This window comes from Nomascus leucogenys, chromosome 5 (assembly GCF_006542625.1).
Source record: "Nomascus leucogenys isolate Asia chromosome 5, Asia_NLE_v1, whole genome shotgun sequence".
Taxonomy (NCBI): Eukaryota; Metazoa; Chordata; class Mammalia; order Primates; family Hylobatidae; genus Nomascus; species Nomascus leucogenys.
In genome coordinates this window covers 10,064,701-10,136,789 of record NC_044385.1, presented here as the reverse complement: position 1 = coordinate 10,136,789, position 72,089 = coordinate 10,064,701, and the positions used below count along the sequence as shown (strand labels likewise).

Sequence of the window (72,089 nt, the reverse complement as noted above, 5' to 3'; positions counted from 1 at the left end):
CCCAGTACCAGCCTGGAGCCAGGTAAACTCACTGGGTGGCTAGATCCAAGAAGACAGACAACAATCACTGCAATTCGGCTTATAGGAATCCACATCCTTAGGAAAAGGGTGAGAGTATTTCATCAAGGGAACACCCCATGGGACAATAGAACCTGAACAACAGCCTTCAGCTCTAGACCTTCCCTCTGACAGAGCCCACCCAAATGAGAAGGAACCAGAAAACCAACCCTAGTAATATGACAAAATAAGGCTCCTTACCACCCCCCAAAAATCATACTAGTTCACCAGCAATGGATGCAAACCAGGAAGAAATCCCTGATTTACCTGAAAAACAATTCAGGAGGTTAGTTATTAAGCTAATCAGGGAGGCACTAGAGAAAGGCAAAACCCAATGCAAGGAAACCCAAAAAACAATACAAGAAGCGAAGGGAGAAATATTCAAGGAAATAGATACCTTAAATAAAAAACAATAGAAAATTCAAGAAACTTTGCACATTTTTAGAAATGTGAACTGCTTTGGAAAGTCTCAGCAATAGAATTGAACTAGTAGAAGAAAGAAATTCAGAGCTCAATGACAAGGTCTTTAAATGAACCCAATCCAACAAAGACAAAGCAAAAATAATAAGAAAATATGAACAAAGCCTCCAAGAAGTCTGGGATTATGTTAAATGACCAAACCTAAGAATAATTGGTGTTCCTGAGGAAGAAGAGAATTCTAAAAGCTTGGAAAACGTATTTGGGGGAATAATTGAGGAAAACTTCTTTGGCCTTGCTAGAGACCTAGACATCCAAATACAAGAAGCACAAAGAGCACCTAGGAAATTCATCTCAAAAAGATCATTGCCTAGGCACATTGTCATCAGGTTATCCAAAGTTAAGATGAAGGAAAGAATCTTAAGAGCTGTGAGACAGAAGCACCAGGTAACCTATAAAGGAAAATCAATCAGATTAACAGCAGATTTCTCAACAGAAACCCTACAAGCTAGAAGGGATTGGGGCCCTATCTTCAGCCTCCTCAAACAAAACAATTACCAACCAAGAATTTGGTATCCAGTAAAACTAAGCATCATATATGAAGGAAAGATACAGTCTTTTTCAGACAAACAAATGCTGAGAGAATTTGCCATTACCAAGCCACCACTATGAGAACTGCTAAAAGGAGCTCTAAATCTTGAAACAAATCCTGGAAACACATCAAAATAGAACCTCTTTAAAGCATAAATCACAGAGGACCTATTAAAAAAATACAAGTTAAAAACCTATTAAAAAAATACAAGTTAAAAATCTATTTAAAAAATACAAGTTAAAAACCAAAAACAAAAAATCCAAAGTACACAGGCAACAAAGAGCATGATGAATGCAATGGTACATCACATTTCAATACTAACATTGAATGTAAATGGCCTTAAATGCTCCACTTAAAAGATACAGAACTGCATAATGGATAAGAACTCACCAGCCAACTATCTGCTGCCTTCAGGAGACTCATGTAACACATAAGGACTCACATAAACTTAAAGCAAAGGGGTAGAAAAGGCATTTCATGAAAATGGACACCAAAAGCCAGCAGGGGTAGTCATTATATCAGACAAAACAAAATTTAAAACAACAGCAGTTAAAAGAGACAAAGAGGGACATTATATAATGGTAAAAGGCCTTGTCCAACAGGAAAATATCATAATCCTAAACATATATGCACCTAACACTGGAACTCCCAAATTTAAAAAACAATTACTAATAGACCTAAGAAGTGAGATAGCAACACAACAATAGTGGGGGACTTCATTACTCCACTGACAGCACTAGACAGGTCATCAAGACAGAAAGTCAACAAAGAAACAATGGATTTAAACTATACCTTGGAACAAATGGACTTAACAGATATTTACAGAACATTTCATTCAATAACCACAGAATACATGTTATATTAAGTACCCTGAACAGACCAATAACAAGCAGTGAGATTGAAATGGTAATTAAAAAATTACCAAAAAAAAAAAAAGGCCAGAACCAGATGGATTCACAGTGGAATTCTACCAGACATTCAGAGGATTGGTACCAATCTTTTTGACACTATTCCATAAGACAGAAAAAGAAGGAACCCTCCCTAATTCATTCTGTGAAGCCAGCATTACCCTAATACCAAAACCAGGAAAGGACATAACCAAAAAAGAAAACTACAGACTGATATCCTTGATGAACATAGATGCTAAAATCCTTAACAAAATACTAGCAAACCAAATCCAACAACATATCAAAAAGCTAATCCACCATGATCAGGTGGGTTTCATACTGGGGATGCAGGGATGGTTTAACATACACAAGTCAATAAATGTGATACATCACATAACCAGAATTAAAAACAAAAATCACATGATCATCTCAGTAGATGCAGAAAAAGCATTTTACAAAATCCAGCATCACTTTATGATTAAAACTCTCAGCAAAATTGGCATTCAAGGGACATACCTTAATGTAATAAAAGCCATCTATAACAAACCCATACCAACATAATACTAAATGGGGAAAAGTTGAAAGCATTCCCACTGAGAACTGGAACAGACAAGGATGCCCACTCTTACCACTCCTCTTCAACATAATACTGGAAGTCCTAGCCAGAGCAATCAGACAAGAGAAAGAAATAAAGGGCATCCAAATTGGTAAAAAGGAAGTCAAACTGTCACTGTTTGCTGACGATATGATTGTTTGCCTTGAAAACCCTAAGGACTCCTCCAGAAAGCTCCTAGAACTGATAAAAGAATTCAGCAAAGTTTCCAGATACAAGAGTAATGTACACAAATCAGTAGCTCTTCTACACACCAACAACGACCAAGCAGAAAAGCAAATCAAGAACTCAAGCCCCTTTACGATAGCTGCAAGAAACAAAAAACAAAAAACAAAAAACTTAGGAATATACCTAACCAAGGAGTCAAAAGACCTCCACAAGGAAAACTACAAAACACTGCTGAAAGAAACAATAGACGACACAAACAAATGGAAACACATCCCATGCTCATGAATGGGTAGAATCAATATTGTGAAAATGACTATACTGCCAAAAGCAATCTACTGAAATTCAATGCAATTTCCAGCAAAAGACCACCATCATTTTTCAAAAATTGGAAAAAAAATCCTAAAATTCTTATGGAACCAAAAAGGAGCCCACATAGCCAAAGCAAGACTAAGGAAAAAGAAAAAATCTGGAGGCATCAACTACCTGATTTCAAATTATACTATAAGGCCATAGTCACCAAAACAGCATGGTACTGGTATAAAATTAGGCACATAGACCAATGGAACAGAATAGAGAGCCCAGAAATAAACCCAAATACATACAGCTAACTGATCTTCGACAAAGCAAACAAAAACATAAAGTGGGGGCCAGGTGCAGTGGCTCACGCCTGTAATCCCAGCACTTTGGGAGGCTGAGGCGGGCAGACCATGAGGTCAGGAGATTGAGACCATCCTGGCAAACATGGTGAAACCCCGTCTCTACTAAAAATACAAAAAAATTAGCCGAGCGTGGTGGCGGATGCCTGTTGTCCCAGCTACTCAGGAGGCTGAGGCAGGAGAATGGCATGAACCCAGGGGGCAGAGCTTGCAGCGAGTGGAGATCACGCCACTGCACTCTAGCCTGGGCGACACAGCAAGACTCTGTCTCAAAAAACAAAAAAATAAATAAATAAAATGGGGAAAGGACACCTTTTTCAACAAATGATGCTGGGATAATTGGCTAACCACATAGAGGAGAATGAAACTGGATCCTCATCTCTCACCTTATACAAAAATCAACTCAAGATGAATTAATAACTTAAACCTAAGACCTGAAACTATAAAAGCCCTAGAAGATAACATTGGAAAAACTCTCCTAGTCCTTGGCTTAGGCAGGGATTTAATGACCAAGGACCCAAAATCAAATGCAGTTAAAACAAAGATAAATAACTGGGAAATAATTAAACTAAAGAGCTTTTGTGTGGCAAAAGGAACAGTGAGCAGAGTAAGTAGGTAACCCACAGAGTGGGAGAAAATCTTCATAATCTATACCTCTGACAAAGGACTAATATCCAGAATCTGCAACGAACTCAAACAAATCAGTAACAAAAAAACAATCCCATCAAAAAGCGGGCTAAAGACATGAACAGACAATTCTCAAAAGAAGATGTACAAATGGCCAACAAACATGAAAAAATGCTCAACATCACTAATGATCAGGGAAATGCAAATCAAAACCACAATGTGATACCACCTAACTCTTGCAAGATTGGCCATAATAAAAAAAATCAAAAAACAGTAGATGTTGGCATGAATGTGGTGATCAGGGAACACTTCTGCATTGCTGGTGGGAATATAAACTAGTACAGCCACCATGGAAAACAGTGTGGAGATTCCTTAAAAAGTAACAGTAGAACTACCATTTGATCCAGCAATCCCACTGCTGGGTATCTACCCAGAGGAAAAGAAGTCATTATTTGAAAAAGATACTTGCACACGCATGTTTATAGTAGTGCAATTCACAATTGCAAAATCCTGGAACCAACCCAAATGTCCATCCATCAACAAGTGAATAAAGAAACTGTTGTATATTTGTATGATGGAATATTTCTCAGCCATAAAAAGGAATTAATTAATAGCATTTGCAATGACCTGGATGAGATTGGGGACTATTATTTTAAGTGAAGTAACTCAGGAATGGAAAAACAAATATTGTATGTTCTCATTGACATGTGGGAGCTAAGCTATGAGGAGGCAAAGGCATAAGAATGATTCAGTGGACTTTGGGAACTTGGGGAGAAGAGGGGAGAGGGGCAAAGGATAAAACACTACAAATATGGTGCAGTGTATACTGCTCAGGTGATGGGTGCACCAAAATCTCACAAATCACCACAAAAGAACTTACTCATGTAACCAAATATCATCTGTATCCCAATAACTTACGAAAACAAAAAACAAACCATAAAACAAAATTGACAGATGCTCAAGTTACTGTTATAAAATGGTATTTGCATGTAACCTATGCATGTCCTCTTGCCTACTTTAAATTATTTCTAGATTACTTATAATACCTAATATAATGTAAATGATATACAAATAATTGTTGTACTGTATTGTTTGGGGAAAATGACAAGAAAAAATGTCTGTACATGTTTACTACGAATACTTTTTTAGAAAATATACTTTAAGTTCTGGGATACATGTGCAGAACTTGCAGGTTTGTTACATAAGTATACATGTGCCATGGTGGTTTGCTGAACTCATCAACCCATCATCTAGGTTTTAAGCCCCACATGCATTAGGTATTTGTCCTAATGCTCTCCCTCCCCTTGCCCCCAACTCCCGACAGGCCCCGGTGTGTGATGTTCCCCTCCCTGTGTTCCTGTGTTCTCATTGTTCATCTCCCTCTTATGAGTGAGAACATGCAGTGTTTGGTTTTCTGTTCCTGTGTTAGTTTGCTGAGAATGATGGTTTCCAGCATCATTCATATCCCTGCAAACGATATGAACTCATTCATTTTTATGGCTGCATAGTATTCGATGGTGTATATGTGCCACATTTTCCTTATCCATTCTATTATTGATGGGCATTTGGGTTGGTTCCAAGTCTTTCCTATTGTGAATAGTGCTGCAATAAACATACATGTTCATATGTCTTTGTAGTAGAATGATTTATAATCCATTTGGTATGTACCCAGTAATGCAATTGCTGGGTCAAATGGTATTTCTGGTTCTAGATCCTTGAGGAATCACCACATTGTCTTCCACAATTGTTGAACTAATTTACACTCCCACCAACAGTGTAAAAGCATTCCTATTTCTCCACATCCTCTCCAGCATCTGTTGTTTCCTGACTTTTTAATGATCTCCATTCCTACTGGTGTGAGATGGTATCTCATTGTGGTTTCTTCCTAATGACCAGTGATGATGAGTTTTTTTTCATATGTTTATTGGCCGCATAAATGTCTTCTTTGAGAAGTGTCTGTTCATATCCTTCGCCAACTTTTTGATGGGGTTGTTTTTTTCTTGTAAATTTGTTTGAGTTTCTTGTAGATTCTGGATATTAGATCTTTGTCAAATGAATAGGTTGCAAAATTTTTCTCCCATTCTGTAGGTTGCCTGTTCACTGTGATGATAGTTTCTTTTGCTGTGCAGAACCTCTAGTTTAATTAGATACTATTTGTCAATTTTGGCTTTTGTTACCATTGCTTTTGGTGTTCTAGTCATGAAGTCTTTGCCCATGCCTATGTCCTGATGGTGTTGTCTAGGTTTTCTTCTAGGGTTTTTATGGTTTTAGGTCTTATATGTTTAAGTCTTTAATCCATCTTGAGTTAATTTTTGTATAAGGTGTAAGGAAGGGGTCCAGTTTCAGTTTTCCTTGTACGGCTACCAGTTTTCCCAACACCATTTATTAAATAGGGAATCCTTTCCCCATTGCTTCTTTTTCTCAGGTTTATCAAAGATCAGATTGTTGTGTATGTGTGGCATTATTTCTGAGGCTTCTGTTCTGTTCCGTTGGTCTATATCTCTGTTTTGGTACCAGTACCGTGCTGCTTTTGTTACTGTAGACTTGTAGTATAGTTTGAAGTCAGGTAGCATGATGCCTCCAGTTTTCTTCTTTTTGCTTAGGATTGTCTTGGCTATATGGGCTCTTTTTGGTTCCATATGAAATTTAAAGTCGTTTTTTCTAGTTCTGTGAAGAAAGTCACTGGTAGCTTGATTGGAATAGCATTGAATCTATAAATTAGTTAGGGCAGTACGGCCATTTTCTTGATATTGATTCTTCCTATCCGTGAGCATGGAATTTTTTTCCATTTGTTTGTGTCCTCTCTTATTTCCTTGAGCAGTGGTTACTACAAATACTTTTAAAAAAATATTTCTGATTTGTGTTTGGTTGAATCCATGGAGGTGGAACCCATGGATATGGAGGGCTGAATGTAAAGATAGTAGTAGAAATATTATACCATTAACATCAGCAATAATTGAATATTTATTATTTGTGCTTAGCACTTTATATTATCTCCTATAATGCAATAACTTTATGAGGTATTTATTATAATTGTCCTCACTGTACAAATGAGCAACTGAGATGCATAAATGTCAGGTATTCTGTACAATGTTATACCATCAGTATATAGTAGCTCTAGGACTCACCCCTGGTTGCTCCAGAATGCATGCTCTTAATACTGATTGTGTCCTGTCTTCAGTGAAGGATGACAGGAGGTAAGAAGGTCAATCATGGGCTTACTGCCAAAAATCTTTTCCTTTAGAATTGTAGAAATTCAGTTTGGGGAAATTGCTGGGCTATCTCTTCGGGTATACATCTTAAATTGATGCAGAAAATATATGAACAAGCTATTTATGAGAATAATTCAATCATATTAGATTGCAGCTCCAGGGATAAGTCATTTGAGGAGTTCATATCTGCCTGTAACAATGGGGGCATTGTGTTAACAAATGAAAAATGTCGACATACAGATTTCTTGATCCCACGGACGAGCAAACTGACAAAGCTGGACATTCGTCTTGTTATTTGTAATCATTCTCCGATTTTCTGTTTCTTTGATAATTGGCATGCTTATAGACATCTGGGACTTTGTCTGTTGGTCTTGGGAGGCTTCATGGCCTGTTATGCCAAGTCTGCAGAGCAGCCATCTGAAGATATCTCAACAGGTATTCATTACACTTACTTATGAGGTCCTGTCTCAAATCCTCTCACTGTGTAGATGTTGGTGGGGGATAGATTGTCATGTTGCCAGTACTGAAAGAATGTAAGAATGTATTTACCCCCAGTTATATGAGGCACATTAGAATCTCTGTTTTTATATTACAATAACTCACAAGCTTTGCAACAAAACGGTTGAGGGTTAAATAAAAGTTGCGATATTGAAATGTTATTAAATGATATATAAAATTTTTGATGAATACTTTCAAATAATACAGTAGCAGCCAAAGAAATTGAATGAGGGTAAAAATTTACATTATTTTTCCTCTCTGGAAAGAGTTCCCACATACCCTTCGATACAAATTTAAAACAAACAGCAATTACAGTTTACTTTTCAACTCACCGTAAGGGCTCTTTAGATTTTGGGTCTTTTTGAGCTTGTTAAATTCCTTTGTTCAGCTTTGAGAATCAGCAGGATACAATTGTAAGTGTCCGATGTAGGAACTTTGTCTTATTACCCAACCTTCAGTGGCTTAAAACTGTTTCCACATGAGTAAAAGAAGTAGTAGGTTTCATCCTAAATGGCATGTTATAATTTTGCCATGTGTCTATGTGGTGCTATGAAGCCACTGGGGTTCATGTATATATAACCCTGGCAGTTATAGTTTTAAATGCCATGGAATAAACTCCAAGAGAAATTTCTCAATCTTTCTGATTTGCTTTTAACAGTTGAGCTAATTCTATGAGTATTTAGCCAGCCAGTACAAACTGTTGTAAAGCATGTTTACCAGACTGATCAATCACATCTACTTGGTCACAGTTAATTAACATCTAAACAGACTCAGTGTGGGAGAGGGTGAGAAGGAAGAATTCATCCTTCTTCATTGTGCCTATAGGAAAGATTTAAAGTTGTTTATTTTATTTCAAACAATGTATTGACAGTAAGACTGTTCATTATTGCTCACTGCAATTAGACTAGGAGTAGTATATTTCATTGAAAATAATATTATGGCTACATTTTAATATTATTATTCATTAAGAGCCCAAAATTAAGAAACAAAGAAGAAAAAAAAATGCCTATAATCCCACCACCAAGAACAATGGATATCATTTCAGAGTATAAATTTCCAAATGTTGTTTTATATATGTGTTTAGAAGACTTTTACTACTTATGGGTACAAATTTTTTCAAAATACTAGCATTCCATATGTGCTATTTGTGATGCATTTTATTCACTGAAATCCATTTCATACCACATTTCCTCATGTCAATGAGTATGTTTTTAAATAAATAATTTTAATAGATTCTAGCATTTTAATTGTTCAGATACACTAAAATAGTAAAAAAAATATTTTTTAGACCGAGTGCAGTGGCTCATGCCTGTAATCCCAGCACTTTGGGAGGCCAAGGCAGGTGGATCATGAGCTCAGGAGTTCGAGACCAGCCTGACAAACATGGTGAAACCCTGTCTCTACTAAAAATACAAAAATTAGCCAGGCATGGTGGCATGCTGCTGTAATCCCAGCTACTCAGGAGGCTGAGGCAGGAGAATTGCTTGAACCTGGGAGGTAGAGGTTGCAGTGAGCCAAGATTGTGCCATTGCACTCCAGCCTTGGCGACGGAGTGAGACTCCGACTCAAAAAAAAAAAAAAAAAGTTTCTTGCGATTATATACAGTGCTACTAAAAATATCCCCACAACCAAACATTTGTGTACATTCTTATTTATTTCTATTGGATAAATTCCCAGTAGTTGAAGTAATATCTTTATCATATACTAACTCACATATGTATCTATGTATCTTGTCCTGAATTTTCTAATCTGTTACATTGATCTGTCTACCTATTCCTGTGTAGTTCCTCACTCTTTTAATTATTATTGATGATATACTATTTCAAAATATTTGTTTTTCTTTAATATATTATCAGATTCCCCAGCTTTCTCCAATAAATTAATCAATGTCATAAACACCATAGAATCGAGGATATTGATCTCTAAAGTCTAACCTATTTTGTTGTATTTTAATCATCCAATGCCTTCCCTGTCCAAAAGTGGGTAATGGCTAATCACCAACCTTTACCTACAGTTTTCTCTCATAAATTTTTTGAAGGTTTTTTTTTTTTTCCCACTAAGGACAATTTTCTCCCAAGGGCATTATGATCAAATTCCAAGCTAATTTATCACTAATTGTGCCTACACAGATATGATTTACTATTTTCCACTATTCATTTTGCTGTTTCTCATTTTCATTGTTTATCCTACTATTTCTCTCTTAATTGAGGGTTGTTATTTTCTTCCTTAGCAGGGCTTTTTAGCTTTCTTAAACTCCTATGTGGCACAGAGACATTTACAACACTAGTTCGTTTCCCAACACACACCATTTCTCCATTTATTTCTGCATTTACATTGATTCTGGTGTTTGGAGATGAATATGGATCTTCCAGTCCACTGATTTTTTCTTGTGGATTTCACAAATAAAAGAAAGGAGACACTTAGCCACTCTGATTTATCATTATGAAAGTTATTTTATTTACATATGAGATCAAAGGACAGCAAGTGAACAAAGCACTCATTTCTTAGAAACTAGAGAACATGAAATCTTTATAGAACAGCTGAAGAATAAGGAAAATCTTAAAAAAAGAATACGACAGTGTTCATGGTAACTTTATGATCATAAATAGAATTCATTAAACAAATGTTATAGCATGGCTTTGCTTACCGGGCAACTCTTAAACTTATAGAAAAAGGGAAGAGACCATCTTAGAAAATGACATTTTAGAAGAAAGCAAATGAATAGAAAGAGACAGCAACCTGAGTACAAACGAGGGAGACAGAAACAGATAGGAGCCCACGTAGCTCTGTGTCTGTTTGTGGTGTGTGTGTGTTATGCATGTGGTGTATGTGTGCTGTGTGTGTGGTGTGTCGTGTACATATAGTGTGTGTGTGTGTGTGCGTGTGTGTATGGTCTATATGTGGTGTGTGGTGTATAGGTTGTGTGTGTGTGTATGTGGTGTGTGGTGTATGTATTTGTGGTGTGATGTGTGCATTGTATGTGTGTGTTGTATATTTGTGTGGTGAATGTGTGGTATATGTACTGTGTGTGTTGTGTGTGTATGGTATGTGTGGTGTGTGGAGTGTATGTGTGGTATGTGCATGTAGGTATGTGGTATATGTGTTTGTGGTGTGTGTGTGTGTGTGTGTGTGGTGTATGTGTGGTGTATGTATTGTGTGTGGTGTATGTATTGTGTGTGTTATATGTGTTCGTGTGTGTATAGTGTGGTGTGTGGTGTATGTGTGGTGTGTGGTGTACATGTAGTGTGTGTGTGGAAAGTAGTGTGTGTATTGGTGGTGTGTGTGTGTGGTATATACGTGTGGTACATGTGTGGTGTATGTGTGATGTATATGTTTTGTGTGTGTGCTGTATGTGCTGTATGTGTGGTATGATGTGGCGTGTGTGTGTCTGTGTGTGGTGGAGAGATAAATGCTGGAGAATGCCTCTATGAAGAAGTCATATCTTTAATGAAGTCCCAACGAATTCATTTCAAAGAAGTCACAAGGAATTCATTTCAAAGAAGTTCAAGAAATTTGTGCTGGGAAGAGGATGGAGAAAGATAATGTTAAGTAGATAAACTAACACATACCAAGACCCATAAGAGAGAAAATGGTTTCTAACTGCAAATAATACAGTTTATACAGAGTACATTTATGTATCACATAAAATTGTAGAGAGATAAAAGTGTAAAACGAAGAGATTTTTCCTTTGACTCAGAAATCCTACTTATTGGAATCTCTGTCAATAATACACTGGCAATGACTAATGTACACAGCATTATTTGTAACAGCACAAAACTGAAAATAACTGAAGTGTCATTCAAAAAAGATTGTTTGAATAAAAAATGGCAAATACGTAAGAACTATGCAGCAATAAATGGTAATTAGTGCTGTCCAAAATCAATTTTTAAACAAATATAATAATGTACAGAGAAATATTTATAGTAAGCTTTCTTTGACACAAGAAAGGGGGGTATGAATACACACACACACAGTAGTGTCATGTAAACCTAATGCTAATAACATGTTCAGTTATGGGGAGGGTAAGGAACAGAACAGAGGGGAGCAGGTTTGGAAATGACATTTATGGGTTTGTACCTTGTTATATTGCTTTAAATTTGCAATCATGTAAAAGTTTTATATAATAAAAAACCAAACACATAGAAAAGAAAGGAATCTTTTATTTCTGAATCAGGTCATGACTGGATTTAGTATTTACCCTCACAAAGTAAACTTTTATAAAAATGGACAAAAAGGTGTGAAGCAACTGTTTGCAGCACTGAACAATAGACAGGGTGTGGCTGTAATCCTCACAGTGAAGGGAAACACATGAGGTGAGGTTCACATTCACTCCAGCTTTTTGTCTGGGGCAGTTCCCGTAACACACAACTGAGAAGTAGAGCCTAGATAGAGATCAATAGGTGTCACTGAATAGAGAAAAAAATACAGATTGAAGCTCAGGGATTTTGAAGTTGCTAGAATTTTTGGGACGGGATAAAGGAGAAGAGCAAACTATACAGAGGCAAGGCTCCAAAAATCTGTACAAAGGATCCCTTGAATCTTTGACTGAATACTAACTCTATGTATAAAAATGAAATTTGAAAGAATTGGTCAGACAATAGCCACAGGAGAACAGTGAGCTAAACAAGACACAAGAGGACATACTTCCTGTGAGTCGGAGTGAAGAAATGATACTTAACTTATGAAACATTTATTTGCAACCACAGAAAGGTTGTGCCTCAGGAGTTGGGTTATGCAAGCTTAAGACTGTCCTCTCCAATATGGTTAGCTTCTAGCTACAAATGGCTATTTTAATTTAAATGAATGAAAATGAAATAAAATTTGAAACACAGCTATTTGGTCACAGTAGCTATATTTTAAATAATCAATAGTCATATGTGGATAGTAGCTATGATATTAAAAAGAGTGCAGATAAAAAACATTTCCATTATCATAGAAATTTCTTTTGGATAGCACTGATTCAGGTAAGGGCTATTCTAGACCTGCTTTGGAAAGGGTAAAACCAAGCCTTGACATGAATCAGCTGACCTATTAGTAATGAACCACCTTCCAGAGGAAAACTAAACATCCTTTAAAGGAAGAAAAGGAAATCCAGACTCTCAAAAATGTAGCATCTATAATGTACAGCATCTAATAAAAAATATTAGTATGAGAGAAACAAGAAAATGAGATGCATAATCAGAAGACAGTCAATTGAATAGACCCAATAGGTCAATCGAATAATAGAGATTTTTGGAATTAGTATGAAAGGACTTCAAAATAGCTATTGCAAACATATTAAAGTATTTAAAGGAAAATGTGGATATGATGAGTAACTACAGAGAATCCCATCAGAGAGATGAAAATTATAAAAAAAAAAATCAAATGGAAATTCTAGAAATAAAACTTCACTGGATAGGATTAATGACAGATCTAACACTGCAGAATAAAAAAATACATTAACTCAAAGACATGACATTGAAACTGTCTTTGCAAATATAACGACTAGAGAAATCTGGCATGGCTGACTCCATCTTGCTTCTAGCCTCACAGGCTGGCTGTCCTCACTTATTCCTGGGCATAAGTGAAGCTAACCATGGGAGGAATCAGTTTATAGTTTAATTTTGAAGCAAGGGTAATAGTCCCTCCCTAAAACTGATCTCTTCCTTGTTCAGGCCCTGAAACTGCCTTTGTAAGAGGAATAAAAGGCCACAAGATTAGGATTATGGGAGGGGCCTGAATTCTGCTAAATGTAGACATAGTTTCTATAAACCCTTACTGTCAGGAGTCATGTGGCCAGAGGTCACAAGATTTGTGACTTCCCAATTGCTCCTGTAGATAACATCACTATTGTAGGAACTAAGATTGGTCTTTTGAGATGTTTTTCAGACTGATCCCACACAGACTCATGACTCCTGACTCAACTAGTCCTGTGGCCTCCACTTAGAGGTGGACTTAGTGCACAAGGACTGTTTTCCACACCTCTATGATTGCATTCTTTACCAATCAGCAGCACACATGCACTATCCTCTGACTGCCAAACTATTCTTGAAAAACTCTAATCTCTGAGTTTTCAGTGAGACAGATTTGAGTGAGTTCTCCAGTTCTTCCATGTGGTTGGTGTTGTATTAATTAAACTCTTTCTTTCTTTGTTTCTTTTTTGACGAAGTCTCGCACTGTTGCCAGGCTGGAAGGCAGTGGTGTGATCTCGGCTCACTGCAACCTCTGCCTCCTGGTTTCAAGCAATTCTCTTGCCTCAGCCTCCCGAGTAGCTGGGATTACAGACACACACCACCACACATAGCTAATTTTTGTATTTTTAGTAGAGACAAGTTTCACCATGTTAGCCAGGGTGGTCTCAATCTCTTGACCTCGTGATCTGCCCACCTCAGCCTCCCAAAGTGCTGGGATTACAGGCATGTAAACTCTTTCTTTAGTGCAATATCACGGTCTCAGTGAACTGGTTTTGTCTGTGCAGCAGGCAGGAAGAACTTGTTGGGTGATTATAACATTAGAAATTCATTAGAAATTCATTTATGCTGAATCTCTCTCTCTCACACACACACACCCAGAGAGAGAAAGAGAGAGAGAGAGAGAAAGCAAGCAACTCAATAACTAGTGACAAAATAACAAACAGTATAAAAACCATGTTTTTGGAGTCCCCAGAAGAAAAAGCAGAGAAAAAATTGTAGCAGAAAAAATTATTTGAAAAAATATCTGATAAATTTCTAATTTTGATGAAAACTCTAAACTCACATACCTAAAGAGCCCAGTTAACCTCAATCAGGATAAATACAAATAATCATACACCTAGGTACATTATAGTCGAATTTATAAAAACCAAAGATAAGGAGAAAATCTTAAAAACATCTAGAGGAAAAAAGGTGTATATACTAAAACAACATTAAGAATGATTGCTATCTATTAAGAAATAATGTAATAGAGAAATTAAATTACCCCTTTAAAAAGAATCTCCCATCCCCAAACTAAAGTTGTATATCAAGAAAAATTAGCCTTCAGTTTAATATAATTGTGGTCTACATGTATGACCATCTTTCTAAAGGGGAATTTAGTGCCTTCTGTGTCAGTCTTTTCTATTACATTTTGCCTTTTACTGTTGTCCTATTGGTTCATATCTTAATACAATGTAAATAGTTCTAATCTATCCTCTAATATCTGCCCTTAAAATGTGTGAAGATAACAAAATATGCACCCTTTTGTCTTTTTTTGTTCAAGGAAAGAAACTCAATGCCTTCAATAGTTCCTCATATGACTTAATTTTAGAGCCTTCAGAATTCTGGTTACTCTGTTTGAAATGTATTTTTGTTTAGTTTATATCTTTCTTAAAATGAATGTAATTCTAGAAATAGATGTCATTCTCCAAGTATCATCTAAACAGAGGAAAGTATGAGAAGACCCTTCCTTATAAATTATGAAAGATTATGCATTGTTAACTGTAGAATTGTTTTGTGTAATTTGAAAAAAAAAAAAAGCTTATCTATCTATCTAGAAAGGAAAATAAAAATCTTAGGGCCCCAGACTCACGTCAAAGGGAAAAGTCAAGCTTGGAAACTGAATCATGCAAAGCTGCCTCCCATTTTTTTCTTAAATAGATAGCTACAAAGATAAAAGGCTACATACGTCTCTCACAGTTTGCTCACAAGTAAATTCCTTGTGGGCCCCAAGATATATAAATAAGAGACAGAGGTCTTACTCTGTCACCCAGGCTAGAGTACAGTGGTACAATCATAGCTCACTGCAGTCTCCAACTCCTGGGCTCCAGCAACACCCCTACCTCTTCAGCCTCCTGAGTAGCTAGGACTACAGGCACTTGCCAATATGCCTGGCTATATATATATATGGAGATGGAGTCTCACTATGTTCCCCAGGCTGTTCTCAAACTCTTGGCCTCAAGCGATTTTCTCACCTCAGCCTCCCAAAGCACTGGGATTGCAAGCATGAGCCACTGTGCCCAGCCTGACCCCAAGATCTTTACCCTGTGACAGTTGTGTCGAATTTCACCCTGACAAAGTAAATTAATAGCTTATCTTCACAGGTATGGAAGAAAGGACAGAACTAGAAGCCATCCATCTGCTCACCTGAGACAAATGCATATTTGACTGTTTCCTCTCCTCTGTGTTTACTTTGTCTTACGTAAAAATGCAGATTCACTGAGCACAAGATGAATGCATAATTGGCTATTTCTTTATCTCTCCATTCACATGTGAAATGTGAATTCAGAGAAAGCTGATCAAAGACTCAAAAGAATGCAACTGCTTGCCACCTTTATCTACCCTTGCCCCCATTTTTTCTTTCTGTTTTCCCTACTGCCTGCTCTTTCCTCTTTAAATAAAGAAGTCCCTAAACCCGCTTTGGAAAAATCATGAATCACAGATATTGCCTGTGATTTTGTGTTCCTTTTTCCTGAGCATGTCCTCAACTTAGCAAAATAAACCTCTAAAATTGAGACTCACCTCTGTCAATTTCTTTAATTTAGTATGTATAAAACAATGTTATACCACTGTTTATTTATATGAATTCATAGTCAACTAAAACCTCTTAGTCTTTTTAAATGTAGTTTGCTAAGACACGTTTGCTCTATTTTGTTCTTTCTTTTATTAGTTTTAGGTGTCCTAAATCTTAAAATCTAAAGCCAACTCTTAAACAATTTAATCTGGTAAAATTTAGCTTCATTTTTTAATCTGCATTTTTTTTTCTGAGAACTTGTGTTTGCCAGTGAATTTAAACTTTCACATCAGAAGACCCAGGTTAAAAATGACATTTGTTTTTATAATGTATGCATTCTACTTTTCTACAGAATTGATTTCTTTTTTCTTTTTGAAAAATATATCAGTGAAGAATTTCAGTTTTAGGATATACAGACCAGATGCTGGACCAGAGCATGACACTGAGAATCATTTTAGAGGACTCAACCAACTGAATTCATGTAGGAAAAAAATTACTTATACATAACCATCACTATCAAAGCTGATAAATTTAAAGGCTTCAGAAATGATATCTGCTAGAAATCTAGGGCTTCACTTGAACACACATCAGTGCACTTGAATGAAAACAAAGTAAAGAACCAAAACATTTTTGTATTAGTCCATTTTCATGCTGCTGATAAAGACATAGACTGGGAAGAAAAAGAGGCTTAACGGACTTCCAGTTCCACATGGCTGGGGAGGCCTCACAATCATGGCAGAAGGCAAAGAGGAGCAAGTCATGTCTTACATGGATGGCAAGAGGCAAAGAGAGAGAGAGCTTATGCAGGGAAACTCCCATTTTTAAAACCATCAGATCTCGTGAGACTTATTCACTGTCATGAGAACAGCATGGGAAAGACTCACTCCCATGATTCAGTTACCTCCCACCAGGTTTCTCCCACAACATGGGAACTGTGGGAGTTACAATTCAAGAGATTTAGGTGGGGACACAGCCAAGCCATATCATTCTGTCCCTGGGGCCAAGACATATCATTTTGTCCCTGGCCCCTCCCAAACCATATGTTCTTTTTACACTTCAAACCAATCATGCCTTCCCAACAGTCCCCCAAAGTCTTAACTCATTTCAGCATTAATTCAAAAGTCCACACTTCAAAGTCTAATCTGAGACAAGGCAAGCCCCTTCCACCTATGATCCTGTAAAATCAAAAGCAAGTGAGTTACTTTCCAGATACAATGGGGGTACAGGCATTGGGTAAATACAGCCATTTCAAATGGGAGAAATTGGCCAAAACAAAGGCTACAGGCCCCATGCAAGTACAGAATCCAGCAGGGCAGTCAAATCTTAAAGCTCCAAAATGATCTTGATGCTGAAGCAAGAGGTGGGTTCCCATGGTCATTGGCAGCTCCAACCCTGTGGCTTTGCAGAGTACAGCCTCCCTCCTGGCTGCTTTCATGGGCTGGCGTTAAGTGTCTGAGGCTTTTTGAAGTGCATAGTGTGAGCTGTAGGTTGATCTAACATTCTGGGGTCTGGAGGATGGTGGCCTTCTTCTCACAGTTCCACTAGGTGGTACCGCCAGTAGGGACTCTGTGTGGGGGTTCCTACCTCACATTTCCCTTCTGCACTGCCCTAGACAGTTCTTCATGAGAGTCCCACCCTTGCAGCAGACTTCTGCCTGGACATCCAGGTGTTTCCATACATCCTCTGAAATCTAGGTGGAGGTTCCCAAACCTCAATTCTTGACTTCTGTGCACCTGCAGGTTCAACACGATATGGAAGCTGCCAAGGCTTTGGGCTTGCACCCTCTGAAGCCACAGCACAAGCTGTACCTTGGCCCATTTTAGTCATGGCCGGAGTGGCTGTGACACAGGATACCAAGTTCCTACATTGCACACAGCACAGGGACCCTTGGCCCCATCTAGGAAACCATTTTTTCCTCCTAGGCTTCCAGGCCTGTTATAGGAGGGACTGCCATGAAGACCTCTGACATGCTCTGGAGACGTTTTCCCCATTTTCTTGGAGATTAACATTCGGCTCCTTGTTACTTATGCACATTTCTGTAGCCAGCTTTAATTTCTCCTCAGAAAATGGGATTTTCTTTTCTATCGCATTGTCAGGCTGCAAATTTTCCAACTTTTATGCTCTGCTTCCCTTTTAAATCTAAATGCTTTTAGCAGCACCCAAGTCACCTCTTGAATGCTTTGTTGCTTAGAAATTTTTTCCACCAGATACCCTAAATCATTTCTCTCAAGTTAAAAGTTCTGCAAATCTCTAGGGCAGGGGCAAAATGCCACCAGTCTGTTTGGTAGAACATAACAAATATCACCTTTGCCCCAGTTCCCAATGAGTTCCTCATCTCCATCTGAGACCACCTCAGTCTGGACCTTATTGTTCATATCACTATCAGCATTTTTGTCAACGCCATTTAAGAAGTCTCTAAGAAGTTCCAAACTTTCCCACATTTTCCTGCCTTCTTCTGAGCTCTGCAAACTGTCCCAACCTCTGCCTGTTACTCAGCTGCAAAGTAGCTTTCATATTTTTGGGTATCTTTTCAGCAGTGCCCCACTCTACTGGTACCAATTTACTGTATTAGTCCATTTTCATGCTGCTGATAAAGACATAACTGAGACTGGGAAGTAAAAGAGTTTTAATGGACTTCCAGTTCCACATGGCTGGGGAGGACTCACAATCAAGGCAGAAGAGAAAGAGGAGCAAGTCACATCTTAGATGAATGGCGGCAGGCAGAGAGAGAGAGAGAACTTGTGCAGGAAAACTTCCATTTTTAAAATCATCAGACCTCGTGAGACTTATTCACTATCACGAGAACAGAATGGGAAAGACCTGCCCCCATGATTCAATTACTGCCCACCAGGTTCCTCCCATGACACATGGGAATTGCGGGAGTAACAATTCAAGATGAGAATTGGGTGGAGACACAGCCAAACCATATCAATTTTTTTCCTAGATAGACCTCCCTTTGTTCTTTTACTCTGAGACTGTTAACTTGTTGCCTTATCTCTGTTGTGAACTCCTGTTGAAAACATTCTCATTTGACAAAGGCATTTTTGTATTCACTGTACACATTTTTTTCTACAAAAAGATCGATATATGTATGTTTTTTTTCATGAGGTGAGAAATGAAAAACCACAAAGGCATTACCAGTTACTGCCTTGCTGTGGTAGCCTTTATGAGAGCGGGCTTTTCAGTAACTCATTGTCAGGTTATCTCACACTTGTCAGCTGAACAGCTGCACACTTCCTCCTCCAAGGCCATAGTCATTACTGAGCATGGCTTGGGGTCCTCATTCCATCACTTAAGCGTGGCTGTGGAAAGAAACTGCTGCCTGGACTTCCGGGCAGCTATACAATCCTTAGAAGAAGTGGTGAAAGAAGCATCAGAAGTGGTTCCCTGAAGGTACTCTTCTCTGAAAGCAGTGCCAGGCAGCTAGTAGGGTGCCCGAATGAATGGAACAGGAAAAGAATACACCTTGAAAGGATAAAAATCCCATATCACAGGCAGAGTTCAGACAGCATGGATTGGAAGTAGTGTGTATAATATACAATCACTTATGTTCTGCAGATGGTCAATTAACACAAGGACAGGATTTTAAAATATCTTTCTTTTAAGATATATTTTCATATGGTGAAATGCACAGATCTAGTTTTTACTATGGTTAAAAATGCATAATGTACAAATTGCCATTTAAACCTTTTCTGAGTACACAGTTCTGTTGCATTAAGTACATTCCAGTTGGAAATGCATAGATCTTCAGTGTACAATTTGATGAGTTTTGGCAAATACATATACCTGTGACACTAATATATCTTTCAAGATATTGAACATTTTTGTCACTCTGAAAAGTACTTTTATTGTCCCTATGTCCCTCAAACGTAAAATTTAAATAATAACTTACTTTTCTCCATTATATGATCTTTTTCATTAAATAGCATGTAAAAAGATTTGTAAGTATAGAAAAAAACACAAAAAGAATCATCCACAAGGCAAATCATAACCCATACTGATACATCAAATCCTTAAGTAAGCCAATGACACAGCAAGAAATAAAATACAGAAGTAAAGAAGTTTAAGAAAAAAATTATTTAATTTTATTTTTAGAGATAGTATCTTGCTCTGTTGCTCAGGCTAGAGTGCATTGGTACAATCACAGCTCATTGTAGCCTTGAACTACTGGGCTCAAGCGATCCTTCCACCTCATCCTCCCAAATAGCTGAGACTACAGGCATGCACAAGCATACCCAGCTAATTTTTACCATTTTTTTTTTTTTTTTTTTTTTTTTGTAGAGATGGGGTCTTGCTATGTTCTCGAGCCTGGTCTCAAACTTCTGGCCTTGAGCTTCCTCCTGCCTCGGCCTCCCAAAGCACTAGAATTACAGGTGTCAGCCACTGTGCCTCACCTAGAAGGTGTTTATAACTATAGTTCAACTATAAATTTTGTTTTAGGATAATAGAATAATTCTTGAGGTCACTGTCTCACTCATCTCTCCCAAGAAAGTTTAAAATAGTGTAGGGTCACTGAGCCCACAATTCCAGGCTTCTCTCACCTCGAAGATTTCCCATTCTATACAAGCTGCTGAAACCACCAACTTTTGGATACACCTCCAAGAAGAAAAAGGAAAGCACCAGGGGGGCAAAACAGATTCCTAGCATCATTTATCCATGATGAAAATAACGTTAACTGGATCTGATGTGTTACTCTTGATAATCTGAGAACCTGGCTGAACCTTTATTTCGTTGTTACTTTGGTGCAGTTGGCAGCGTTGGCCAGAATGACCAGAATGACAATGTGGTTTAGATCGGGATTGTGGAACAAATGAAATAATGGTGAGAGACATCCCGTCTTCCCAATCACTGAGCAGAATCAATAGATGCCTATGGTTTAGGTGTGGCCTTAGAAGATACTTCTGGGCATATGCTAGGGCATGAAAGGTGGAGCTGTTAGGGCAGAAGAGCAATTTATGGAGATAATGACCTCTCAGGGAAGAGAATGTCCCCATTTGTGTCAGCATGAGATAGAAATGGCACTGGGTAGTTACAGGAAAATGGAAAACCTCAAACAACAGCTAAAACAGAAACTAGGCAAAGAAACCACAGGATAACAGAAAATCCAAAATAAGGGAGAGAAAATGGCCAAAATCCTACTTGGGTGACATGTCCATGACTCTTCCAGGCAAACCCAAATAGGGGAGAAAGGGGCGGTAGGAGTGGAGGCACATCCCTGAAATCATCTCCTTTTCCAGAACACCTAATGATTATTCCACCTTTCAGTTAAAGAAACACTCATAAAATTAGAAAGTCAAGCTTTGTGTGCATGACTTGTTCTCACAAGCATGCCTGGACTTCTCTCTTAAGTGTGTACTTTCACTTTACAATAAAAGCTTCCTGCCTTTCACCTCCTTCTGACTCACATCAGAATTGTTTCTTGTGATGGTGTCAAGAACCTGGAAACTAGCTGGGGCTGGGGTCTCACTGGCACGCAGAGACTCTCCTGGGGTCACACTGGCATCCAGAGAGCCTCTTGAGCCCTCCAGCAACAAGTTGATCTGGTAATAGCTTTGGGACTTTGAGGGGAAGTTGGAGACTTGGCATGAGGGATAAATGCAGTGGACTGAGACTTTAGACAAGTGGGGATGGGGTCTTTGACCAGGCCCCAGTGGCAGCTCTCCATGCAAGCTGCTCGTTTCCTATGGATCCCCCTAGCTGTGGTGGGCATTGCAGTTGCCCTTGGGTATTTCGAGTGGCAGGGTCTGCTCACCCTGGAGAGACCATCACTATCCAGCTGTGCCACTTTGGCATGCTCCATTCTTCCTCTGCTCCTTCTCGGCTGCCGATTTTAGAAACAAGGTAGACCAGGGAAGTCTGACTGTTTACAAATACTGCAATCTAGCCTGATCTTCAGGCCTCCAGCTGCTAGACGGCTCCAATGAAGGGATCTGGACTATGTTAGGGTACACCCGGTCACTTGAAAAGCTGTCTTTCTCTGGAAGCAAATGGCTCAGAGTCTGTTGTGTGAGTGAGGGTGTAGGCGGCCTCCAAACTTAATGCCAGATCTGGCTAGTTTTAGCATCAGAACACCAATGGAGTGTAGGTCCTGTGCCTTTAAAAAGTTGGCTTCCAAGGGGTAAGGAAGACAGATGTCTTTGTCATCTGGATTTAGTAAATCAAGTGCCCACCATTTTAGGTGATCCCCTTCTTGAGCATGCACTTTTGGAGTGTATCAAAACCTGGGGTTCATTGTGAGGGCAGATAGACGAGGAAATTGGATGCACACCTGTTCAGTCTTTTAACATGGGGGTATATCCTTTGTGTGAGGGGGTTCTGAAGGCCTGTGAGATTGAGACTGGCCTTTACTGGTGCTGATGGAGGCTCCTGCTACTGCAAACTGGGCTGCTCCGTGGAGTCATTGTTAAGTGGAGCTGTACAGACTGCAGGGCTAAGCACAGGGTTTGGTGTAGATGATGCAGTGCCGGCTCTGCATGCAACCAGGTTTGCTATAGTTCAGCTGCAATGAGTGCTGCTGATGGAGTTTTGCTTGACACTGCATGCACGTGGCCAGCCAGATGGTAAATTTTCTGCTTCAATGTTCATTAAACCTAGCTCATGGTTGATGCACAGCTGAGTCATTCCCTTTGCCAATGGCTGAGACAGTGCCTCTGACTTAGTGGTCTGCATGGCTCACTGCCAGGTGTGCAGATCTCAGGAGGAAGCATGGATCAATACCAGGCAGCCTGAGTTATTCAGCCAGAAATGATCTTGTGGACTGCCTCTACATTGACAAAATGGACATCAGAATATTCAATAAATGTATACCCAAAGGAAATAAATGATGGAAGCCCTTTTCCCCCTCAGATTCTACTTCATTTGACAACTTTGAAAGACATTTTCTGAGAGATATTTGGCTTTGGGTTATAAAGATATTTTTGAATATAAACTTAGTACTGGAGCAGTTTCAGCAGAAAACAGGGGATGGTCCAAAAACATGTAATGGTTGGTGGAGAACACCAGGTAAATTTTCTCTAGGAAAAATATTCTGTCTCATCTTTGAAGAGAAAAAGAAACCTCTTTATCCATTTGAAAGGATATTTCCCCAATATATTGATATGAAATTAAGTGAGGTAGATGAATTGGCCTTCCTATATCTTAAGGGAAATCCTCAAAATGAAGAGTTAGGCACAGAACTACATCATAAATACCTATAATATTATAAATCATAAACACTTAAAACTTTTATGGCCTCTACTATGGCGACAATCAAGACTGTGCTTCTTGATCTAAGAGAATAGCAGATTCTGGACAGGATCCAAGTATTGCCAATTACTTAAAGTCACCTACCCTTTCAGGGGATTTGGGAGAATCTTCTTGTGCTTCAGTCCTGTGAAGTAAGAAGTGATTGCAGCATGGGTCGAATAATGATTCACATGCACTGTTAGCAGAGTGCAAAGTTAACAAGGGACAGACTATGTTGGTTTTTTTAAAATGTATCAACTTGAGCAGGCTGCAGTCTCCAGTCTTTCAGTCAACACTAGTAGGTGTGATAAGATTTTGCAGACGTAATTAAAATACCTAGTCGGTTGACTTTGAATAAGGAAGATAATTCTGGATAATCCAGGTGGGCCTGGCATAACCAGCCGAAAGCCTTAGAAGCAGAACTGAGGCTTTCCCCAGAGAACAAATAATTCTCCCATATACAACAGCTTTAGCTTCAACCCATGGAGTTCTATTTGGAGTTCTTTTGAGTTCCCTTCCTGACCACTTGCCCTGTGAACTTCAGACTTGCTTAGCCCATCACACAATTGTGTAAGATAATTCCCATAACAACTCTCTTAATGCATCTATCTCTTATGGGTTCTGTTTTTCTGGCGGGTGCATACAGCTCACATTCAAGAGATTCTCTGCTTACTGAAATTTTAATTTATCTAACCTTTGTGACTTCTGCAGATCTCTGATACCTTTAAAAAGATGACTTTTGTACCTCATTTGTTTTTTTCTAGTTGTCGTAGAGGAAGTTTTGGTCTCCCAGTGTCTACTGTAGAGTCTCCCAACAGATACGGAGTAGAAAAAAAGAAAAAATGGCATTCTACTTACAATGTGGTTCTGACATTATTTGTATAACAAGGTCTAAATATTTACATTCTGAGACATGGCTATAATTAAATATTCCAAGTATTGCCCGTCCATGAATTCTTAAATCTTAAACTCAATCTAAGTAGCACTTAGAGTTTTACGATGACTTTAATATTCCCTATTGCAAAGTTAAGTAATAGGACTGGAGTCATAAAGAAAGACACGTGATCCTGTATAATGGAACTCCTGACACTTGATGGGAGCATCCTGTACGTCAAAAGCCAGCATATCCTTTGCTCATTTCGCTTCAACTGCCATTTATTTCTTCAAGGTGACTTCTTATGACGCTACTTTTTGCTTCGCACTTTATTCTTTTTCATTTCTTGTAAATTTCTTTGGAGGGGGATGCTTCTTATTTGTAAGGTTGTACGTGTGATAAAAATTCAGGCTTAGAGCAGACAAATAAATACAAAGAACCAGCATAGGGCATGGGCTGTAAAATGGGCAGCTGTCTAAAGAAGCCCAGTTGAAACAACTGGAGATGCGGATGTGGGATCTGGAGTGAGAAGCAAGGCAGAGTCTGTGGTGACTCTGAATCTTCACAACAGGCATAAGTGAAAAGAAGAAAAGGCAGGTTTGATTAGGAAAAGAATATGCAACACGCCTCACATGCATTGGGTAGCCTGTTCTATATATGGAGTTTACCTCATACTACAAGGATTCATGTGTATGTTTTCCAAAGTTATCTGAGAGCTCCTACAACTCATTGTTCAGGTCTTCCTGTCTTTTGATTTCAGACCCTACCTCCCCTTAATATCCTCTACCAACTACCCTCCATTCTCTCATCCTCCAACCCTTCCCCCTGCCGCTTGACTTTGTCTCAGAATGTTATGGTCTATTGTACAAAGGCACAAAAAGAGCCACTGTACTCAATTTTGTTGGCTATATACAGCTAACTACATCCTAAAAAATTGTTGCATTTTTAAAAGAACAGTTTACATCCTATAAGGTGTCTTCATTTATGGACATAAGCTCTTTTAAATGCAATAGCAATGCTACACCCAACAATTACTTTATCTGTATAAGGATGCAGCATTTGTGGTTACATTTTATAACGATATGAAATAAAAAAATTATGCTAGAAAAAAGTTACACTTCCAAAATTATTTAAACTTGATTTTAGTTTTCAACATCGGAAATATTGCAATTACAGCTCAGAAAAATGAGGAAAGGCCTCTAAGAGACTCTTCTTGCTGAAATGTGATTCCAAATAAATAAATAAGCATACTTGAATTGATAATAAGGCTTTGAGCTATTCAGCTTAAAAATAGGCTTACCCCATTAAGATTATTAAACTCACAAGCATATTCTGAAAAGAGCTTTTGAAAATGGATTTCTTGCAAACTGTCATCAAATATTCATTGATAAAATAATTATGTGGAAAGATAAAGGGATGGTGGAAATTAAAGGGGGCTGATAATAAAGGGAACTGGATTAGATAGTTAAGCAAACTTTTAGAGAGGGAGAATTTTTTTAGAGGAGGTTGGCATGAAGCTTAGACTTGAATATTTGTACATCTGTTTTTTTAGCCCCTCATTGCTTCTGCCCTGGTGAATAAAGTGCATGGATGAGCATAGGTGACAATTGCTTGACTGTGATGGAATTTAACTCCCATATGGGTTTGTATTCTTTGTTGCTATACATTCAGTCTTTTCCTTACCATGAGCATGGATGAGGCTATGCAGTGTTCTTTGCAACCTTTATCATGTCTAACACAGTTCAGGGAAGGGTCACTGAACAATAGGCTAGTGGCTGAGAAGAACACTGTATACTCAATTTCATATTTCCTTGCTAAAAGCCAACTCATAAGATATTTAAATTTGTATGGTCTTACATCTAACTGAGTGGAAAGAGAGGGATTTGCAAATTTAACCCACTTAATTATTTTATACCTGAATATTTGATGATAGAAGTAGGAAATTCTTTTTTTTTTTTTTTTTTGAGATGGAGTCAAGACTGTGTCACCCAGGCTGGAGTGCAGTGGCAGGATCTCAGCTCACTGCAACCTCCACCTCCTGGGTTCAAGCAATTCTCCTGCCTCAGCCTCCCGAGTAGCTGGGATTACAGGCACCCGCCACCACACCTGACTAATTTTTGTATTTTTAGTAGAGATGAGGGTTTGTCATGTTGGCCAGGCTGGTTTCGAACGCCTGACCTCAGGTGATCCACCTGCCTTGCCCTCCCAAAGTGCTAGGATTACAGGCATGAGCCACCACGCCCATCCCAGAAATCTATTTTTAAAAGAACTTTGTGTAAAGCTTTTCCTATATGAAGGTCTTCTTGTTTATATTTCCTAATGCTCTCTTGAGTAGTAGCTGGAAGTTTAGACTGAATATTTGTCATTTTCTTTTACTTTCCAAGTCACTCCAATCTGTGTGACTCTATCTTTTGTTGTAATCAAGTCTCAGTGAATAAACCAGGCACCTTCTAACCAAAGTAGACAATTTACCTCCTGTATTGACCTCCACACAAAATTGTCTAATGGGTCTCTACCCTGCTCAAATATCCTCTACCCTCTGAGTACTTTCTCAACCAGACACCTAAAGGAAACAGATGCCTAAGTCAGAGCAGCTCTGGGGCAGAAATTTGTTTTCTGAATTGGCAAAGATACCTATTAAGTTATAGAAAAATATATCTACATTTTGTATTTTATAGCATGCAAATAAATATGTGTATAAAATATAAATATATTTAGGTTATGAATCTATATATATACATAAATCAATGTTATTGATTTAATAGGTTTTAGTGTTTACTAGAAAAGGAATTATTGAATTTGTAAAGATGGATCACATAAATATGCTTAAAATACATTAATCATAATGTGTGAATGTGTTTAAAACAAAGACAATTTCACAATATTAATAGCTACCAAGAGATATTCTACATGAAATTTGTTTGATGTTTTATACTAGAAGGATTAAGGACTATGAAATGTTTCCCTTGATCATTTGACAATGTAATATTGTATATCTTGTAACTATTAGGCATCATCCTAGGTTCTAAAAATAAAATTTTTAAAATGGAGGAAAAATGCTGCCACCAGGGAGTCAGGGAGACAGAGGGTGACAGCGCTTAAATGCTATAGCATATAAATCCCAGGAGGCTGAGTGTAGCACTTGATGGCCACCTAGTCCAGACGGGGTCAGATGCCATCCAAGTGAGTTGATGTTTGAGCAAAGTCCCTGTATCCTTCACTTTCTAAAGCATGAACGTCCTGAGCCCTATTCCTACAGGATTCTATTCTAAGGATGTGGTCTTCACATTAAAGAGTATCATGAATAAACAAACACTGAAGTGTTAATAGCTGATGATGACTTCATGTGTTATCTTTTCTCACATTTTAATAAAGAACAAAAGACTTTATGTCTAGCTCATGTAGCTAACAATGGACTTAAAAATAAAAAAGCATTAATAGCGAACGATGGACTTTCAGGTTCCAGTAGCACAGTTAATTAATTTGGATGAAGTGTATTGTCTTAGTGCCTTTAAATTACAGATGCAGTTTTGCAGATAATACCGCTGTTCTCACATTTCTCCTCTCTTTAGCTGCTATGTGCTTCTCCACTTTTGCATCCATAGAATTTTAGGAAATTTCCAGGACTCTGAGCTAGATCTCAAAATCTCACAAGCCCAGAAATCAATCAGGGTATAAAAGTGGAGACTAGCTTTTAAAACTGATTTATAAACCAGCCAACAGGTATCTAAGGAAATGAGTTTCAAACTACCCTTAATAATATCTTTTGTCACCACAACACAATGATCAAAATCAGGAAATTAACATTGGTACAGTAGCGTAAACACAACTATAGACCTTATTTAAATTTCACCAACTTTTCCACGAATGTCCTTTTTCTATTCTGGTATCCAATACAGGTTCTCAAACAGCATTTAGTTGTTATTTGTCCTGAATCTCCTCCAATATATGATTGTTTCTCAGCCCTTCCTTGTCTTTCATGGCCTTGACACTTTTGAAGAGTGCTGGTCAGCTGCTTTGTAGAGCGCCCTTCAGCTTAGCTTTGTCTAATGTTTCCTCATGATTCGATTGAGGTACAGCACTGTTGACAGGTATGTCACAGAGAAGCTGTGCTGTCCTTAGTATATCATACCAAGGGCACATTGTATTCGTATGTCTTACTGCTGGTGATGTTAACCTTAATCACTTAGTTAAGGTGGTGTCTGCTGGATTTCTTAATTGTGAAGTTTCTCTTTTCCCTTTGTAATTAATAAATATCTTGGAGGAGATACTTTGACACTATGAAAATATCCTGCTTCTTTTCAAATTGATACCTCTAATTCCAACCCCCACCTACACATTTCATTCCAGTCTTTCCTCACTCTTTATTTGTAAGGAATATGTTCCCAAACAATGAGAAACTTGGCTCTAATTATCGCCTATATTTACTTACTTGTTCAATCCTAGCATAAATATAAAATGGCTTTAGAATTGCTAAACCAAAATCCTGTGAGAAACAAAGTTACTAATTAGATTACAGTTTTTTTGTATACAGTTCTTTGTCTTTAGCCTTACAATGTCCAATTAAAACATTGTTTTCCAAAGATATTTTGTTTGGTTAATTCTTTTCTTTCTAAACATCTTCAGTGGTATTAAGGTAGTCATTCATTTAGGCTCATTTGTTACTGCGTTATTTTATGTTGAGTCTTTCCTTCTCCATCCTGGCTGAATTTAACTGTTTACATGTTTTGGGATATTTTGTAATATGTGAAACCTTATAGAAGTTTTAAGAATTAGAGCTATGAAACAAGAATATTCAAATAATTGTCACTACCCATTCCTGTTTCTTCTTTTTTTCCCATCGTGTTAACACCTACCCTCCATAGGTAACTACTCTTTTTAGTTTCTGGTTTATACTTCCTGCATTTCTTTACAGAAATGAACAGATACATGTCTATGTTATTCTACCCTTTTCTTACATGAGGCGTAGTCTACAATAATATGGGCACTTTACTTTCTCCACTTAATATCATATCACAGGAATCACTTGGTATCCGTTCACAGAGATCTTCCTCATCCTTCTTTATATGTGTAATACTACATCACATGGATGTTTACTCAATCACTCTCCTATGTAGGGTCATTTAGTTTCTTTGTGTAATTAAAACAATACTCCTCTGATGTTTTGCAATTATAAAAAACACTGCAGTGTACAAATTCACTCATATATATTTCTGTTTTTTTGGATAGTAAAAATACACTTTATTTTTAAATACAATAGCTGCTAACAGTATACTGATGTTGATGTTCCAAGAAGATACATGTATTCAATAATAAGCTTTCATTTGCCTCTTCAAGAAATTCTAAAGAAAATACTCCAATTCTGTTCAGCATTATGCCTTGAGGAGTTGAAATTTTTTCCATGATAAAAATATAATTTGTGTGGCCCAAACTTGATTATTTATAAAAGATGGAGTTTATAAAAGCCCATATATATCAACAATGAATGCTCCCTTCTCTTTGAATTCAATGCTTAATTCAAACTGATGTAAGACATTGGTGAATTAATAAACTTGATGAAATGTGTATCAAAATGTTCATGAAAAAATACATTTCTATTTCCTCTCCATTTTAATTTGTAGGTATTTTCTAAATGGGATTTTTAAGTGCACAGAAATAAAAGCTATCTACATGTAACTCTGGAGAGATTAAAAACACAACACAAGTAAAGTTAACATGCCTAAATCCTAGGGGTGATTCACTTAGTGTAAGAATAAATGTCAGAAATCTCTTAATTATATATAGATTGTTCAAGGGTTTAAAGATAAATTTTGAAAGCCAGAATTACCAAGAAATAAAATCTTATTTGAATTTTATCACAAAAGTTAACAGTCCTAGTAAAAGAAGACAGTAGAACTGTATAGAAAATTCACATCTACATCAAAAAAGAGAAGTTTTATCAACTAGAACAGTAGAGCGCTTTCAACTGTTAAATATGAAAATTTCTCAGAATCCCTTGGAAAACGAGACTTTCCATTCAGACTCCAATCTCCTCATTTAAGTAAAACGAAACAAGGTGTTTACATGAAGGGGAATGATTTGTTAGTTTTAAAAATAGAATCAGATGTTTTCCATTATGTTAATTCATACACTACATGAATTGCCTACCATAAAAACTTTTATGTCCCAAATTTCTCAAGATTTTAAGCTATGATCTTTCCATAAACATACACTGAGGTAAAAGCATGTTGTAGGATCACACTTTTTACTAGCATTCATCCATTTGCCAGTTTTCATTGCATTTGACTAACTTCCCTGATAAAGTAGTATCTGTCTTTCTACAGAGAAAAATAATTCTGCCTTCATCATAATAGACCTGCCTTCCTTGAATGTCTAGATAAATGGCCAAGTGTAATCACTGGATAAATAAAAAACAATGAAGAGAATAAATAAAAATGAAAATACTTTGCAGTTCAGAATGTGTTTTTCATCACTCTGTTTTGAAGAATGAAGCTCTTTCCTCTGTTAGCCCTCCACTCTGCACCACTTGGTCCACCATTCGCTGGAAGGAACGAACCTCACCTCTCTTGAATCTTTTTTATACATTCAGCTATAAAACAAGGTCCAATATCACCGGAATGAATGCCAAGTTGCCACTATTTTGAGAGTAGGTGAAGGGCGATAATGCCTGCCTGTGTACTGTACAGATGGGACAGCCTCACCAAAGCTACTGCAAAATAATTTCTCAATAGATAACTGTATAGTGCCTCTTCCTTGAACCAGATAAATCATCATCCAATATTTTATTACAAAAGGATGGGTGCTTAAACTTTGATCAGCAGTAAGGAGTTTTAAGAAAGGTAAGGCAAAGGAATCTCCCTGAGTCAAATGGATACAATATGGAGCTTTTTGTAACTTTCTATATTAAGCTAATTACTGATAGGTTCAAAAAATGAAGTATGCTTATAAAAAGCTGCTTCAATAAAGCCAGTGCTTACTAAGTGTTAGCATGTCAAAGGGAGAAAACATTGTGATTTCAAAGTAATACACTTAAAATGTAAAAAAAAAATAGCCTATGAGAAATAGTACTTCCTATACAAGTTAGGTATCAAAAATTAGTAAAAATGGGCCGGGCGCAGTGGCTCATGCCTGTAATCCCAGCACTTTGGGAGGCCGAGGTTGGGTGACCAACACGGTGAAACCCCGTCTCTACTAAAAATACAAAAATTAACTGGGCATGGTGGCGCACGGCTGTAATCCCAGCTACTAGGGAGGCTGAGGCAGGATATCACTGGAACCCGGGAGGCAGAGGTTACAGTGAGCTGAGATCGTGCCACTGCACTCCAGCCTGGGCAACAGAACGAGACTCCGTCTCAAAAAAAAAAAAAAAGTAAAAATATATTATAGTCACAACCAGTCTTTGGAGTAGTAGTTAGAAAATTTGATTTTTTTATATAAAGAATAAATACATAGCCAAGTGTCAGCAAGTTCATCCTCCCTTGTTAGAGGACAAATAATTTCTTATTTAGGACTTCAATTTAGTAACAAAACAAAAAGCCCTCAAAAACAAAACAAAACCCAAAGAGGCAGAGTGCTATTCCTTAGCTTGGTTATAGACAAATTTGACTCAAGGAAGTGAAATGAGTAAGATCAGGCAAGATTGTAGTAAACACACACTCGCCATGACTATAATTTAGTCCAAAAAGAATGAACAATCCTCTACACAAGGTAAAGGGGCTGAGAGAGTTGGTAATCTGTGTCTATATTAAATATGCTTTAGAAACAAAAATTTACTTGATATTTTGGCAAACCCACCAGTCATTCCTTAGGTTAATTTCTGTAAGTGTTAATTTTTACATTACTAATCATTTTACTTCTTAGCTAAACTAAATATTAGTTTATGTAGTATTGCTGAAGAGATCTACAAATAATAGCAAGCTCTATGATCACCTAAAAATGAGCTATGTAAACTAAAGGAAGAAAGCAATAATGTTTCAAATGAACGGCACAGGGCACAATACGTATAATAAACAAATTTAGAGAGAGTATAAGGTACGTATCGGTTTATCTTATAAGGACAAAATGCTTGAGGAAGTTCTTGAGAAAACCCTCCCTCCCTCCCTCCAAACTTTTAGCATCTACATCGTGTCAGATGTTACAGCTGGTACGAAGGATAAATGCTTTTAGGCAAAAGAAAAAACTTAATCTGGCCGGGCGCGGTGGCTCACGCTTGTAATCCCAGCATTTTGGGAGGCCGAGGCGGGCAGATCACGAGGTCAGGAGATCGAGACCACGGTGAAACCCCATCTCTACTAAAAATACAAAAAATTAGCCGGGCGTGGTGGCGGCTGCCTGTAGTCCCAGCTACTCGGAGAGGCTGAGGCAGGAGAATGGCGTGAACCCGGGAGGCGGAGCTTGCAGTGAGCCGAGATTGCGCCACTGCACTCCAGCCTGGGCGACAGAGCGAGACTCCATTTCAAAAAAAAAAAAAAAAAAGAAAAGAAAAAACTTAATCTACAAAGCAAAGTCTAGTGTAGTGACGTTTTGTAGAAGGCTTTCTTCTCTGGTGGTAATATTCTTTAGTACATATCTAGGATAAACTAAATTGAAACAATATTTTTGATACAGTAGCAATCCTTTTATATACTTTTACAAAATTTTACAAAATTCTAAAAATTACGTAAATTTTTGGTAGCATGCATTATGCACCAGTTTGGGGCTGCCTGATGAAGTATGGCTACTATTTTAATATTAAACACTGCACCTGAAAATTTCGGCCCTCTATATTAACTGGCACAATGCTGAGGGCTCCTAAGAGATGGCAAATTACCTCTATGCCAGGTTCTTCTATCGGTTCGAACCCCGAGAGTGCACCAACAAACAACACAAGGTGGTGTGGAGCAACACGCTGTTTTTTTTTTTTTTTTTTTTTTTTTTTGGAGACGGAGTCTCGCTCTGTCGCCCAGGCTGGAGTGCAGTGGCGCAATCTCGGCTCACTGCAAGCTCCGCCTCCCAGGTTCATGCCATTCTCCTGCCTCAGCCTCTCCGAGTAGCTGGGACTACAGGCGGCCGCCACCACGCCCGGCTAATTTTTTTTTTTGTATTTTTAGTAGAGACGGGGTTTCACCGTGGTCTCGATCTCCTGACCTCGTGATCCGCCCGCCTCGGCCTCCCAAAGTGCTGGGATTACAAGCGTGAGCCACCGCGCCCGGCCAACACGCTGTTTTTAATTACCGCCTGGGTACCGATGGGCTGAGGCCTAAAATGGCGTCAGCACCAAATGAGGACGGGGCAGGGGTTTTATAGTCTCCTGTAAATAGGCAGTGTCTCAGTCTGATGTAACTGCTAGGCGGTACCCAGATGGCCTCTCTCTTGGTCTTCAGCAGATACGTGTCTTTCGGCCAGCTCTCTTCCTGCTTCTGCTATGTTGCTGATGCACACTGCTGGCGCAAGTGGCCTTGCGCCTTGGCACCGGGCCTGAGGAGGGAGGAGTTATCCATTCCCTTAAAGCTTTCATGCCCCAGGGTGAATCTTTCAATCTAAAGTGAAAAGTCTGTGATGTAGTGTCTCCAAATTTGAGGAGAGGGGGACATGGGTACGAGGGGTAGGCAGGGTAAAAGGATTTTAAAATAATAGGGCTTAGGAGTGTATACTTTAGGATAACTACTATAACTTGCTTGTCTATCCTTGACCCTAACCTTGAATAACTGCATGTTCGTGCAAAATACAATTTCTACTCCGTAGAAAAAGGAGCAGTCTGTTAGGAAGAGCATATTAGGGGAAGACGTAAAGACATCTCTATCATAAATGTGATTTTACCTGTTGAGTTTTTTGGATGCATCACTATAGGCTATTTCGACCTTCTTACCATGGGGACAGGTATTGGTAAATTCATCCCTTCTATATGCATTAGTTAGATAGCTCCATATGCCAGTCATTCTTTCTGGAATATCAAAGTTGTGATATTTTTTGGCCACCACCTTGACAATATGCAGTTTGGGCAGCAGGTCGGCTAATGTCATTTCATTGCCAACCGGAAATTTACGTATAGAAAATGTAATGTCCTCCCTACTATTTTTATCAATTTCATCAGGGAGAGGATTAGATTTTTCATTTTTTTTTTTTTTTTTTTTTTTTTTTTTTTTTTTTTTTGAATCTTCTTCCAGGTGGAGTGAGTGGCAATTCCTCATGTACCCCCCCCCCCCCCCCCCCCCCTCTCCCCCCCCCCCCCGCTATTTTGTATTTTAGTAGAGGGTTCAGTTTCATTCTGTGATCTGTCAAGTGTCAGGTGCAGGGTTTTCAAGAGACTCTTCACCAGTGCTTCATTAGCCTCTGGCCTTGAATTCTTGATATATGCAGAGAATTTGGCGAAGACGTCCATTCCAGCAGTATTTGATTCTGCGTGTTTTGGTGAAAGCTCTAAGTACTTGGGAGGGCATAAGATGTCTTCAAGAAATTCCTCGATCTTATTTACATCTGTTTTGACCTCATTGTTGAAAGTTATAAATGGTGGGTGGGTCCTGAGGGGCAAGTTTTGCAGGTCTGCAGGCCTCCTTTTCAGGTCAGCAATTGTAACACTGAATACAACTCCTTTGAGCCAAAGAATCATGAAGAGCCTCTGGGAAAGGGGTCAGTTTCCTGTCCTTTCACCATCAGTGCCAGCCTTGATGAAGAGCTTGACGAGGGGCTCTGTCCTCCTCCTTCAGCCTGTTCAGTAAAGCCCATTCAGCAACATCGACAAGGCCATGGCCTACTCAGCTGGGCTCCTGGAACGGCGGTGGCTGCCTCTGTTCCAGGGCTGCTCTGGTTGCTGGCTCCTGCCATGCTGCTCACTGGACAGTCCTCATATATGTTTCTGAATTGTGGGAGGTGTGGCATCAGGATAGATTCCTAGAGGTATGATTCCCATGTTGAAAGGTAACATTTGCTTCCTTGCAGGCTCTCCAATAAGAGTGTGCTGTCACATTTTAAAATTTATACCAATCTGATAGCTGAGAACTGGTATCTCAGTGTTGCCTTAATGTGCATGTCTCTAATGATAAGTGGCTTTGAACATGTGTTTGTGTATTCGAGGACTAGTTTTATATCTTTGCTTGGAAAATTGTTTATTCATATATTTTTCCAAAAATACTATTTTCAACAGAACAGACCATCTAGGAAAGCAGATTAAACTCAAGAAGAATAGTTTTGAATAAGTTTAACATTGACCAGTTCAAAGATGATGGACATTTCACTCTCAAAACAAGTCAACATATAGGGTAAGTCCACATTACATTTTTAGATTGTAAGTAATCTTATACATACAGTGATATAATGGTTGTATCATCCTCAGACTCAGATAAGTGAGGTTCCTGTTTTGGGTTTCACATTTTACAAGGCTCAGAGGTGGCCCTCCTCCTGCCATGTCCCTCTCTGTAGAGTAAGTATTCCATGGACCAAGAAGAGAAGTCACCCAGAACTGGTAAACCCTTATAGACTCACACCTAGTATATGAGATCTTGCAATTCTCTGCCCAAATGGTCCTGAGTTGGCTTCCAGGGCTGGGGTGAGCCTGTTTCTTGAATTCATTCCTTCAAAGGTAGATGATGATAGGCCTCATGGGTAGCAAAAGAATGGCTGTTTGAAGGGAATGGGGTGGAATGAGCTTAGATATGTGGCTATGGTGTGCACCCAAGTACACATAAGGCCCCTTTGTTGTGTGGGGTGGAGCCTGGATTGGGAAGAGGATGGAAGGTGGCTGTGAGCTGGGGCCCTCAGACTTGTATCTATTCCCAGGACTTGTAAATGTTAGTGGCAGTCCTATATATTGAAGTAATCTTTTAAAAGTGCATGCTTAAAAAGAATTCTTTATTCACATATCTGAGAAAATTGATAATATAGAGACACCTCCAAGTCCTGAAATATGAAATGTGTAAGACCAAATAGAAATCATTTGAAAAAGTTGGAGGGCAAGTACTGCCTCATCTAGAGCAAGTTTTAGTTAGAGCAAGAACTTGAAGAGAATGTTGAGAGAAAAGGATGAGGATAAAGATTTTGCGGATGACTGACCTTTGTTCCAGAGGGCACAATGAAGGAGTTTCAAGTGAGGAAAGGGCATAGGATATGGGGTCAAATAGGGCATCTATGAAGTCAAAAGGTGAGTTAAATGTAAGAAATTAATGATTAATTTGGAGTGCTGGGCTTTCTATGGCAGTTTTAATAGCTTTATTGAGATATAATTCACATATAACATTTATCTATTAAAATATATAGTTCAATGGTTTGTAAATAGCATATTCACAGAGTCATGCAATCACTAACATAATCTAATTTTAAAATGTTTTCATTGCTCCAAAAAGAAACCTGGTACCCATTAGTAGTCATTCCATATCCTGCTACCTTCTAGCCTCAGGCAAGCACTAATCTACTTTCTATCTCTGTAGAATTGCCTATTTTGGAAAATATATAAATGGAATAATGTGTGTTTTTTGTGACTGGCTTCTATTGCTTAGCATGTTTTCAAGGCTCATCTATGTTGTGGCATATGTCAGGTTTTGTTATTGCTATTTGTGATTGCTGAATAATATTTTGTAGTATGGATATACCACATTTTGTTTATCCATTCATAAACTGATGGGCATTTAGATGGTTTTCACTTTTTGGCTGTTATGAATAATGCAGCATTGAACATTTATGTGTACATTTTAATGAGGACATCTGTTTTCATTTCTCTTGGGTACATGCCTAGTGGTGGAATTGATTGGCCATGTAGTAAATGTTATATAAATGTGCAAAATATAGACTGGTTATATTGACCCTGTATTAGTCCGTTTTCACAGTGCTATAAATAACTCCCTGAGACTGGGTAATTTATAAACAAAAGAAGTTTAATTGACTCACACTTCTGCATAGCTGGGAAGGCCTCAGGAAACTTACAATCATGGCAGAAGGCAAATGGGAAGCAAGGCACGTCTTACATGGTGGCAGGAAAGAGAGTGAGTGCAGGGGAAACTGCCACTTTTAAAATCATCAGACCTCTTGAGAACTTTCACATTATTGCAAGAGCATTATGGGGGAAACTCTCTATGATCCAATCATCTCCCTTCCAGGCCTTCCCTAACAGGTGGAATTAAAATTCAAGATGAGATTTGGATGGGGACACAGAGCCAAACCATATCATCTGCCCCTCCCACCTCCCAAATCTCATGTCCTTTTTACATTTCAAAACCAATCATGCCTTCCCAAAAGTCCCCCAAAGTCTTAATTCATTCCAGCATTAACTCGAACGTCCAAATCCAAAGTCTCATCTGAGAAAAGGCAAGTCCCTTACGCCTATGAGCCTGTAAAATCAAAAGCAAATTACTTACTTCCAAGATACAGTGGGGGTACAGGCATTGGGTAAATGTTTCCATTAGAAATGGGAGAAATTGGTCAAAACAAAGGGGCCGCAGGCCCCATGCAATTGTGAAACCTGGCTGGGCAGTCATTAAATTTCCTTTGACTCCATGTCTCACATACAGGGCACACTGATGTAAGAGGTGGGCTCCCACAGCTTTGGGAAGCTCCACCCCTGTGGCTTTGCAGAGTACTGCCCCACTCCTGGCTGCTTTCATGGGCTGGCATTGAGTGTTGGCGGCTTTTCCAGGCACACAGTGAAAGCTGTCAGTGGATTTACCTTTCTGGGTTCTGGAGGACAGTGGCCCTCTTCTCACAGCTCTGCTATGCAGTGCCCCATTGGGGACTCCATGTGGGAGCTCCAACCCCACATTTCCCTTTCACACTGCCCTAGCAGAGGTTCTCCGTAAGGACACTACTTCTACAGCAGACTTTTGCCTGAACATCCAGACATTTCCATATATCCTCTGAAATCTAGGTGGAGGTTCCCAAACCTCAACTCTTGTCTTCTACACATGTGCAGGCCCAATACCACATAGAAGCCACCAAGGCTTAGGGCTTGCACCCTCTAAAGCAGTGTCCCAAGCTGTACCTTGGCCCCTTTTAGCCACAGCTGCAGCAGCTGGGATGCAGGGTGCCATGTCCCAGGGCTGCACAGAGCAGTGGGTCCCTGGGCCCTGCCCAGGACATCATTTTTCTCTCCTAGGCCTCTGGGCCTGTGATGGGAGGGGCTGCTGCAAAGGTCTCTGACATGTGCTGGAGACACTTTCCCTATAGTCTTGACTATTAACATTCAGCTCCTTGTTACTTATGCAAGTTTCTGCAGCCTGCTTGAATTCCTCCTCAGAAAATTGGTTTTTCTTTTCTATCACATGGTCAGTTTGCAAATTTTCCAAACATTTACACTCTGCTTCTCTTTTAAACATATATTCCAATTTCAAACCATCTTTGTGTGAGCACATGTAACTGTACACTTTCAGGAAAAATCATGTCACACCTTGAATGCTCTGCTGCTTAGAAATTTCTTCTGCCAGTTACCCTAAATCATCTCTCTCAAGTTCAAAATTCCCATAGATCTCTAGGACGTGGGCAAAATGCTGCCAGTCTCTTTGCTAAAGCATAGCAAGAGTCACCTTTACTCCACTTTCCAACAAGTTCCTCATCTTCATCTGAGACCCTCAGCCTGGAGTTCATTGTCCATATCACTATCAGCATTTTGGTCAAAGCCGTTCAACAAGTCTCTGGGAAGTTCCAAACTTTCCCACACCTTCCTGTCTTCTTCTGATCCCTCCAAACTGTTCCAACCTCTGCCCATTACTCAGTTCCAAAGACACTTCCCCTTTTTTAGGTTATCTTTATAGCAGTGCCCCACTCCTGGTACCAATTTCTGTATTAGTCCATTTTCACACTGCTATAGAGACCTCCCTGAGACTGGGTAATTTATAAACAAAAGAGGTTTAATTGATTTACAGTTTTGCATAACTGGGGAGGCCTCAGGAGACTTACAGTCATGGCAGAAGGTGAATGGGAAACAAGGCACGTCTTATATGGTGGCAGGAAAGAGAGTGAGTGCAGGGAAACTGCCACTTTTCAAACCATCAGATCTTGTGAGTGAGAACTCCCTCAGTATCACAAGAATAGCATGGGGGAAAACCACCTCCATGATCCATTCACCTCCCGCCAGATCTCTCTGTTGACATGTGGGGATTATAATTCAAGATGAGATTTGGGTGGGGATACAGAGCCAAATCATATCAGAACTTATGTTGTTTAAATCTTAACAGGCACCCATTAGGTCAAAAGCCCTTTAGTGCCAAAGTAAAATTTTTATACATCCAATTGTTTTAAATATAACCCGTGTCAGCAGACTTAGCCATTTAGAGACTGCCTGCTTTGCATACTTTGTAAAACTGTACCTAATATCTGTTAGCTATAGGTAAGATAAACCCTGTGGCTATAAAGGACTTCAAGTTTTTGCTGCCCTGCAGAGTTCTCTGATCCAGCAATTCCCTGCAGTGTTGTGCAGTGATGTTATTTAGACCCAAATCTTCTTGATCTCCTTCTCCCCTAGAGAGCTTCCCTCACCCTTCTCTTCTGGGTGGTAGCCCACAGGCCTTTGCTTTTGAAAAGCTTCGTACCATGCAGGGCTTCCCTCACATGCAAACCTGTCAAAAACACCACCTAAATAAAGCTTGTGTGTGCTGCTACTACTGTGGTTGTATCTTGTGGTTATATTTTTATCATGGATCAGCACTGAAATGATTAAGCCAGGAATAGTAACTCTATGTTTAACATTTTGAGGAATTGTGAAACTATTTTTTAAAATGCATGAACCATTTTGTAATCCCACCAGTATTGTATAAGGGTTTCATTTTCTCCACATCTTTGCTAACACTTATTATTGTCTTTCTGATTGTAGCCATCATACTGGGTATAAAATGGTATCTTATTGTAGTATTGATGCTCATTTCTTTAATATTTAATGATGTTCAGCATCTTTTAGTGTCTTTACTGGCCATTTGTTTATTTTCTTTGGAAAAATGTCTATTCAAATATTTTTCTTATTTTAATATTGGTTTATGTATTTTTATTACTGAATTGTAAAGGTTCTTTGTATATTCTGGCTACATATACTGTATTAGATATATGCTTTGCAAATATTTTCCCCCATTCTGTACTTTGTCTTTTTACTTTCTTGATGGTGTCCTTTGGAGCACAAAAGTTTTCAATTGTTATAATGTCCAATTTATCTTTTTTTTCCTTTTACTTCTTTTTATTTTGATGTCTTATATCAGAAGCCATTTCCTATCCCATCATCATGATGGTTTACTCCAATTTTTTCTTGTGGTAGGTATTATTTCATATGCTTGGGTGTGATTTACTTTTTGTTAATTTTGTGATGTAGTGTGAGTTCCAAATTCATTATTTATGTGGATTTGTCCAAGTATCACTTGTTGGAAAGACTATTCTTTCTTCGGTGATTTGTCCAGCCAACTCTGTTGAGAATCAATTGCCCATAAATGGGAAAGCTTATTTCTGGCTCTTAATTCTATCCATTGTTTTATATGTACATTCTTATGTCATTACCACCCTGTTCTGATTACTGTATTTTTATAGTAAATTTTAAACTCAGGAAGTACGAGTCCTCCAACATTGTTCTTCTTTGGCTTTTATGATTCCCATTTAATTTCATGTGCATTTTGGGATTAGCATGTCTATGTCTACAAAGAAAAGGCAACTGGAATTTTGATAGCAATTGCTTTGAATCTGTAGATGAATTTGACAACCGTACTAGGTCATATTCACAGGGGCCAGGGTTTAGGACTTTAACATGTCTTTTGAGAAGACACAATTCAACTCATAACAAGAAATATTGTCATATCAATATTTTTCTATGGATATGTGATGTTTTTCCATTTATTTAGATATTCTTTTATTTCTTTCACCAGTTTTGTATTTTCAGTGTACAAGTCTTGCACTTGTTTTGTTAAATTTATTCCAAAATATTTTATTCTTTTTGATGCTACTATAAATTATATTTTCTTAATTTTCAGATTGTCCATTGCTAATATATAGATATACAATTTATTATTGTATATTTATCTTATATTTTGCTACATTGTTGCACTCATTTATAAGTTATAACAATTTTTTCTATGGATTCCTTAGGATTCTGTATGAAAGGTCACATCACCTGCAAATGGAGATAGTTTTACTATTTTCTTTTCTTTCTTTTTTTTTTTTTTTTTTTTTTTTTTAGTAGAGGCAGGGTTTCACCATGTTGCCATGTTGGCCAGGCTGGTCTTGAACTCCGGACCTCAGGTGATCCTCCCACCTCGGCCTCCCAAAGTGCTGGGATTACAGGCGTGAGCCACCGATCACACTTTTCTTTTTCTTGCCTAGATTTCGTGGCTAGAATCTCAAGTACAATGTTGAATGCAAGTGGCAAAAGTGGACATCCTTGCTTCTTTCTTATTTTTGGAGGAAGGCGTTCAATCCTCTGTTGTTAAGTATGACGTTAGCTGTGGAGTTTTTGGTAGATGTTTTTTCATCAGGTTAAAGATATTTTTACTTGGTATTAATTCTTTAAATGTTCTGGATAATTAATCTGGAGCTGGGCATTTCTTTATAGAAAGCTTCAAGATCGTTAACACAATATCTTTACTTGTCATAAATCTACTCTAATTACACATTTCTTCGTGTGTCTGTTCCTGTATTTTGTGTCTCTCCAGGATATGGTCCATTTTATCTGTTATCTAATTAATGTTTTGAAAAACATTTGTTTCTAGGATTCCCTTATAATCCTTTATATTCTTTAAGGGGGTAGATATATTCCTTCTTTCATTCCTGGTTTTTGAAATTTGAATCTTCTCTCTTTTTCTTGGTCAGCCTAAGCTAAAGATTTGTCAATTTTGCTGCTCTTGTCAGTGAACTAGCTTTTGGTTTCATTAATTTTCTTGATTTTTCATCTCTGCTCTATTGCATTTATTTCAGCTCTAAGTTTTGTCTTCTTTCTGCTTGCTTTGAATTTATTTGCTTTTCTTTTTTAGTTTTATAATGTGGAAAGTGAGATTACTGATTTAAGATCTTTCTTTCTTTTGGATATTGGCATTAGCATCTATATATTTCCCTTCAATAACTGATGCTACATCTCAAAAGTTTTGGTAGTTTGAGTTTCATTTTCATTTACTTCAGAATATTTTCTAATTTCTCTTGTAATTTCTTCTTTGACCCACTGGTTATTTAATAGTGTGTTTTTGATTTTCAAAACTGAATTTTCCCAAAACCTTAGGTTGTTGATTTCTCATTTAATTGATTTAGGTCAGTGAACACACTGTATTATTTCAATATATTGAGGCTGGTGTTATGGATTAGCACATAATCTATCTTGAAGAATGTTTTACATGATTTTGAGGAAAAGTGTGTGCTGCTTCTGTTGGGTAAAATGTTCTATAAGTATCTGTTCAGTTTAGTTGTTTTATAGCATTGTTCAGGTCTTTTGTTACCTTCTTGATCATTGGCCTATGTGTTTTATGCATTACCAAAAGCAAGGTATTGAAGTCCCCAGCTATTATTGTTGAATTTTCTATTTCTCTCTTCAGTTCTGTATATTTTGCCTCATATATTTTGGGGCACTGTTATTAGGTACATACGTTTATTGTAATTGTTATTTCTTCCTGATGACTTCATCCTTTTATCATTATAAGATGTCATTAGTTTCTTTTAACAATTTTTGTCTTAAAGTCTATTTTGCCTGATCTTATTCTAAAAGCCCATCTTTTTGTTACCCCTTGTGTGATAGCATGGTAATACTTTCCATCTTTTCCCATTCAACTTATTTGGGTCTTTGATCTAAAGTGTGTCTCTAGATCATGGGTTTGAATTTTACATTTTTATTTATTTTTATTTTCTTTAATCTTTCCTTCAATTAGAATATTTAATCCATTTATATTTAATAAAATTACTGGTACACTAGAATATATTTCTTCCATTTTGTTATTTGTTTTCTGTATCTCATCTTTTTTATTTCTCTATTCCTTGATTACTGTCATCTTTTGTATTGAATAGATATTTTTAGTATAATGTTTTTAGTATCACTTTAATTTCTTTGTTGCTTATTTTACTATATTTTTTGTTATTTTCTTAGAAGTTGGTCTGGATATTACAATTAGTATTTCAATGTAAAATAATTTAATTCAGATTAATAGTGTGTTAATCTCAATAGGATACCAAGTATGATTTAGTGGTCAGCCAATGATCAGTAGAAGATTTTAATTTTTGTGGGTACATGGTAGATGTGTATATTTATGGGGTACATGAGATGTTTTGAAACAGGAATGCAATGTGAAATAGTCACATCATGGAGACCGGGGTATCCATCCACTCAAGCATTTATCCTTTGAGTTACAAACCAATTATACTCTTTAAGTTATTTCAAATGTACAATTAGCTTATTATTGACTATAGTCACCCTGTTGTGCTGTCAAATAGTAGGTCTTATTTATTCTAACTTTTTTTGAACCCGTTAACCGTCCTCCCCTCCCCTGAAGCTCCCCTCTATACATCCCAGTCTTTGGTAACCATTCTTCACTCTCTATGTCCATGAGTTCAATTGTTTTGACTTTTAGATCCCACAAATAAGTGAGAACATGTGATGTTTGTCTTTCTGTGCCAGACTTTTTTTAATTATAATGATCTGTTACATCCATATTATTGCAAATGACTGAATCTTATTCTTTTTATGGCTGAGTAGTACTCCATGGTGTGTATGTACCACATTTTCTTTCCCATTTATCTGTTAATGGACACTTAGGTTGCTTCCCAACCTTTGCTATTGTGAACAGTGCTGCAACAAATATGAGTGTGCAGATATGTCTTCGATATACTGATTTCCTTTTTGGGGGGTATATACCCAGTAGTGGGATTGTTGGATCATATGGTAGCTCTATTTTTAGTTTTTTTGAGGAATCTCTAAGCTGTTCTCCATATTGGTTGTATTAATTTACATTCCCACTGACTGTGTACAAGGGTCCCCTTTTCTCCACATCCCCTCCAGCATTTGTTATTGCCTGTCATCTGGGTATAAGCCATTTTAATTGAGGTGGCTGAGATGATATCTCATTGTAGTTTGGATTTGCATTTATCTGATGATAAGTGATATTGAGCACCTTTTCATATGCCTGTTTGCCATTTGTATGTCTTTCTTTTGAGAAATGTCTATTCAAATCTTTTGTCCATTTTTAATTGGATTATTAGATGTTTTTCTATAGAGTTGTTTGAGCTCCTTATATATTCTGGTTATTAATCCTTGTCAGATAGGTAGTTTGCAAATATATTCTTCCATTCTGTGGGTTGTTTCTTCACTTTGTTCATTGTATCTTTTGTTGCGCGGAAGCTTTTTAACTTGATGTGAAACATTTTGTTTTGGTTGCCTGTGCTTGTGGGGTATTGCTTAATAAATTTTTGCCCAGACCAATGACTTGAGGATTATCCCCAATGTTTTCTTGTAACAGTTTCATGGTTTGAAGTCTTGGATTTAGGTCTTTAACCCATTTTGATTTGATTTTTTTATAGTCTGGCTAAAGATTTGTCAATGTTGCTTAATATTTTTTAAAAAACCCTTTTTGTTTCATTGATGTTTGTATTGTTTTTTATTTCATTTATGCTTTGATCTTTATTAATTTTTTCTTCTACTAATTTTGGGTTCAGTTTACTCTTGCTTTTCTACTTCTTTAAGATGCATTGATAGATTGTTTATTTGAAGGTTTTCCTCTATTTTGATGTAGCACTTATAGCTAAACTTCCCTCTTAGTACTGCTTTTGCTGTTTAGGTTTTGGTATGTTGTGTTTCCATCATCATTTGTTTCAAAAATTTTTCAGATTTCTTCTTAATTTCTTCACTAATCCACTGGTCATTCAGGAGCATTTTGTTTAATTTTCATGTATTTGGATAGTTTCCAAAATTCCTCTTGTTTTTAATTTCTAGTTTTATTTTATTGTGACCAAATAAGATGATTAATATTATTTAAAATTTTTTGAGTGTTGTAAGTCTTGTTTTGTGACCTAACTTAATGGTCTATCCTTGAGATTGATCCATATGCTGATGAAAAGAATGTGTATTCTGCAGCTCTTGAATTAAATGTTCTGTAAATATCTGTTAGACCAATTTGGTCTATAGTATAGATTAAGTCTGATGTTTCTTTGTTGGGTTTCTTTCTGGAAGACCTGTCCAATGCTGAAAGTGAGGTGTTGAAATCTCCAGCTATATTGCATTGGGGCCTATGTCTCTCCACCATGATTGTTAAGTTTCCTGAGGCCTCCCCAGCCATGCAGAACTGTGAGTCAATTAAACCTCTTTCCTTTATAAATGACCCAGTCTTGGGCAGTCCTTTATAGCAGTATGAAAATGGACTAATAAACCATTGTATGTTTTTTGGTTTGATGTTACCATGAGGTTTGCAAATACTATCTTATAACCCATTATTTTAACGTGTTAACAACACTGTTTAAATAAACAAACATGCAAAAAGAAAACTAATAAAAACTCTGCATCTTCTATTCATCCTCCCACCTTTTAATTTTTTATTGTTTCTATTTATATCTTATTTTACCAACTATGTCTTAAAAACTTGTTGTAGTTATTATTTTTGATTGGTCCATTGTTATGTCTTTCTACTTAGTATGAGCATAGTGTACACACCACAGTTACAGTGTTGTCATATTTTGTGTTTTTCTGTGTACTTACTATTACCAGTGAGTTTTATACCTTCACGTGATTACTAATTGCTCATTAATATCCTTTTCTTTCTCACTGAAGTACTCTCTTAAACATTTATTCTAGGGCAAGATCTCTTAAATCAGCTTGTGGTTAATGCTGCCTGGCCTGGGACTCACCCATCAGAGTAGTGGGTTCCCCTCTGGTCAAGGACAGGTCAGGAAATGCCATCTAAGGGTCAAGTCTTGGAATTGAGGACTCCAAGAGCCTGCTTGGTGATCTACCCCACTGTGGCCATGCTGGTACCTAAAATGCAAGACTAAGTCCCCTTTACTAGTCCCTCTGCTTTTCTCAAGCAGAAGGAATTTTGCTCCATAGCATCAGATCAAGTAATGTGCTGAGTCTCACCTGATGCCAGCAAGTCTTGGAGGCTCACCCAAGACCCTCGATGTAATACCTGGGTATCACTGCTGGTTATTCAGGGCCCAAGGGCCCTTCAGTTAGCAGGTGATGAGTGCTGCCATAACTGGGTCTTTTCTTTCAAGGCATTTGGTTCCCTCTGGCCCAGGGTCTGTCTAGAAATGTCATCTGGGGGCTAGGGTCTAGAACAGGGGCCTTACAACTCTGACCAGTGCCCTATCCTGCTGTGGCTGAGCTGGTATCCAAGATGCAAGACAAAGTCCTCCGCACTCTTCCCTCTCCTCCTCAAGTGAAAGGATGTGTCTCTTTTGAGCTGTGAGCTGCGCAGCCTGGGGTTAGGGGAGGGGTGATGCCAGCATTTCCTTGCCTACACCAGCTGGTGTCTCAGTGCGTCTTTGCCCCCTACCAGGCCACCGTCTCTGGGCCTAGTTCAGCACTAGGACTCACCTAATAGTTGACGATTTTATGGTCTAGACTGCCTTGCAAGTTTACTTGGAGACACAGAACACCGTAGCCTTCGGTGGCGAGGTTTGTGGGAACTCATGTTCTGTCTGCTGGAACAGGTGATTCTGCTCTGGGTGGGGCTGATTTACATGCTCCCTTTGTGGGTGGGTGTCAGTTGAGTTTGGTCCCATTTTCCTTTTCGCTCTAACAGGATAGCGCAGAGTTCAGTGCCTCACAATTGGTATATTCTCCTCCCCTAGCACCCAGAGATGCTCTCAGCAACCCCCTGCCATGGCCAGGGGTGGGGGAGGAGGGGCATCGGTGATTCAGGACTCTTTTCTGTCTCTTCAGTGCCTCTTTCAGCAATATGACGTTAAAACCAGGTACTATGAGTGCTCACCTAATTTTGGTTCTTATGAAGGTGTTTGTTTGTTTTGTTTTGTTTTTCTGTGTAGATTGTTGTTAAATTGGTGTCCTTGTGGAAGGAACAATTGGTGGAGCCTTATATTCTACCATCTTGCTCTGCCTCCAAGCACATTTCAGTAAGTTTTAAAGACAATTTTAGCCCTCAGTTTCTGTCTTCTCAAGAGCCCAAGTTCAGGCAGGGGTGATGACAGAATTTTCCTTTCCCAGGTCTTTCTGGGCATATATACAACCTTGCACATGCAAACATCCTTTCAGATCCCCAGGAATATATTGAAGTTTTTTTTTTTTCTTTTGGAGCCGGAGTCTCGTTCTATCACCCAGGCTGGAGTGCAGTGGCACAATCTCGGCTCACTGCAAGCTCCGCCTCCCGGGTTCACGCCATTCTGCTGCCTCAGCCTTCCGAGTAGCTGGGACTACAGGTGCCTGCCACCACGCCTGGCTAATTTTTTTTGTATTTTTAGTAGAGATGGAGTTTCACCGTGTTAGCCAGGATGGTCTTGATCTCCTGACCTCGTGATCTGCCCGCCTCAGCCTCCCAAAGTGCTGGGATTACAGGCATGAGCCACTGTGCCCAGCCTGAAGTTTTTAAAACTTCCTTATGCTCACCTTGTTTTCCAGGTGCTGCTTTTAAATTATGGCTAGGCTTTTGTTTGCACCAACTGCCTTCACAGCTTAAGGCAGCTGCAATGTTGTCAGTAAATTGTTATTGTTTTGGCAATGCCCTGGGAGTAGGGCTTTTGAGAATTTCAGCTGAGCTGGACTCTGAGTTAAGTCAAATAGCAACAACACCCCAGGAATAGAGATTTTGTGAGTAGCTGGAAGTTGAGACAAAATATTGACTATGCTATGGAAATGCTGCTTTTAATGGAGTGCCAAACAGGGTCAATCTTGTCTGTTAGTTCTGAGATTGCTTGTTTTTCATCAGGCTATCAGGCCACTGAGCTTGGGAAGGAGGAGTGATGGAAGTAGCCACATGTCAAAATATCAAAGACCCCACTGTCTTACCAAGGTTCAGTAATTTTTTTTGCATATATGTTTTTTTCAGTGTGCTCTCTGGCTTTGTTTAATTTTAAGATTTCAAAAATGGTTAATTTTAGTTTTCTCAGCATTTTTACTGTTTTGCAAGAGACTAGTCCACCACCGAGGTGTTCACTCCCTCATTCCAGAAGTTGATTATTTCTATAGCAATTAATATAAGCAGACAAAAATGGCATTATGTCATTAGTCCTGATAATTCCAAGGCAAAATAAATAAAGAAATAAAGAAATAAACAAACAAGTAAAATGGTTGAGAGGCTCCAAATGTCAAGTGTCAAGGGGATGAGAAGAACTTTCCCAGAGCCAGAAACAGTTCTAAGACCTCTATCTGACCACAGCTGATGAAGACATGGAGGCTTGCAGATAGAATTATCTCTAAGATAAAGGAAGGGTGGTAGTTATTTACATGGTTTAAGCATCCATGGATAAGGGGATTTCTAGGTCAGTCTACCAACCCCTCGTTAAACTTTAATGCCTTTCGATTTGGAGTGGTAGTGGGATGAAAGAGATAGATGCCTGCAAATGTCTTATTTAGTATCATCTTATTCCAATGTTTAATATATTATGATGCTCTAGAACTTGGGCAGAAAATTACCAACCGGTGGAAATTGGTGTTCCAGATTGGTTGGTAGATGCCTCCTCCTCTGTTTTATCTCCAGGCACATTAAATGTGAACAAAGCTAGTATAAGTAGAAAGGGATTATTTTGGGCATCCAGGCAAGTTGCCTAAAACTGCAATAAATTGTCAGGAATATGGTATTGGCTAAGAACGCATTTTTCACCTTATAATCAGGGAAGGTATACTAGGAATATTTGACTGCAGTTAATTATATATTGTATTGGTAGAATCTAACATGGAAAAGTCAGATGGCTTCCTTAGGGATAGGGAAGCCTCTTTTAAAACTTAGGAAGTGGGTATATACAGGGTCTTAAGACAATGATGATCTCATGATTGATCATGCCAAAGTAGGCTTCTCTTTACCTTGTTGTGAACTGTGTCCAAGCCTAGGGCATTCCCTGTTATGCTATATTTCCCCTCTCCCATCCCATATTTTGATCTTAGAACAGGTTATAATTATGCTTTGGAGTCATATGTCAGGTTCATTACAGTGGTATAAAATATTTTATCAATACATAGATAACAAAAAATGGGGGGGCTTCATTCTAAAGGATGTATTTCATCTTGGGAATGTCTCAATAAAATTATTATAAAATTAAAAGCCAGTGAGATTAAAAAGCTCTATGGCTGCATCAGCTTTGCTCTTGAAATCAAATTTGCTCCTAGGCAGAGCAAATTTACTGTAAGAATCTGAAACTTCAGAGTTTGACAAAAGGAAGGGCTTCAGTAGGAAACACAGTCTCAGAGAAAAAAGGGTGTTTTTCTCTTGCAGACAATTCCGGGGGGTGAGAAACAGAAAGAAAAGGATGGCATGCCAATAAGAGAAACAGATTACATTTCTTTTGGAGGAGGACCTAGGTTGTATCTGCTTGAAAGGGGTAAAGGAAGAATAGAGGTAAATTAAATACTGTATAATTTTCCATGAATAGAGAACAAGTGGTAGAAATGCATGTTTCCGTTGCTATTAAAATAGCAAAAAATACCCAAGACTGGGAAAATTAAAACATGAAGGCAAGACAAGGCAAGGAGCACACAAATACACATTAGCCTTCATTTTGCCCTTGAAGGGAATGGCTTCTGAAGCATCAGCTGCTGCAGTTCAATTCGGTTTAGGTGTCTGTTGACGGCCACTCTCTGGCTGGATCAAACATGGGGTCAAAGGAAAAATTTTCCTAATGATGCAGTGTCAAAGACAAAACAAAAATGTGAAGATGAATCTCTAAATTTAATGTTTTATTTGGGAAAAATAATTGCAATTTGGGGTATACATGCAGACCGGGTGGTCTTTGGTATGTCTGAAGAACAAAGAGAAGGTTAGAGGTTTTATGAAAAAGGTAAATGTTAGGTATTGCCCTTTGAAATAGTTCATTGGTACTAGTAAAGGTTTGGTGGGCTTGCAGGCTTCAACTTGGAGCAATGATGGTGGAAAAATTAGTCCTAGAGTTGTAACAAGTTATCCTGGAAGCGATAGATAAAACTGATTTTAGGTTACAACAAGCAGTTTTAGCAGTCAGGCTTGCAGAAAACTACATTCTTGGAACAATGTTTTGTATTCAGGGTACTCTTTTAGTTGAGTGCAACAAGAGTGATCCAATTCATAAGATCAACTTTCATAACAGCATACATATGCTCACAAAATAAGGGATGAGCATATTTACCTTTACTAGTGCCAATGAACTGTTTTGAAACCAGAGCAGGAGGTTGGGTCAGCAGGACAAAAATACTTTGGTTAGCAATATGGCTCTGTGTTGCCACCGAAATCTCATAGCAAACTGTGATCCTCACTGCTGGAGCAGGCTCCTGGTGGTAGGTGATTGGATCGTGGAAGTGGCCTTCCCCCTTGCTGTTCTGGTGATGGTGAGTGCTCACAAGATCTAGTTGTTTAGAAGTGTGTAGCACTTGCCCCTTCTCCCTCTCTCTCTCCTGCCAGGCATGTGAAGATGTGCCTGCTTTCCCTTCACCTTATGCCATGATTATAAGTTTCTGAGCCATGCTTCCTGTACAGCCTGTGGAACCATAAGCCAATTAAACCTCTTTTCTTTATAAATTACCCAGTCTCAGGTAGTTATTTATAGCATTGTGAGAATGAACTAATATAGTTATCATCCTGGTTGAAATATAAACACAGAGTAAAGGGCTGAACTGTAAGAAATACTAAATCATAGACTTTGCCTGAGAGTTTTGGAGTACTCTTCTCAAAATAGAGCTTCTAAGTAGACCTCTGCACCATCTGGCTTTATAGTGCTAGGAACTCAGGGAGTCAAAATAAAATAGAAGTGAAGGTAACTTAAATATATAGGCTGTTCCCCATTATAAACATGTGATCAATCTGGTGATTTCAGCTTCTTCCATTTAACATTTATATTATTGTGTTTCAGAAGACAGGAGTACTTTGAATGCCATCCTCTAATAAAGGAGGAACCATGTATAGGTGTGTCATCCAAAGGACCACAAGGATGGCTAAATAGAAAGAAGAGCTTTATTGGTGATATCAGTTTGCAAGTAGGGAAGAGACAGCCCCTGGTGTGAATCAAAGGTGCTCTGTCTCCAAAGAGGAAAAGGAGGAATTAGCTTTTATGCCTCATGGGGTCTGTATTACACAATAGAGTCATACATATTCAGCAGGTTTGAGGGAATATCTGTACATATTTATGAAGGAAGCTGAGTGCATACACAATGAATAAACATATATGTAACATACATCCCATGCTCACTTTGGGGCGGGGTTTTAGCATTAAAATGAAGTAGAATTTGGCTCCATATATGAAAAGGTAAACTATAGGATGCAAATACAGCTTGTGTACAGTCTCCATAAGCTGGCTGAAAACTGGCTTGCAGTCTGTGGTTGTTTATCAGGAAAGACTGTTTGTCCTTTGTCCAATACAAGTTGTAGTGGCCTGGGTCATAAATCAGTTAGGAAGGGTATGACATTTTGCCTGATAGCTCCTATTGTTAGGCAGTTCAGCATGAGTGTGGTTTTTTTGTTGCTGTAGAAATTCAGGGAGTTGCCATGCCAGTTGAGCCCTGGGCCCTTGGCCAGTAGGTAACTTTTTTTTTCCTTAACCTTAGAATCTATCTTAGTTGATGCAGGGACATCGATTTAGATCTTTGAAATTGCAGATGGGTGGTCTTCTCCTAAAGATATAGAAAGCATAGTATCATGATTTACTCTTTTATTTCTTTATTTTTTCCTGTTCTTCCAGATAATACTACATTTCTGTTATGGTTTGTAGCCGGTAACAATGTGTCTTTAGATTATGAAGTGTGTTGGTTTATTGGTTAGGATGATTTTGGCTACAAGTAACAGAAGACCACAACTCAAAATAGCTTATTCAATAAGAAAGATATATTTTCTGATAAATAAGAAATCTGGAGATAGAAGTCTCAATGTTGGTTTGTGCAGAGCTCAGTGATGTAAACAAGAGCCCAACTTCTTTCCTTCTCTCTATTCCTCTATCATGGTGGATTGTGTACTGTGAATAACTTAGTGAAGTTGGAAGTATGTTTCTAAGAGTTTCTTTCCCTCTGTAGTTCTAGACTAGGGTTGACCTCAAGATAAATTTGCATGAGATTTGGATGTGAGAGATGAAGCAGCAGCCACTATACTTAGAAGCTGCTGCTTTTGGTTGTGCACATTGTCTCGATCTGCCAGCTCACATTATTGGCATGGAATGGCACACAGCTTCTCCAACACTCATGATATCTCTTCCTTCAGCTTCCCTGAGCCTTGGGACAGATGTGTGTGCATCTCTCTGGTGAAGGGCCCGACCTTCTATAGGTCATGCACAAAACCAAATTTGGATGCTATGAGAGACAGATGCAGATTTCAGTTTGTTTTCATGGATTCCAGTGTTGGCTTTGCTTTTTCTCACTTCACTTCCAGCTTTTCCTTTTAAATGATTACCTGTAGTGACTTCAAACCCACCACCAGATGCAGAAGCAATAACTTTCCATGGATCTCTTCACCAGCTCCCTTTTATGATCTCTGGTTAATTACTTCTCTGTGATCCCCTAACAATTCCTTTCTGGATGTTTATTTCCCCTGCTTCTCCTAGAATTGAGGAACATCTAATTCCTATAATAAATTATCTGTTCTATATCACTCATACAAGTTTTACTTCTCTGAGTGAACCTCTACTGACACAGCCATCACCAGTATCATGGTTAGCCCCCCTCATAGTTACAAGTCAGCCACCTCAGAATCAGGTAGCACATAGAAACATGATAACACATAGTAGGAGAAATATGACTGGGGTTTGGATTCATATCTTCGAAATCACTCGGTTTCATAGAGAAGGCTGGATATTGGAACAAATTCAGAGGCTTTCCAACAAGAAGGAAAGAGTTAATAATTATTGGGGAGGCTACCAGTAGAACTGCCAGTGCTTTATAAAAGGCTATGAAAGTGGAACTGGTACTTGATAACTTCTAGATGTCCTTTGGATGTTGAAGTTTTCAGAATATAGGACACATGAGAAATTTGGAATTAGATTCTGAAAGAGCTATATCCGTTCCAGCAGAAGATGGTGTGGGCTGTTGAGGGTGATAAAGAAGGAAAGCAAATCACCTAGGCATCCAAGTATGGATGTTGTGGCTAGAATGAAAAAAAAATATAACAAAATTACGCAGAGAAGATTTTGAAACTTTACTTGGGAATTTAATGTCCTCAGTGGATAAAATATTTTAGTTAAGGATTTTTTTCACACTTTTGAAAAAAGAAAATGGAGCTTCCATTTTTAGAATGTTTATTCTGTGTGTTGAAATTTAATGTCAGGGGTTTATATTTTACTAATTTTGGGCAACTGTGTAGTGCGTAGATTTTCTTATGTTTAGAGTCATCCTGAGTTGTTATATTGGACAACAGAGCTAGGTATGCTTCAAGATAGAAATAGATGATGGATTGAATTTTCAGCCTAGCTGATAGTGTGGCCTTCAAATTAACTTAATAATTTTGTAGACCAGTACTGAGCTCCCATCTCACCGCTGCCCAGAGGATGTACATAAGGAACAGCAGCACTGAGGAGGTAACCACGTGGTGGTCAGGCAGGATTGACTCTGCAGCTCCTCCCTAGTGGGGCAGCCTTTACCATGATTGGTCATAGACTTGGCTCTTGTGCATTTCTGGATATGGATCTGACTGTAGGAGATGCATACATTTCTATACATCTACCTATTGTCCTTCCTGCTCCACCTCTTCCTTCTCAAGAGAAGAGGATTTGCTAAGATGATGTCTGAGCCATGTTTGCAGAATGGATTCACCTTAGCATACTGACATTTTGGGTCAAAACTGCATTGTTGTGGGAGCTGTCCTGTGATTGGTAGGGTGTTTTGCAGCATTCCTGGACTATACTTATAGCTTCTGGTGTTAGTAAGTAGATGATGTTCTCATCTTCTTACCCAGCAGCCAGAACTCTAGTGTTGGAGATCATTGCCAGATTCTCTTGTACATATGGGTAGCCAATGAGATATAAGCAGAAATCAGTGGTCTGAGCTGCCAGAACAAGGCTTCAAAGGAAATAGTAGGGATATGACTAGATAACAGTAGTATCCCTGCCCAAGTCAGGGCATCAAAGATGTCTCAAGACATTGCCACATGTCCCCTAGAAGGCAAAACCACCCCTTGGTGAGAACCACTGAATGAAAGGCACATGGGCTTCTGTGTCTGTTTATCTTTTGCTCTATTTGTTAAGACTGTGGGGCTAAGTCAAGAGGCCCTGGAGTCCTGGCTACTTTTTTTTCTCTATAGAGGAGACTTGTAGTTGTTCATCTAATAGACATTCTCATCTTCTTACTCAGAAGCCAGAACTCTAGTGTTGGACATTATTCCCGGATTTCCTAGCAGATATGGGTAGCCAGCCAGATATAAGCAGAAATCATTGTTCTGGGCTGTCAGGACAGGTCTTCAAAGGAAATAGTTAGCTACAAATGGTGTTTTGTCCTTCCCCCATCCTCCTTATTCCTGGGTGTAACGTGAATGTGTTGACTAGAGTTGCAAAAGACATGTTGTTAACATGAGGTGCTCTGGAAGATCGAAGCTAATGATAACAATAGTGAAGCAAATAGTTACAAATAGCTCCCCTAACAGCCCTGGATGATTACCACTGTATTATATGCTATGATAGAAAAATCAAAACTCATACTTTTGTATACAGGTGATATAGAAAAGAAAGCTTGGAGGATTCTATGTGAGGTTTTATGTCTAGATGAGAAGTGTTGTCAACAATTTCTACCCTCTTTCCATTAACTAGAATGGCTTCTATGGCTGCCCCTGTCTGCAAAGGAGGCTGGAAAAGCTAGTGTGGCTATATAAGGAAGAAGAGGCAATGAGTTTTATGAGATTTTTAGGTTGCATTGTGTTTCTCCATGTGTTAGTCTGTTCTTCACGCTGCTAGTAAAGACACACCTGAGACTGGGTAATTTATAAAGGAAAGAGGTTTAATGGACTCACAGTTCCACGTGGCTGGGGGGCTTCACAATCATGGCAGAAGATAAAGGAGGAGCAAAATGACATCTTACATAGTGGCAGGCAAGAGAGCATATGCAAGGGAACTCCCATTTATAAAACCATCAGATCTTGTGAGACTTAATTCACTACCACAAGAACAGTATGGAGGAACAGCCTCCGTGATTCAATTATCTCCACCTGGCCCTGCTTTTGACACATGAGAATTATTACAATTCAATGGGAGATTTGGGTGAGGACACATCTAAACCGTATCACTCCAAAAGATACAGTATATGGAAATTCTAATCTCTAGTGCTTCAGAATATGACCTTATTGGATATAGATTATTACAGATGTAATTGGTTAAGATAAGGTCATGCTGGAGTAGGGCAAGTTTTTAATTCAATGACTGATGTCCTTAAAATGACTGATGTGATGACAGTGGGAGACTGGGGAGTTGCATCTACAAGGATACATCAAGGAGTGCCGGCAAACACCAGAAGCTAGAAGAGGCAAGGAAAGATTCTATTCTACAGGTTTTAGAGGGAGTGTGGCCCTGCTTACATATTGACTTTAAACTTTTATCCTCCAGAACAATTTGTCAATACATTTCTATTTTTATACCTCACCTAGTTTGTGGTATTTTATTACAACAGCCCTAGGAAACTAATACAGTGAGTACTTAGCCAATCTTGAGGACAATGCATTTTTTTTTTTTTTTTTTTTTTTGGTCAATGTGCTCCAAGAGCTATTTAAACATAGGCAATAGGATAGACTGATTAGAAAATGGAAGTTATAAGACTGAGATAGGAGTATATCAGCATTGGAGGTGGCCTCACTTCCTCACCTTCCAGACAAATGCGGTTCCTCTCTTCCATGTTCTCACATAACATGTTGCTCCTTCAAGGACACATGAGATCCAAGTAAGGCTCACCTGAGACACATCTACTCTCCAGGTTCCTGGCCATACAGAATTCTGTGTGTGGAAAATTATAGAACCAATATTATAAGAACAGAGGCTGTAACCTCTGAATGTACTAAGCAAATAAACATGACCATAAAAACAAAGATAAAAACAAAACTCTGTAATACCCTGTGATGTCTTCATGAGAATCACTGCTCATGAGTTTCATAACAGTCAGTAAGACACACATGACTCCTTTACTCAGGAAGCTTGTTGTGAAAACAATTTGAAAGATAAATTCCTATTTCAATGGAAAAAATAATAATGAACCAAAACCACATAATTTCCTAAACAACTGTTTCTTTTGCTGCCTTTTGGAGATAAGAAAACAATAGATTCCTATACACTTTTAAAAATAACATGCTTTTATTTGGAAATTTAAAACCTTAAGATTGTTCATTGAATTATGTATGTCTCCATCGTAAAAACTCATCATTATGTGTATGACTTTGACATTTTTGTAAAATGGAGAAATCTCATAATGTCATCTAGTGACTATTGAATATTGTTCTATATTAACAAGAAATTGTTCATGAATTAGTATTTCCTGGGAAATTCTTTTTAATATTATAACGTTTCTGATAATGATGTTATTTTGATAATGAGAAATTCAATGTCTCTGTCATTGAGAAACATTAGATTATTAGTGAAATTCACTTACTCTTTACAAAAGTCGCTTTTATGTACCATTTTCTTCTTTTCTGTGAAGTCTTCTGATTATTTCCTGGGATTTGTAAAATGGGCTCTAATTTTAGTGTTAGAGATATTGTCATATCGGAATAAAGAAAAAAATAGAAAAACTCATCAGTATTTTAACTTTTATTTTAATTATCCAAATGTGAGTTTGAACTCCTAATATTTCATTTAGTAGCTATAGTAATTTCAGTAACTCCACAATAAAAATAGGTGCATATAATAACACATCATTTCAAAGACACCCTTCTATCATGTGCCTAGAGGCCTAGATATACTGTGTCACAAAGACACACCCATGATTTCTGCTTTTTTTTTTTTTTTTTTGAGTAATGGTTTCATTCTGCCACCTAGGCTGTAGTGCAGTGGCATGATCATAGCTCATTGCACCCTTGAACTCCTGGGCTCAAGTTATCCTCCCACCTCTGCCTCCCAAGTAACTGAGACAACAGGCACATGCCACCATTTAAAAAAATTTTTAAATCTTTTGTAGAGATGGGGTCCCCTTATGTTGCCCAGGCTGGTCTGGAACTCCTGGGCTCAAGTCATCCTCCTGCCTTGGCCTCCCAAAATGCTGGATTGACAGGCATGAGCTATCTTATGCCCAGATGATTCCTGCTCTTATAGAGTTGGTATTGGTGTCCTCTGTCCTTCCCAACCATGGGGGCCTTGTCATTCCCCTTGGGGGTGGCATGGGGACACTTTTGGGCTGCACGCAGTGGCTCATACCTGTAATCCCAGCACTTTGGGAGGCCGAGGAGGGTGGATCACGAGGTCGGGAGTTTGAGACCAGCCTGACCAACATGGTGAAACTCCGTCTCTACTAAAAATACAAAAATTAGCTGGGCGTGGTGGTGCGTGCCTGTAATCCCAGCTACTCAGGGGGCTGAGGCAGGAGAATCGCTTGAACCTGGGAGGTAAAGGTTGCAGTGAGTCGATATTGCGCCACTGCACTCCAGCTTGGGCAACAGAACAAGACTCCGTCTAAAAAAAAAAAAGCCACATTTACTGGGACATTATGGAAAAATCTTTGCTTCTTCCCACTCCTTGCTAAGAACTATTCTTAAAATCAAGTAAGAAAGATTAAAGATAAAAGAAAATGATCTGGAAAAGTAGTGAAGTGAAAATTCGGTCAGAAAAGGAAGGAACTAGATCTGTGCTATGTGTATAACCCTGATGTTAATGCAATGAGTTTTGTATGCTGAATGCTCTATGTTCTATGTTACTATTTACCTTCACTTAAGACACATTTCTAATATATTTAAAAGGTTCTGGAGACTCAGGCGTATATATGTTTATATATATTGGGTAATTAGAATTGAGACATCTCTTAAATATACAATTGACCATTGAACAACACATGTTGGAACTTCATGGGTCCATACATGGGTTTTCTTCTGCCTCTGACATGCCTGAGACAGCAAGACCAACCCCTACTCTTCCTCCTCCTCCTTCGCAGCATACTCAATGTGAAGGTGATCAAAATGAAGAGCTTTATGATGATCCCCTTCCACTTAATGAATAGTAATACATTTCCTCTTCCTTATGATTTTCATAGTAACATTTTCCTTTCTCTAGCTTAGTTTATTGTGGTAATACAGAATATAATACATATACAAAGTATTATGTTAATTGACTGTTTATGTTATCTGTAAGACTTCTGGCCAACAATAGGCTCTTAGTAGTTAAGTTTTGGGGGAGTCAAAATTGATATGCAGATTTTATCTTATGAAAATCCAGGGTGTGAAGAGATTGGCCCCCAACCCCTGGTTCAAGGGTCAACTGAGTATCTAGGTTGGCTTATATAGTTCATATACTTTCTTCTTGTAATATTTAAGTTTTTTTTTCACCAAACTTCTCTACTTATTTCCTCCTACAAAATAATTAAAAATACTCCAAGAAAACAAAAGGTGCTTTGTTCTTTATTTCTCCAAAGCATTTAGCACAAAGTAATCTGTGTGGCAGTCTCTCAGTATCTTAGCTGAATGAATGATATGCTTGCAACCTAGTAGGCTTTAAATAAATGTTTTTTTGAATTGCATCACAATTCTTCAGGGTTCTAGATTCTATGGAAACCAGAGTGTCTCTGTCCTACTTTCTTGGTTATGATATTGGCAGTGTAAACTGAAATGTGTCTGTGTTGTTAAAATCGTCATGAACACTTTATTCCAGTCTTACAGTACACAGGAAGAAAATATCCAATTGTTCATGGTTTCCATGAAGATTGATCTTAACCAAGTCACTTCCCATTATTTTATCACAATGTATTGCCTTTACGTATTTTCACTTATGCTCCTTAACATGAATCAAAATAACTTCAGGAGACTGTTTCTCCCCGATGTAACTCTTTGCGCAGTGAGAAATTTATTAATTTACTCCAAGGTCCCTGGGATGTTTCATTACACTAATTCAAAGTAGTTGACTTGTTCTGTCTTTATGTGAAGAGAAATCATTTAAGAAAAAAATTGCCCTTTTAATTTGTTAAAATGCATAAACTATAATGGAGATTTTTCTCTACTTCATAGTGGAATTTTCATTCTAACAACAAGGAAAAAATACCAGTTGTTATATGCATTGACTTATTTCTTATAACAGAAACCAATGCTCAGTAGATGTTTATATAATATGTCTTTCATAAAAAGTATTATGTCTCTACAAACTATATGACTCAAATAGATTCCAAATAAAACTATGAGGCTCATAGCACAAAGAAAACTTAGAAGAATTTTAAGTGCTCATTATACTTCCCCTAGATAGAAGAGAGTAAGTAGCATTACTGAATATAGTTCAGCAATATTATACTATTGCAACAGAACTAATGACTTAATAGAGGTATTAATTGTCTTAAAATGTATAAAATTATAAATTTTGAGTTACATTATTTCTTGGCATTCTTCTAATCTAAGCCTATTATTTTGGTAGATGGGGAAAATACTACTAAGCTCGAAATATTCAGCTCATGCATTCAACCCAATGCAATCAGTGATGACAGGCATAGTAGGAGCACAGGATAAAGGAACAGCTTATGCTGAAGGAATAAATGCTTCAGCAGCTTTTTTCAAGAAGAAGAAGAGGTTTATGAAAGTGCCTACCCAGAACCAGATGACTCGTGTTTCCAGGAGTAAAAGTGATGTGGTTATGAGGAAGAAGTGATTTAGAACTATCTTTGTCAATTTGGGCTGCTATATAAAAACCACCATCAACTGGATGGCTTATACCCAACAGAAGTTTATTTCTCATAGTTCTGGAGGTGAGAGAGTCCAAGGTCAAGGTGCCAGCTAACTATGTGTCTGGTGAACCTGTTTCCAGGTTCTTAAATGGTACCATCTTCCTGTATCTTCACTGGCAGAAGTGGCAAATGAGCTCTCTGGGGCCTTTTCTTTTTATTTTTTCCTTTCCTTTTTCCCTTCCCTCCCCTCCCCTCTCCCTTCTCCTTTCCCTTCCTTTCCTTTTGAGCCACAGTTTTTCACTTGTTGCCCAGGCTGGAGTGCAATGGCGCAATCTTCAGCTCACTCTGCCTCCCGGGTTCAAGCGATTCTCCTGCCTCAGCCTCCCGAGTAGCTGGAATTACAGGCACCCGCCACCACGCCCAGCTAATTTTTGTAGTTTAGTAGAGACAAGGTTTCACCAGGTTGACCAGGCTTGTCTGAAACTCCTGACCTCAGATGATCCGCCCACCTTGGCCTCCCAAAGTGCTGGAATTACAGGTGTAAGCCACCACACCCAGCCTCTTGGGCCTCTTTTAAGTGCACTAAATTCACACAGCATGTCTCATTTTAGAGTGTGTGTGGTGCTGTAAATGAATATCACTAGATTTTAGATGTATGTTAATGGCAAGTAGTTTTAGATTTGAATCTAAGGCATTATTTATAAGGCATATCCTGTGAGATAATAAATAGGAAGTTCCCTATTACATATTTTGCAGTCTTTCTGAGTTGTGTGTATGTAAGACCAAGAATATATGAGTGTTTTGACCCAATAAGTCATGATTATTTATGCTAGTTATTCAGACTGGAGTAGTGTTGGCTTTGAACCATAGAGCCTCTCTAGAAATGGCTGCTGATAAAAAACTGTATAAAAAGCCATCTGGATTTAGCCTTTAGACTTTGGGAACTGACAGTATCCCACTTTGTTGTCAGTGCTTCAATCATTGCCTTTGACCACTGTCTTATCTAGGATGTGTGGTGATTCTTCAATTTGGTACAGCACCTGCTAAAGCTTTTTCAAACAGGTAAGATATATGATATGGTGCATTGTCACAGCAAAAAAATAAAACAAAAGGGACTAATTGTAGAACATTAGTGAGTGCATCAGCAAAGAACAATACGCACTTTTTGGGGTGATGTAATCACCTTCCAAAGATCTTACCTTCTACTGCCATCACATTGGTGATTAGGTTTTCCTTTTTTAAAAAATATAATTAGTATATATTTTTTTTGTTTTAGAGACAGGGTATCCCTCTGCAGCCCAGGCTGGACTACAGTGGTGAGTCATAACTCAGTGTAACCGTGAACTCCTGAGCTCAAGAGATATTGTTTAGGCTTCAACATATGAATTTTGGGGGGACCATTCTTCAGACAAAAGCAAGAACCAAAAGACAAAATACAGTGCAAGCCATAGTGACAGCAGAGCAGATAGAGAAAGAAGACATCTGCAGTGAAATAACAGAGAAGCCTTTCTGTTAGATATCTAGGGGAGATTGATAGAAGTTTCTCCTAGAGAAGGGGGTTTCCTGTTCAACCACATAAAAGAAATAAAGGTGTCTTGGTGTGTTTTGTGCTGCTATAAGAGAATACTTGAAACTGGATAATTTATAAAGAATATTTATTTCTCATCGTTTTGGAAGCTGGCAAGTCCAAGACCAAGGTACTGGCAGGTTTGGACACTGGTTCCAAAATTGGGACTTGTTGCTACGTGCTCCAGAGGGGAGGCATTCTGTGTTCTCACATGGCAGAAGAGGGAGAATCCACTCCTGCAAGTCTTTCTTATAATGACATTACTCCATGAATGGAGGCAGAGCCCTCATGACCTAAACACCTCCTAAAAGGCCCCACCTCCCAACAAGTTTCCAACACATGAATTTTGGAGGTCTCATTCAGATAATAGAAAAGGCAAATCATGTCTGGAAAATTAAATGTACTTTTAAGCATAAAAATTCTCCACTTTTAGCCAAGTAAAAGAGGTTTTTATTTTTTGTTTGTTTTCCCCAAAAGAACTAAATCTTCCTTTTTCTTAAAATATCAGGCTTGTGTACAATGAGATCATCATTTTTGAAACTACTTCTTACCTGGTGTGTATGTGTATTCTGGGCACCAAAGTCTTGACTGAAATTGTAAGTTATGACCCATCTGATAATTGAATAGCATATTATACACTAGAGGTGGCATAGAATGGTTCAGCTAGGAGTAAATATGCTGTGATATATTAAGTTCATTCCTACATATATATCCCCAAGGAACTGCTTGAACATATCAACAACAACAACAAAAATGTACAAATTGAAGAATTATGTGTGGTAGCTAGGAGGGAAGGTTGGTTTTCAGAAAGTGGTGCTGAGTGAAAAATAAATAGGAGAAAGAGAATGAGATTTGTCTTCATCCATTTTATGTTGCTATAACAGAATATCATAGACTGGGTAATTTATAAACAGTTAAAGTTTATTTGACTCATGGTTCTGGAAGCTGTGAAGTCCAAGAGCATAGCAGTAGCATCTGGTGAAGTCCTTCATGCTGCGTCCTTCCATGGCAGAAGGTGGAAGAGCAAGAGAGGGTGAGAGCAAAAGAGCAAGGGGTACCTGAACTTTCTTTTTTAGCAACTTAGTCTAGTAATAATTAAGCCATTCCCATGAAGACATCAATCCATTCATGAGGGCTCTGTGCTCATGACCTAATTACTTCTTATTGGCCCATTCCTCAACACTGTTACCTTAGGGATTAAGTTTCCAACACATAAACTTTGGGGGACACATTTAAACCATAGCAAGATCTACAATAAAATTTGTACAAATCAGATAAACACACACTCCATATATTTTGCAAATTCAATTGTACTTAGGCGTTTATCTCTGTCTGAGAGGGTTTGGAGATGCGAGGGAGTTAAAAACAAATAAGTGGCAGGGCATAGTGGCTCACACCTGTAATCCCAGCACTTTGGGAGGCCGAGGTGGGCGGATCACCAGGTCAGGAGATTGAGACCATCGTGGCTAACACGATGAAACCCCATCTCTACTAAAAATATAAAAAACTAGCTGGGCGTGGTGGCGGGCACCTGTAGACCCAGCTACTTGGGAGGCTGAGGCAGGAAAATGGCGTAAACCCAGGAGGCAGAGCTTGCAGTGAGCCGAGATCGCATGACTGCACTCCAGCCTGGGCAACAGAGCAAGACTCCATCTCAAAAAAATAAATTAAATAAATAAATAGATAAATAAATAAGTGAGTAAAAAATGAGGAATAAGTATGGTAAAAAAATTGATAACTGCAAAAATTGAGGAATATATATTTTTTCCAACTTTAATATCTTAGGTCAAAACAACATAAGGGAGAAAGAAAAAGAGAAGAAAGGAGGGAAGATAGGATGAAAAAGGAAGGAAGTTTTATAGTATATTGATGGATTCCTTCACTGTAGAACAAGATAAATTGGAAGATGCTTAACATGCTTTACGGAATTTTACAGTTTACTGAACGGTTAATAAGAAGGCCATAAGTATTCACTGTCTTCACTCCCTTGCCCTTGCCTGTCTGTCCTCCTTCCCATAAAATAAACTACAAACAATCCTCTTTCAATCATTATTGAAAAGGAAACGGAAACATATTAAAGAGATATGTGAGTCTAAGGCTGAGCCATTTCTCTAGGAGAAGCATGTGCTATCATTTGCTGATAATGTTCTACATGTGATACCACATTTTCCAATTTGCTAAAAACTTTGTTTAACATTTGCAATTTATCATGTTTAAGGAGCATGTTTACCCTATTAGAGAATATACCTATGGACAGCTCAGAATTCAAGTAACTGAAAAACAGATTTTGGCTTATTTAGAAAAATTTAAAACATAGAGCTGGGCACGGTGGCTCATACTTGTAATCCTAGTCCTTTGGGAGGCAGGGGGATCAATTGTGCCTAGGAGGTTGAGGCTGCAGTGAGCTACGATTGTGCCACTGCACTCCAGCCTGGATGACTCTGCCTCTAAGAAAACAAAACAAAACAAAACAAAACAAAACAAAACAAAACAACCTAAAAAGCCCCATGCAAAACTGTATACTTGCAAGCGCTGACCATGCAAAATAAAATACAATTGAGGAAATCATTTGGAGCATATAGATAGAAAATGTACTGAAGGATGTAGTGCCCTGTCCTTTTCTCCCTTCAGGATGAAGGTGCTTGTTCCCCTGCGACAGGCTGGCTTGGAGTCCCTCTGCGGAATCCTACTCTAGGCATTGCCTTGACTAAAGGGGGCTGCCTCCTTGAGGGAGGCCCCCACCCTAAGCAGCTTGCATCCAAAAGCCTGGTTCTGTGAGGTCCACATCTTCACACCTAAGGGAAGAACAACTCTTAGGGGCCTTTCCAGATGGTCTCTGCTGAAGCTGTTGTGAGGCCTTCGTGAAGCCCTGCATCCAAGCTCAACTTCCTCTCCTGCTAATTTTCTTCTCCCAGGTTGATCCTGAGTGCTGCCCCTTTAAGGCCGCTACACCTGATTCTCCATGAACTCTGTTTCCCATGGGGGAACTGGAACTAAAATAATAATAAAAGAAATTCCCAGTGATGGAAAAGAAACATTTGAGATGACTAGATGTCTTGTCACCAACACTGTTATGCTGACTTCAGTTCTGGAAAAGAATGATAATCACAATCATAACAATGATACTACTGCTAATAGAGTTATGGCTTTGTGTTAGGTATTGTCTTAAACAATAGAGTTACAGAGACTGGTAAGACATAGCCCTTGGCCAAGAGAATCTTAGGATGAGTGAAACTTCTAGACAATTATTTAATGGCAAATTTTCTTTTATCTATGTAGTTGTGTCTTTGGCCTGTTCTTATCACAAGAAAGTTGAAATAGACAGTGAAATATCTGGAATATATATTAATAAACTGGTAGGTTTTTCAATCGTCTTTTAAAGCCTGGAATCAGTGGAGAAGATAATTTAAAAATTTATACTTATATTACCTAGAGTGGAAATCCAGCTTTTATTTATTTTTGTTTTGCCAGCCGTAATATGCTATGAAATTACTTTTCATTTAGTAAGTAAGTCCCCATCAGCTTAGGCTGCCCAAGACACAGGCAAAATCTTCCAGGGAACAAAATATGTATCCTGGATGAATAATTCAGAAGTAGTTAAGGTTGAAATATTTGTATCAGGTTTTCTTCCTAAAATTTTGCACTTTGAATGTGTTGCATTGCATAAGCACAGACAATTCCAATGACTTTTTAAAGACTTCTTAAAAGGATTTGTTAATGAAAGTACCTCTTTAGGAGATAAAGAGGGAGAAGACCTTAAAGAATTATAATCTGGTAGAAGAAAAAAGTATATGTATAACCTAGATAACGTGGGATACCAATAGAAAACAGTATGCTATAATTGATATTACAGTTCTATATCAAAAACCTTAACTTTAAAAATAAATTTTATTTCAATAGCTTTAGGGGTTCAAGTGGTTTTGGTTACGTAGATTAATTTTGTAGTGGTGAAATCTGGGCTTTAAGTGTACCTTTTACCCAAATAGTGTACATTATACCCAACAGGTAATTTTCCATCCCTTCCCCCCAACCCCCCTTCTCCCTGCTGAGTCTCCAATGTCCATTATACCACTCTGTATGCCTTTGCATACCCATAGCCTAGCTCCCACTTATAAGTGAGAACATGGAATATTTGATTTTCCATTTCTGAGTTGCGTTGCTTAGGAAAATGGCCTCCAGTTCTGTATAAGTCACTGCAAATGATATTATTTTGGTTTTTTATGGACCAATAATATTCCATGGTGTATATGTACCATAGTTTGTTTATCCACTCATTGGTCGATGAGCACTTAAGTTGATTCCGTTTCTTTGCAATTGTGAATTGTGCTGCAATAAGCATATGTGAGCAGATGTCATTTTTATATAATGACTTTCAAAAACATTAAATTTATCAAAGATATGTAATTTCAAAAAATGGAACCCAGTCAGTTTATCAGTAGAATAGAAAATAAGTCAGTAAATTTCAGACACCTCTGGATGTGGGACTAGACTGATCTTCCTGCTGAATTTACAGATGTGAAGGGGATGATCAAATTGGCTGGGCTGACTGATTGTCACTGTCAAGGGCAAATTCAAGAGGGATTGGGGGCACAACAAGGAGGATTCTCTCAAATGTTGAAGATCATTAGGAGGCCTTGGAGAGCCCTCTTGTCCCATGGGAACTCTATTAGTCTGTTTTCATGCTGCCAATAAAGACATACCTGAGGCTGGGTGATTTATACTGAAAAACAAGCTTAATGGATTCACAGTTCCACATGGCTGGGAAGGCCTCACAATCATGGGAGAAGGCCTCATAATCATGGCAGAAGACCAAAGGCACTTCTTACATGGCAGCAGGCAAGACAGAATGAGAGCCAAGCAAGAGGGGTTTCCCCTTATAAAACCATCAGCTCTTGTGAGACTTATTCACTCCCATGAAAACAGTATAGGAAAAACCACCCCCATGATTCAATGATCTCCCACTAGGTCCCTCTCACAACATGTGGGAATTATGAAAGCTACAATTCAAGATGAGATTTGGGTGGGGACACAGCCAAACTGTATCAGTAACCATGCCAACAAAGGACACAAATCCTCAAGAGTAAACGTTTGGGTCACCCCATCTGACAGCAAACCACAACATTCCTGCTGAATATGAAAGGAACATGGAATGGGTAGAAGAAAATTTGGTAACTTTATAAATATTCATCCAGTTTTAAAACATTTCCAGTTTTTTAAAAAGGCCTAAAGTATTTATGAGTGTTTTTCCTTCTTATAATATGAATATAATTGTATATACAGTAACCAATTCTTTTTCTCCCCAGCCTCCATTTTCTTTTTATCTAACATGTCATGTATTAATAATGGATAACCTTATATTTCAATATTTAAGATACAGGATAACAAAGGGAGTGATAAGAGCAGTAAACATTAACCAGGGATGGACAAAGTGCATGTTTTCATATCCTCTTTTGGGGGGCATTAGCATGTGTTTGGTTGTATGACGGGTAGTTGCACCATATTGGGTACAAGGGTGATTTTGCTAATGTCTCTATCTGGAAGATAAACATGGGTAAAGCAGGTGTTTGTGGATGCCATGTTGATAAGGAGCAGGCTGTGCAGGATTGTGCTGGGTCACCTTGGCTGAGGCTGGAAACTACTTTTCCTAGAACCCCTTTCCCTAAAGATACCTGGATTAGAGAGCCATAAAGGAAGGGAAGAAGCAGCCACTCATCTCAGAAACTGAATGTAGGCAGATTCAGTAGGGGACGGCGTCTCCCAACACTTGACTCCATGCTCAACTGGCTTTCCAACTATGACCCTACTGACCAACAGCAACCCCTGGGATAACCACCAGACAGACACATGTCAATAAGCCCTAAAGACGGTGGCCACACAGAGGTGGCAACTTCTAGGCCTCTCAATGAGCTCCCCTTCCCTGTCCCATCTTGGCAGCTAGACATGCTTATGTCTTAGTCTGCTCAGGCTGCTACAATGAAATAGCATAGGCTGGGTGGCTTAAACAACAGATGTTTGTTTCTCATAGTCCTGGAGGATGGGAAGTCCAAGGTCAAGGTGCCAACTAATTTGGTTCCTGGTGAGGGCCTGCTTCCTGGCTTGCAAATGGTTGTTTTCTTGTTGAATCCTCACATGGCAGAAAGAGAGAGAGAGAGAGAGAGCGTGCGAGAGAGAGAAGAGAGAAGAGAGGGAGAGCTCTTCTCTTTTCTTCTTCTTATAAGGGGCACTAATTCTGTCATGAAGGCTCCATCCTCATGACCTATTTCCCTCCCAAAGACCCCACCTCGGAACATCATCACATTGGAGGTTAGGGTGTTAACATATGAATTTTGAAGAGTCACATTCATCAGTCTATAACACTCTTGAGATCCCCTGGAAGCCTGATTATTATGCTTCTGATGGATTGATTAGTGAGAATTACTCTTATTTCCTGACTCCCCTTCCCAGGCATTAAGTGCCCCAGCTCCTTTTACCTTTATCTAATGTGTAATTCCTGTAATAAATCTGCTATTCCCAAAATATGCACAGGGGCTCCAACTCCTGGCTGAAGCATGCGTGCAGCCGGTGGGATGGGAAGAAGCATGGCTACTTTTCAGAGCAAGAGGCGAGCTGGACGGGAGAGTTGTCAATGTGTTGAGAAGTGGTTAAAAACATGTTTGTATTTGCCACAGAGTGGGGCTGAAGGACGCAATTAGAAATCAGATTTGGTAGCAAGTCAGAAACCACCACTGGCCCCTTGACAAGGGAAATAAGAGGGAATCTGTAAAATCGTAGGCCGGTAGCTTATCTTCCAAATTGGAAAATATGGGAAATATATGGTAGAAAGTTAATATAATCAAGCATATTAACAAAAATCATTGATTTTTTGAAGAGAAATATCAGAAATACTTTTTGTGATAAATTGATGTAGACAGAAATTTCATGAAAAGTTCTCACTCAAGAGAACATGCAATGCACTCATTTTCTCATATAGAATGCAAGAGCTTAGAAATATGAAACCAAAGCTTGATAAATGAGCAATTTTTTTTCTAGACAGAGAAATGGAAAAGTTGGTCTTGGGAATACAAACTAAAACTAGGCATTTTTCATTTTTATAAATAATTAGTAAGCTATGCACCATGATGATACTCCAGTAAAGTTTCTCATGCATCACAGAGTATGTCCTATGAGAATCTGTTTCTAAAAAGAGAGTGTGTGGGTAAAAGCTATATACTATATTCCACTTTGGGAATTTGCAGTGCACCTGAGATATTAGTGTATAAAGGGCTCTGAACAGATGTGCATTAGAGAAACCTGTTAATTTTGTCTAACCCAGTTTTTTTTTTTTCAAGTTTTAAAATTTAAAAATTTTCAAGTTTTTTTTTCAAGTTTTTTCAAGTTAAAAAAATTTTTTTTTCAAGTTTATTCCATATAACTCTTAACCAGGTGTCATTTACCTCTGAGGGAAAGATAGCCCTGAGACTGATCCACCATAAAACATTTACTGAAAGAAACGTCTGATTTTATACATTTCAAGGCATCATGGGACAAGTGTATCATCATGCAGAAACGTGGGTATCATGACTACATTTTACATAAAATAAAAGGAAACTATCAATAAACTTCAGAAAGTTGTAAATTCAACTACTCCCTAAAATATGGGCATGCAGTTGTTACAAAGACATAGTAAATGTTTCTGGTATGCAGTTTTCTTTTATGTTACTCTGCTGTGGCATAGGGCATAACATTTACCCAAGGCTTTTTTTAAACTACAGGCCATGTTTAGCAGCACTCAGTGGTGGGTCACCTCTCTCAATGGCCATCACTGGACAAATTGGACACCCACCCACCCACACACAAAATATGCATAGAAAAATACTCAAGTTTTAGACTTGGACCTGTGTACTTTAATTAACTTGCTCTTTCTAGTCTATTAGAAAATGATATGCACTTTAGTCTGCCAAAAGCAATGCTTGTATTCTGGCAGGAATGTGTTATTGCTTTTACATAGTAAAGTGGATAAGAGAACTTCAAAGGCAGGAGGTAAGTTTTTAATTTAAACAGCAGCAAATAAAGAGTAATTTAGAAAACTGCTGTCACAAATATCCATGATCTCCATAACATATATTATACAGGAGGCATTTCAATTTGTGATCTCCAGCCTAGAAGTGTCAGAAGCTTTCCCATTCAGTCTAATATTTCTGGATTCTTGCTACAAGTGAATACATTAAAATTATGGAAGAGTTGCTTACTGAAAGGAAATCCCTGAAAAATAATAAGGGAGGAAATGTAGAAATTCATGTCATTTAGAACAGTCTTTAATTATAATGAACTAGATTTCCATATATTTGAAGTAATACCAAACACAGTCACTTGTAGAACTAGTCCAGATTCTTTAAATACCAGATGCATTTTTAGTCTTCTTTGTAAGTGTGTGGAAGTTACTTATGTTTGTATGAAATGAGGTTATTCATAATTTTCTGCAGTAGTCACTATAAACCAGAAAGACTGAGACAAGCAGGAATCAAGGCATGGAGTCTCCCAGAGCTGCAATGAGAAAAAGACTGTAACAGCTGATTCCATACACATGAATGGGTTTCTTTTCTATAGGAAATCCCAGTGAAATAAGGAATGGAGATGTCTAGAGGGTTCCTCGAGGAGAAGGATGCTCCCAACATGCATTTAGTTTCCTCTCCCTCTGCTGTAGCACATTCTTCTCCTGCATGGTCTTCCTTCAAGTTTGGTTGAAGGAAGGCCTGAACAATGAGGGTGTTGTCTTTGTAACTTTTCATTCTGTCAGAAGTCATTTTGGTCAGTGTGTAGGCAAGTTCTGCATTATTAAAGATCACCTAGTGGCTGGGTGCGGTGGCTCATGCCTGTAATCCCAGCACTTTGGGAGGCCAAGGTGGGTGGATCACCTGAGGCCAGGAGTTCGAAACCACCCTGACCAACGTGGAGAAACCCTATCTCTACTAAAAATACTAAATTAGTCACGCATGGTGGCACATGCCTGTAGTCCCAGCTACTCAGGAGGCTGAGGCAGGAGAATCTCTTGAATCTGGGAGGTGGAGGTTACAGTAAGCCAAGATGGCGCCATTGCACTCCAGTCTGGGCAACAAGAGTGAAACTCTGTCTCAAAACAAACAAACAAACAAACAAAATCTCCTAGTAAAATCCAGTAAAGTTAAGAGCTATCCCCAGGCAACTTATTTGTGTGGCTCCCATCTCTGCCTTGCTTATTTCAAATGCCTCTTGGTAAGCAAGCTCCTTGGGAATTATCTATGGTATGTTTTCAATCATCATCCCATGCAGTGTCAGCAAGGTAATGGAAGTAATTCCCCTTCATTTTGGGAAAGAAGACCTTGCTTTCTGAATCATTTATACTGGCTATTAAATACACATCTGACATTTCCAGGACTAGGATGGGAATGCAGATGGATCTCAGGTTAGGCTTCACTTTCTCCAGATAGTCCTTTATCAGCTGGTGTTTCTTATCTCTTTTCTCCTTGATGCTCTAGATGCCCTGCAGGTGGACCTGCGGCAATGGCACCACCTTCACCTTGGGGCAAAGGGATGGCCTGCTGCATTGTCTTCTCTGTGGCAGGGTGGCTGCATGCTGTGGTGGCCAGCACTGCCTGGATGAGACAAGTATGTATCATGACTACATTTTACATAAAATAAAGGAAAACTATCAGTACACTTCAGAAAGTGGTAAATCAAACTATCTCTTTTTTTGGGATGGAGTCTCACTCTGTTGCCCAGGCTGGAGTGCAATGGCATGATCTTGGCTCACTGCAACTTCTGCCTCCTGGGTTCAAGTGATTCTCCTGCTTCAGCCTCCTGAGTAGCTGGGATTACAGGCATCCATGACCATGCCCGGCTAATTTTTGTATTTTTAGTAGAGACTGGGTTTCACCATGTTGCCCAGGCTGGTCTCGAACTCCTCACCTCAGGTAATCCGCCTGCCTCAGCCTCCCAAAGTGCTGGGATTACAGGCGTGAGTCACTACACCAGGCCAACTATCTCTTAAAATATAGGCACGCACAGGCATGGTGGTGGGCGCCTGTAATCCCAACTACTTGGGAGGCTGAGGCAGGAGAATTGCTTGAACCCAGGAGGCGGAGGTTGCAGTGAGCCGAGATCGTGCCATTGCACTCCAGCCTCGGTGACAGAGTGAGACTCTGTCTCAAAAAACAAAAACAAAAACAAAAAAAATGCAGGCATGCAATTGTTACAAAGGCATAGTAAATGGTTTCATAGTAAATGGTTTCTAGTATGTAACCTTATCTACGAACTAGAAATCTGCACTTTATCTCTGCGAAGCCCACCAGAATCCCATCACTCTGATCTGCTTTGGGCTTCAGTGGCAGACTCTCTTGTCTCCAACCCAGTGCATTTAAAACATTTTGAAAATTGTTTCATTAGTGCCTTCCAGGTAGTGAAAAGCCAACCTGGGAAGGGAAAGGTTTGAAAAAAAGTATAGAATAGATG

The 72,089-nt window shown here is 38.6% G+C and overlaps 1 pseudogene; it reads right to left on the bottom strand.

The window, feature by feature from the left end:
• Positions 1-34,064: 34,064 nt before the first annotated feature.
• Positions 34,065-56,122, bottom strand: LOC115835161 (annotated as a pseudogene).
• Between the last annotated feature and the right edge of the window lie 15,967 nt (positions 56,123-72,089).